At 35.2% G+C, this 60,749-nt stretch overlaps 1 long non-coding RNA gene across 1 annotated transcript; it reads left to right on the forward strand.

Moving 5' to 3' along the window:
- The first annotated feature begins 26,968 nt into the window (after positions 1-26,968).
- LOC136999895 (uncharacterized) lies at positions 26,969-54,354 on the forward strand. The gene is made up of 3 exons (XR_010890175.1): positions 26,969-29,447; positions 41,829-41,894; positions 54,287-54,354. It is a non-coding gene; the product is annotated as an uncharacterized lncRNA (long non-coding RNA).
- The last annotated feature ends 6,395 nt before the right edge of the window (positions 54,355-60,749 follow it).

A 60,749-nucleotide genomic window follows, 5' to 3' on the forward strand; every position in this document is an offset into this window, starting at 1 on the left:
GCTAAAATCTTTGATGTTTCATTAATTTCATAAATATTAGATGATTTGAAGAAATGATAATTACAGAAATTTTATTTTTGCTATAATTTATATTTAATATTTAAGATGATATAAGAAAAAGATTTTTCAAGATTCAAGATTGTTTATGCACATATAACATAATAAAAATGCATACAATAAGTTATTTATAGATAATCAATAGTTCCAATGAAAAATATTGTAATTTTTTAAAAGACATATTTCTATAATAGTTTCCTTTTCGAATGCAAAATTGTGAGAGAAATTATATTCAAATTAATTCATAAGAACGCTTTATTTGAGAAGTTTGATATTTCTTTGCAGTAATAATTTTTATACGTACGATTTTATTGACAATTTATAAAAAACTCACAAAAATGCAATTACGATATTTTTTGCTTATTATCGCGACATTTATAAAAGAGTTTCTTATTCTTTTAGAACGCTAGTTTGTATCGCCAGTGTAGTCAGTAAGTTACAAAATCGCACGAGGGAATAACTCAAACTAAAAATAGGAAATAAATATGAATGAGTGCAGCTGAAAAAAGTAATAAAACTAACGCGGATGCGAGTCTAACAGAATATCTCAGAATTGCATTCTCTTCACGCATATTTGGCATTATTGTATAGCCATCGTTCCGCGATGTGGTGTTCCTCCAACAGAAGATTTAGGTGAATAAGTCGCTAAAGGCGTACTTTTATTGCACCTGTAAATATTATAACCTTTAGTGTGTGGCTTGCGCCTTCTTCTATATAACGCCTGAAGATCTTTCGGATAATCGGACAGGCGAAGGAATATTTCTAAAGAATATTATTGAGTCTATTATGTTCATGTGCGTGAAGATTTTATACTCTATGCATTTAAAAATATTTTCCTCTTTGGATAATCTAGATCATTTTTTTGTGTAACGAAGAGTCAAGTAAATTTTTGAAACGACGAAATGATTTATCTAACATATTTATATAATCGCAAGAAAGTTTACGTCTTTATACGTGTATATTAATAATTTTCATTACTGTATAATAAAGTTATGTCTCTTAAGCATACAAATTATTACTAAAATTTATAAATAAATTTAGCTGGGATTTTTTTGATCAATTTATAGTTGACTGTTCTTCAGCGGATGTTTGATCTTTTTAGTTTTCATTATTATCTCAGTAACTAAGATTTAAATTAAAATTCTAAGTTAATTTTTAAATTTGCATGCAAAATATTTCTTTTCGTGATATATTTTTTTAAATTTACAAAGAATATTTTATTTTTGACTAAATAAAATAAACAATTGATTAATATTTCAATGCAAAAGAAACAGATTTTTAATTGATCTATAATTTGCAAAATTTGTCTAAGACTTGCAGTAACATCTTGCATATTTGTGTCTTTTTTTTATGTTGTTTCATTAATGCCAGACAACTCTATATATTATTCTTTATTTGCAATACATATACTTCACCATCGGTTCTCTTGCATCTTCTAGTATCAATGTTGCTTTACATATTTTACTCTGAAATTGATTTAGTCGGAAAAAAGCATTAAATATTTTTCATAAATTTGGCAACGTTAGCAATAGCAGGCTATGAAAGTAAAATGTTCAAAAATGATAAATATTGTTGGTGATGCATCGTTTATTCGTGCTTCGTCCTGGACAAGGACTGCCCACGGTTTCTTGTACGCATCAATAAAAATGTGCCACGCTCTGTTTCCTTGGTAACGATCGTAGAATGTGTTTCCTCTTTCGCAGTGAAGTCCTCCAATATGTCTCTCGTGAAAGTAGTAAGAAAGTCGTTTACCGCCGGTACTTTTGATGCGGTAGCAGCTGCTGAATCGCCAATTGGTTTTACCAATCAACCTAGAAGAGTAATAAAAATGTTCTTTTTTTTTTAATTAATCGACACATCAGTTTGATCATAATATTATTCGTTAATATTAAATATACCAATATTTTAATTCGATTCGATTGTGCAATACGCTTACAAAGCATTTTATTTTATCGTTAGTTGACTTTTACTTATTATGTCTTTCTTTTTTTGTTTGATATGCTTTGAAAAAAATTAATACATGCTGTTCTAAATATATCAGAAAGTTGATGTAAAATAAATTTTTTAAAAAGAATTTAGATTTTTTTAGTTTGTTTGTATAGAAATTTTCAAAGAAGTTGAATTACAAATATAAAGAAATTATTTTGATATGCAAATAAAATTACACAATTTACTAGTGCTACATTTGTTGTACATTAGCATATACGTATCCACTAGGAAAAGTAAAAAAATAGTTTTTTTATTCCCAAATCAAAGTGCCTCTTCATTTTTTAACTTTCTCTCGTATAAAATTCTTTTATCAGAACAAGCCACTGTCTTTATTTTATTATCAAGATATCTATCTTACAAGTTTTATTTAATGAGAATTTATCATTGTATTACGCTAATAATTTTCAAATAATTGTTTGGAAACTTTAATCTGTTTAAATTATTTTCTTATTGTCTAAAATTTGTTGTATTCTAATTATCTCTAATTACGAAGTGTCTCACTTCTGTTAATACGCGTCATCTAGAAAAGTTTTTAATTGTAAGTTTTTTGACTAATTGGTTAGTTTTGATTTTTCAACTTTAACAAAAATTTGGTTGATTTAGTTTCCCGCTAATTAATGCTTAGAAAAGAAAAATTTATGTCAAAATAATTGGAAACATCGGGAAATATGTAACAAGGTGATACGTTTTCCAATTAATACTTTATATTAATTCTATTTTTATATGAACTAATTTGTGATTTTAGTTGCAAATATATACATATAATGCTGAAAATTTGAAAGTTGCAACATATAATGTGTCGTTTTGCTAAGAAAAAAATTGATTTTAATTGTGAAATAAATCTGCTATTGTAAAATAATGCAGTAGAAGTGACTCATATTGTAGAAATGTATCAGAAACTATAAATTTAGTTTGTTTTCTTTGACTTATCAGAAGTACAATTAATGTCTTAGAAGACAAATATGCGTAATGCGCGGGTTATATAAGTATGCGAAAAGTGTACAAGCTATAAATCTGAAGTAAACGGGAACGTTTGTGTATACTAAATGTGTGACGCTTAATTTCTCGCGCGTTAACTATACTTTGTTGCGATAACGAGAACTAGAATTATTACTAACACGAGGTTTCTTAGAAAGTTAGGAGGGTGTTCGGCCATTAACTGCCAATCATTGCTTCATAAAAAATTCACGATGCGTGTAAACCTATTATACGAATTTAAAGGTGTTGCCTGAAGGAGCATTCGGTCTTATTTTTCGTTGTTAAATGGTTATCCAATATTTTGGCAAAAAAAAAAAAGTGAACAGTACACGCCTCTAAACTGCTGTAATTATGAGCGAGATACTTTTTCGCGTACATCGTCGCCGTTTCTCAATATCAAGCGAGCCGCCTGTAGTTACCAAAGAGAGGCAGCCATAGGCTGTAGAGACGTGTATCCAAGTAAGCTTGATATTTTCGGTTCGTAAAACTTTATGGATGGTAATATCCCGCAGCGTAGCGCTCAGCAGATACTAAAACTTTTCTCCGGGCTGCTCTATATAAATGCACAAGAAGTTTCATTAGCATAACTTTTCGAACTCCTTCGTTTTCTAGCCGTAGATTTTTCAGTTTTTCTGTCCGCTGTTGAATCTTGCAAAACAAAAATTTAATGTTTTTTGCATATGGCACACTGGCTCGTTAAACTTGTCTGAAAGTTTTACGTTAAATTTCTCTATCTAATTTAAAGTGATTTTTTAAAAATTGGTTTAATGTTATTTATTTGCATTGATTTGTTTATATTTTTTTCTAATCATACTTTTCATACATTTACGATTTGAAAAAATAATATTAAGGAAATGAAGGCAGATAGATCATATGCTGATACATACATACATAGATACATACATTTAATTTGATGATCCAATTAAAAATCTTATCAATTTTGATAATTATACTGTGGATAAAGATTTGCAAGATTCCAGCAACTGAGAGATAACTATTTTCGAATCCTACTGTATCTACTGAAGATCTTCTTGAATATCTTCTTTTCCAACACATATCAACGTTACGATGATTCTCGAATAGGTGGCACTTTTCGATATAGGGTAGTTTTTGAGAACTTTAGATTCAGAAGAGAGAGATAGATATATTTTTACTGAAAAAGCAATTATTTATTTTCTGAAGTAATTAAAATATTGCATTATACTTTGCATTCCCGTTGATTTTAAAAACTGTAAAAAAATAAAGTTGCATAAAGAGAAATTTTGTTATCACAGTAGAAATAGATAGATACGCTATAGAAATTTATTCTTAATTATACAAATTTACAAGGTTGCACACAGGTATGTTAAATTGGTTAGTTAATAAAAAGAATTAAAAACCAACAAAGAATGACAAAAAATAATTAATGTAAGAAAATCTTTTTTGGTATATGCAATATAAGAATAATTCAATATGATAAATGTTTAACAAATGAGTTAAATTATAAAATATAAAGACAGGTATATTATATGTCAATATATTTTTAGTTTAGCAAAGAAATTACGATTTTAGTAAAAGCTAAATTCTAGTTTATGAACTTTAATTACGTGCTTACTTATCTTCTTCAGAATTAGCTTAATGTGTATTTACATTTAATTACTTCTCAATTCGATTATTATTTCATTTTTATCACATCCATTTAATATTTTATATAAATGTTGATCTGTTTAAATAACATACCGTGCTGTAACTAATCAAACTTTTATGAACTAAATTATATGAATTCTTTAAACACTTATTTCGTATATTGAGAGTTTAATCAAGATACAACCGAAAGATTTTTGATATCGTAAACAATCTGTGCATCACAATTCTTGACTTTTCCTCATCGCGACAGGTTTTTGAATTGACACTTTATCTCGAGTCATCTTACGGCATCGCGGGTTCGGCTACGAAAGGTGACGGCATAACTTTGAAAGATGCACCGCGTATTTGTTCGTACATCGTGATAATCAGTTGGGCAAATAACGAGCGAGTCGTCTTTGGCGACGGCCGTCGGCTCTCGAAGGACTCAACTGGTTCCAGCAACTATGACGAGCGATCAGTTTCTCTCGAGCAGCATATCTAGCTACATTGGATTTATATATTCTTGAGAAAATATAAAGAGAATAATATCTATTGATAATATTGGTTTATCGTAATTTCTTTGCAAGTGTTCATTGAAGCTACAAAGAGAGGAAATGAGTATTACAGTGATAAATTGTGAAAGGTGCTGTATTCTAATTCGAAGCTAGCATAAATTGGATTATTTTAAATCAAATGAGTGAATATATCAAAAATTTATGTAAGAAGTTTAAAATATTAAGAATAACTATTTTTTATTTAGTTTGATATTGTGACTTATCGCGCTATTATCAAATCGTAATAAATGAATAGTAATAAATAATGAAGTTTTAAAAAGTTGCATGCTCAATGCGTTTCTGTGTCAATTTGTTTAATGTAGAACATGTGAAATGTTGTATGAAACTGCAAACAGTACAAAATATTTTCTTATAAGTCACACACACACAAATAGTATATGAGATATTTTTTTATATATCACAAAATTGAATAGGTAATATAAAATTAGTTTATTTTTTGAAATACTTCAAAACGACGAAGCAACAGTATGTGCATTGTGTTTATAATTTTTTTTCTAATTAAATAAAATTTGCTAAATTATTCAGATAGACAGATAAATTTACTTTATGATTGATGATGATAAATTGATGATAAATTTACTTTAGACAAGCTATAATTTGCGACAGAATTCGAAATAGAATTTTTAAAATAATTTTATGCTTCGTGTAATGTAGGAAACATTTAAAAACTCAGAATATATACACATACAAAATATATCAATATGTTTTATAAATATATACTAATTTTGCAAATGTTTGCTATATTACACGGCATTAAATTATAAATAGGATTCTATTTCAAATTTTATCGTTAATTATAGATTGTTTAAAGTGAATTATATCTATCACTGTAAGTGACCTAGTGAAGTTTATTCATAAATCTTTTAAACCGGACTTTATACAATAATCTTTTGATTCGATAACACATACGGCTTATTTGTTCGCGATCAATTTTTGTATCACGTTCAAGTAAAATCAGTTAAATACACTAAAATCCACTAGCAAATCAAGACAAGTCGCGTTGTGTAAATCTTTATGAGGCAACGTAGTCATACAGAGCGTGTAGAAGCGAAGAGCAGGGTCGAGAACACCGAAGTGGGAGAACACGTAAGCACGCTGTTTTTATAATACACGTTAAATAACTTTATGACGCCTCAAGTATCGTGGCAAATTGATTTCGTAACGACAATCACGGAATTAATGCACAATAAAAGTATCATGGCGGCAATTAAGCCGAGCACTTGCTTAACTGTGAACCGCTCGCGGCATTTCAGTCGCGCCTGGGAGCGCCGAATGAATGATACATAAAATGGATCGATGTGCTTGATAGTGTGATGTTTCCATGACAATTTTTTTTACTCATTTAAACATGCGTGTGATGCGTTTGGGGAGATAGAAATAAGAGATACGAAGTGCGTGACGAGATTTTTCTTTCATAATTGCGATCAGAATATTAATCGAATCTCTAGAAAACAAATCTGTTTCATGGTATGCAGATACGCATAACGAAGGAAAATTTCTGAATAACCGAGCAACAATTGCTTTCACAAATGTTACATGCGCTATGTTATTTGTGTACTTGTTGCGATATTAGATCATTGTGAACCGACCCAGCGGAGTCACGGCGCCGCGTTTCGCGCGCGTGCGTTTGTGTACACAACTATTAAGTGCTTACATTTATGCCTGTCATAATTGGCTTCGTTAAATGAAGAGAGTGACTGAGGAATTAGCTTGCCGGTAATAACGCGGCTATTTATTAACACGTGAAACGAGATGCCACGGGCCTTACGAATGAACTCGTGCTCGTTGCTCGGCAAATAGATTTCTTCTTTACTGCACTTGAAGTCTTCCTTGCTTTCAAGATCGATCCGATGGTGAGTACAGCTGATTAAATCCTAGACTTTGCTTCAACATCCGTTCTCGTCATATGCAGTATTTTTAGAGTAAAATAATCACACTTTGCGTTTTCCGCGGCAAACACTCGGGACGTGTCCTTTTTATTTTTACCGGCGACAAAAATAGATTGCGCTGGGTTCAATAAATTTCGGAGCGATGAGTCAGTACGACAGAGGGAAAAAATGAGAGATGAAAAAAATCGCGACCAGAGCAGTGATTGGGCAGGGAAGGACGTCAGAAGGACGGCGAATTAAGTCTGTGAAAAACACGGTCTGGTTCTCAACAATAACAATTGTCTTTATTGCTCCCGAGATGGTTTATTTCTGAGACAGAGGTGCCAAAGAGAGAAACATGCGTCGTCGCGCTCCTTCGACACGTTTTATTCCTCTTCGTTGAGTCTAACTTCTTCGATTTGCTCGGTTGTATTTTCTGAAGATTCTCGCTGCTTATTTTTCGTCGAAATAGTGACCGGCTAGCCTACATTCCACCCCGATTTCACTTCGGTTTCCGCGCCTCTTCACGAAAGGATTTTACAAGGTGTAGACAAAAAAGTATTTCTATGCTAGAAGTTTCTTTCTTTCCAAACAAAATCTATACGATACGCATGAGGGGTGTAGTAAATATACTATAAAAGAGATCTCGCATTGTATATCATCCAAGCTACAATTTTTTAAGATAAATTTTAAATTACTTATCTATCTACGCTTTTTACTTGACGCACTTCTTGATTATAAATTAAAAAAAAATTGATATTGGTTGAATTTAAATATTAATGTAAATATTAATGTAAATATTCTAGTGAAGCTTTTCACATAAGCTTAATGCTCCATAAATAGGATTTCTTTAGGCGACGGTACATTGTTCGAAACTGCCACTTTCTTCGAAAATGTTATTCGTCGTATATTCCAAGTGGTGCTTGCGCGATGTTGATTGCTCTTTCGCACAACTCGATGTGATCGCAAAGTGTCGAATGTGTCGATACATCTCATCGTTCGCGATTTTGGTTAACAAAGTGTTTTCCTCGAAGTAGATATCTACATTTCAATCTATAGATCAGTGAGGGGATTAAAATTGTCAGACTAAAAAGGACTTTTGATTTAGAGGAGGTCGTTTCCGTAAGCCGGTAGAAAATAGTGAATGCACTGCGTGGTTTAATTTTGATGTCAAAGCTAGTCTTTAGCGGAGCTTGTCGGACCTTTAATCTCCGATGTCCACATTCCACGTGCGTGAAATGAGCGTCCGAAAATGGACGCCGCGGCGACCGTGGGAGGCATTTCGGCGTCTGGAAAAGGGATGGCGGTGCGGGGGGGGAGAGCTCCGTGAAAGAGGTAGATTTACTATCAGTGAGATTTCATTCCTCTGGGGTTTAGGCTTTCTCGGCAATCCCATTACGGGAGTCAAATGTGATTTAGGATCTTGGCCTTACACCGTGCGCGCACCGGCCTAGCCTATAGGCTCAGCACGGCCGTGGTATATTCACCATTGGCGTTTCATATCTCTCCGGGACAGATACCAACCGCCGCGCGCGCTCCCTGAGGTTCCGTCGGCCAGCCATAGTCATGGGCGTTTCCAGACACGTAGCTGGAATTAACGTTCCGAAGGCTTTCGTGATCGATATTCCGATCGGGGGGGGGGAGGGGGGGGTGGAGCGGCATTTTCAAGAGCGTCTAGAAAAATGATCGTCCACTCTACGACATCGGGCAATGAAATTTGACGCTAGAATCGCGCGAGCTCGATTACTTCTCATTAATATTGTTCGATGTATCGCGAATCATTACGCGTTATTTAATTGAACCACTCAGCATCGCATTTGGACATCAATCAAGTGCTGTGAAGTAGAGAGAGTCAAAATTTGTCGCGCTCGTACGTATTGTTATCGCCTACGCTCCGACCCTGCGTTATTTCATCTGGTTCCGAGACGTGGTTTGCCGGGGTTCGTCGTGTACCGCAGCTTCGAGCTTCGCTTATCCCGCATTCGCTATACCTGCTATTATGTAGACGATAATGGTCGCCGCATAAATATTCACGCCGGTGATGTCCATAAATGCTACCGTCGCCGCGTGTTGCACGGTATATTCGATATACGGGCAAACCGCGCACGTACGGGCATTAACGTTGCTACGTAGTTCACCATTTTGCATCGACGGTCGATTCTCGATCTTGCTGAGCAAGCGGGACTATTAATCACGCGCCGTCGCGAGGAACTTCAGCGTGCTATCGAGAATCGGAGTTCTTGTCGATCGACGCATGATTTATATCTTTAATCAGGAGATGAATTGGTTTTATAGACTGTGAATAGATAAGATTTCAAGTCCATTACAGTTATCAAAAATTGCGATATTACAAATATTTGATATTTTTATGTTAAATATTTCGTTTCTTTCTGATTCGTTTATTTTGACAATTCTAATTAATCCTTAAGCTTGATATTATAGAGCGGAATTAACATTCTTCAAATGTTTTAAAAACAAAAGCTTAATTAATTAAAGCGCTCTAATAAAATTGTGTGAAATGTCAAATCATTCAAATCAAACAGCAATGCTTGACGTGTACATTTTACGAAGACGCGGCCATTGAAGTTATCCTTGAAACTGCCTATCTTTTTTCGCGCTGCCGCCAATCCACCGCAAGCAGGATATCAAAACTGGTCGGAGCTGTCTTCGTGGCAATATCGAAGCAACGCAACGTGAGGGGTCCACTTACACAATTATCTGCTCGCGGAATCTCCTCGGCGGCTGTTCGCTCGCCGTTTTACTACCGCCTGCTCCTCGCCCTTTTTTTTTAGTTTTACTCCCAAGCTGTTTTTTAAGGCTTCCCTCGTCTCCCTCCTTCTTCCACGCGGTCTTCCGCCTGCCCTCTTCGTCCGCACTCTCTCGGCTCAACGACTGTTACCGCCATCCTCTCTTCCTACGCGTCTCTCCCACCGATCCGTCTCCATTTACTCTTTTTTTTCTCTTCGGTACCGATTGTGTCGTCGGAACATTTTGAAAGCGCGGTAGCGAGTAAATTGCTACAGACCCGTCTTCAAACATAAACGATTGATCCATATGCGCCAAAGATGGTGACGCCTGGAATGGTGATTAAATCACCATGTTGGCATGATATTCTGAAAAAGATATTGTAAGCAGAAATATCGTGAATTATTATTTTGTGACAAAATAGGTAAATTTATTACGCAGCATTTTTTAATTGCATAATATATTGCTATGAGTATTTGTATTGATTAATATATGCAGAATTTTTTAATGAAACAATATTTTGTGCATAATACAAAATGTGGGCTAAATTGAGTTAGTATAATAACAGAAAATGAGACAGTAACGAAAAAAATATTTGCATTTCTCGCGCTATGTAACAAGGAAGACGTGAGCGAGACGCGTGTTAATAGTCGGGCACCTCGCTCGTAATTATAACAAGCCGTGGAACGTAACGAATCTCGAATTATGCGACATTCTCACCGCGTGCGATAACGACCCTGTTCTCGCGCGTATAGAAATGCTTCGTGATAATCGGTTTCTTTATAATTCAACAATACTTTGTGGCATGATAAGAATTTTGCATTTTTATTGTGAAACAATGCTTTTTTTTGCAAAATAAATAACGAAAAGGACACATTGGATAAGATAATAGAAATTGCCTTAACATTTTGAAAACAATATCTTTAGATCTCATTTTTCTCCATTCGTTTGCGTATTTAATAATTTTTTATCGTAGAATTTTCAAGCTGGTTTTGTGTGTTGTCTGTGGAATATTTAACGTTTTGACATTTTAGTAAGCGAATCTGCTCTCTGCTATTGTTGCACGACCACAAAAGTGTCATGACTGACCAGAATGATTTGTGTTCTTGATGAAAACTAGTTTCGCGTTTTTATGATGGCGGCTGAAATGGCGAGGTGGCTGGAATTTTTTTTCAAATATCGTACAACATTCTAGTCTGTGGAGGAGTATTGCATCCTGATTGTAGACATTATTTTGTTAAATATAGTTTGTCTAAAGTTAAATAAATACTTTGTTAATTTAATAATTGCGATTACATATTAATGCAAGTACATTAATCAAATTTATTCATTATTTCATTTATTGTGCATCAATTTCCGAATTTGTTTATTGTAGCAAAAGTAATTTTTTGAGCTATCGATCCATTTGCTTTTTCGATGAACACTCCGAGGCTTTCAGGATACGGCGGCTAAAACGCTGCCTAGCAGCGAGCCACGTTAGCTCGTGTTTCGAAGCGTGCTAGCACGGAGCAGAGTGGACAGTCGTAAATACGCGTGTAAATATATAGCGGCTGTTACGCTGGCCGCTGTAAAGTCGTAGTATGTAGCCAACGTTAAATGTTTGAATCCTTACGGGGGATTTGTGACTACAATGAATCTTATTTTGCGCAGCGTGTGATGTTAATCGCATTACGACCTGCAACCTTTTCGAATAAATCTGCGACCGAAGTATACTGTAAAAATTACAAATTGTTTCGTTAATTAGGAAAGATAATTATCGTATGTGTACTAAGAGAATTGATAGGAGATTATGAAATAAAAGTTAGGAGATTATGATATAAATAACACATAATCAGAGAATTTTAAGCTATAATACAATTTCACGTAATTAATACTTACGAGATACTTTTACAATTTTAATTTTTATTTTGAATTATTTTAACTGCAATGTGATTTAACACGAGTGTAGCTTCTTAAAAGAATTCGTTCCGATATGGTATTTCGATTCTTTCGCGTTGACTGTTTGGAAAGTAGGTGAAACTATTTTGACCGCCGAGAAAATCGAAAGATGCTTTATAGAAAAAAAAAGGGAACACGGAAGCGGTGTCTAGCCAAGAAGTTCTAAGACTAGAATGGTTAAGTGAAAAAAAAGCGGTTTTATGTCGGTCGCTCAAAGTATAATCTCTGCCAATAAAGTAATTGAGGTCAGCAGGAATCCTTTGGCTGCTTATGCTACCACTAGACTCTTAGATTCTTTTCTCAAACTTTCTGAAATTGTTACGAAGGCTTCCGGGTTTGCTTTTCAAAGTGTTTTTTTGTTTAGTCACGCCCATGGAAAAATTTTAAACAAAAGATTAATTAATCTGTAAATTAAATCGAATTTTGATTTAATTCCAATCGTTCGACTAATTAATTAAGGAATTGAAAGAAAGATTTTATTATCGTCCCTGGCGTAATTAAATTTTTTGATTCATTTATACTTCTCATTAGTGCACTAATAATAACACGTATAGGATAACGATTATTCTGAGTATATCGAGCTCACAAAACCGGCTTGATTACATACAACCAATCAAGGTCGTTGTTTAAGGTACAATAAATGTAATAAGATTCAATTATTTCAGTACATTAAAAATTAATAAAAATACGTTGTGTATAAGTTGTTCCCGCGTTTTTATCTTGTTTTTTTTTTTAAATTATTACATGATGATAAATTCTATATAAAATATAAAGGAACATTCTATACATTGAAAATTAATATTTATGCAAAAATTCCGTATGTTACTTTTGTAAAATGCGTGGTGAAGCGCAATGATCGTCACGTCGGTGGCCAATCGATTTTCATGTTACAATACTGTGAAAACGAACTAAACGGAAGAATATTCCTATGTGTTTAACACTCAGCGAATCAGTAAAAATCAGGTCACTCACGTCAAAGGCGCTGTAATCGTGGGCGAAACGATTGTCGAGAACGAGTAAGTGAGATATCAAAGAAAAGCGATAGTTCTCGGGGGAGACGGACGTAGGTACGTGTGGATATACATCAGGCCACTCGGAGTGCCGCGTTTAAAAGGATTTACGACGTCAACAAAAATAATCGTTTAACAGAGATAGGAGAGAACGAGAGAAAGAGAGATACGTTTGTCTTGTGCTGGATGACCGGACGAACGGTCACCCGGTGTCTATTGCCCATCAAATGACCAGTCGAACGAGCGCGCTTCGGGAAGACCGACTTCCGTACAGCAATAGCTCCGCGATCGTCGTTACGATTGCAGATCTGCACCTAATTCTTTTTTTCACGGCTTGTTGGATCGCGATATGATTGACTTGCGCTGAAAGTGAGATGCGAGCTAGACATAAGTTACTATATCTGCCTGTTCTTGCAAGTATTACAAAATTTTATTTTTCTTTATTTTAAACCAAAAATTATTTTTGGAGTAATATTATAGCATTATACATGTGCATATATGAATTCGACAACAAAAAAATAATAAAAGGACTAATATTTAAAGGTCCATTTAAGGTCCATTTATACATATTTGTACCGTACCGGCAAGATTGGATATGAGTATTTACACATATCCGGATCGCATCCGTGAATGTATAAATTTTTGAAGAGAATTGTGTATTTTTTCTTCAAATAAAATGATGTTTATAATGAACATAAAAAGGAGGATGTTAAAAATAGGTCGTTTTTGGCCCATGGTGTGGAACCAAAACTACAAATGGTTTCTTATAGATTTTATACCGTAGAATCACGTGGTAAAGTCCGTTTTCCTTTAGACAGCGGGAAAAGTACGGAAAAATTGAAAAAAAGACGAAATATTTAAACACAATACGGCTACCAACGTTCAGTTTTTCATCCATTTTTGAAAATGATTGGTCATCCGATTCAGATGATATACGGTATAAAATCTATAAGAAACCATGTGCAGTTTTGGTTCCACACCATGGGCCAAAATCGACCTATCTTTAACATCCTCCTTCTAATATCTAATTGTCCACATAGCAGCGCTGTCAGAGCGATAATTGATGTCGTACGGTCAGAGAATAGCCGCCCAATGATTCCCTTCCTTCAGTATAAACTCCATGCAATTATTATATCTATGCCACAGAGACCTATCCCTTGCAACAGAAATTATAATATCTAATTGTTTATATGGCAGCGCTGTCCGAGCGAGAATTGATGTCGTACTGTCAGAGAATAGCAGCCCAATGATTCCCTTGCTTCAGTATAAACTCCATGCGATTATTATATCTGTGCCACACAGACGCATTCCTTGCAACAGAAATTATAATATCTAATTGTTTATATGGCAGCACTGTTCGAGCGATAATTGACGTCGTACGGTCAGAGAATAGCCGCCCAATGATTCCCTTGCTTCAGTATAAACTCCATGCAATTATTATATCTCTACCAGAGAGACGCGTCTGATGCAACAGAAATTATAATATCTAATTGTCAATATAGCGGCGCTGTCCGAGCGAGAATTGACGTCATACGGTCAGAGAATAGCAGCCCAATGATTCCCTTGCTTCAGTATAAACTCCATGCAATTATTATATCTGTGCCATAGAGATGCATCTCTTGCAACAGAAATTATAATATCTAATTGTCAATGATGGCTCTGACAGCGCTGCTATATTGACAATTAGATATTATAATTTCTGTTGCAATGGATGTGTCTCTGTGGCACAGATATAATTGCATGGAGTTTATACTGAAGCAAGGGAATCATTGGGCTGCTATTCTCTGACAGTACGACGTCAATTCTCGCTCGGACAGCGCTGCCATATAAACAATTAGATATTATAATTTCTGTTGCAAGAGATGCGTCTGTATGGCACAGATATAATAATTGCATGGAGTTTATACTGAAGCAAGGGAATCATTGGGCTGCTATTCTCTGACTGTATGACGTCAATTCTCGCTCGGACAGCGCCGCTATATTGACAATTAGATATTATAATTTCTGTTGGAAGAGAGGGGTCTCTGTAGCGGAGATATAATTATTGCTTGGAGTATATACTGAGTAATGGGATGATTGGGCGGCTATTCTCTGACTGTACGACGTCAATTATCGCTCGAACAGTGCTGCCATATAAACAATTAGATATTATAATTTCTGTTGGAAGAGAGGGGTCTCTGTAGCGGAGATATAATTATTGCTTGGAGTATATACTGAGTAATGGGATGATTGGGCGGCTATTCTCTGACTGTACGATGTTAATTCTCGCTCGGACAGCGCTGCTATATTGACTATTAGATATTACAATTTCTTTTACATGAGACGCGTCTCTCTGGAACAGATATAATAATTGCTTGGAGTAAAAGTAATAAAAGCTTGGACACACTCTGCCACAGTTTTTCTTAATAATTTTCATCAAGATATTTTGGATGGGAAAGATCGTATAATTTGACGTGTTGTCGCACTAATTCTATCAATTTTTCACTATCCATTTCTTGATTTCAAAAGAGTGCTTCCGATATCGCGGATTGATACAAATGAGACTCTAAAATCTGAACGTTACACTGAAGCCTATTTACACTTGTCAGTAATGGCACGTTCAGTTCCGTCCGGTCCGTGAAAATATCGTCGCCAACGATATCTGCGATGCCGGTACGGACACGGACGGTACGGATACGGAATAGTGTAAACACTTACATTTAATCATACGGAATCGAATCTAGCATCCGTGCACGGACGTGTACGGTACGGATACGGTACGGATATGTATAAATGGACCTTTTTACTCATCAGGTCTCAGTGAAATTTTGTAGTATATCTTATGGAACTTATGTTATCTTATGGACCGGTAACTCCCATGGCATTTCACGTGTTAAATGATAACTTCAAAGTTGCGATATTTTGTCAAGTCGAAAGTAAGCTTAATAACCACGGACGAAGTGGAATGTGAATATATTATTGTGGAATGTGAATACATAATCACGGTTTCGTCCATCTCATCATTTCACATTGTCAAGGGTCGTCAGTGAGGGTCACCGAGTACAAACGGTAGTATAGTATATATTACTCGAGGGATTAGAATCACGAGAATGTCTTTCTGAAATTCCGCAAATACTCGCGTTGCAATCTCTGTTTTAGTAACTAAGGTACAGAATCTGTGATAAGGACTCTTATCATATATCATCATCATAGTATTTCACGCTATGATGAGTTATAAATTATTATACTTTAATTTTCACGAAAGAATATGACTTGTATATTTAACATATGATTATATGCATTTCTGACACAATTTAAAATATTAGAAGTTTCTTTGATCTTAAACCAAAAAGTATAAAAATTGTGTGTGTGTATGCATTTGGACATACTGGGCAAAATGATAACAGTTTTTATAATATTCATAATTGTTTTTTGCGCAAAAAAGCGTACAGAATTCGCATGACTTCGATTAATTCGACATAATTTGCAATTGTATAGTTAGTTAGGATTTAAAGCTTCATGATAGGGTCACAGTTCTTCATTCTTCAGATTATCTAAAAAATATATATCTCTCATGAGAAAAAATATTTTAAGAATGCATTCTTTAAATATTTTTTTTCAAAAAATCTGTAGGATTCTAATATCTTTGAGATAAAAATGATATAGGTAATATTATTTATTAGTAATAATATTTGATTTGCAAGATATATCACAATTTGCTAAAGATCTAAAAAAATTGCCTAATTGAGAAGTAACGTATCCTCAAAATAAGAATATATCATTTTTAATGGTTTCGAACATTGCAAATTTATTTATCGTTTTTTCGTTCTGAGCCATTATTGAATCCAAATGTATCACATGAATTTTCTGTGATGTGAAATAAGATACTAAAATGTCAATTGTGCGTACTTTAATAACGTCATTAATCGCGAAGCTTTTAGCTGCACTGTCAGGTGAAATTTGTTCAGTGAAAAAGAAATTCAATTTATGGCCACTTGTATGATACGCGCAGAGTTTCTCCAAGATATGATGACACAATGTTGCACGCGTGAGTAGACATTTACCTACTGAGATTTATGGACAGAAACGGAAATGAAAGGGGACCGGATCATCGAAAGCGCTCGTATTATACATATAAAGTACGTTTCAGTACTCTCATAGAATTCATTCGCCCCGTATCGAAGTATGCGTTGTTAATATCCGGGCTCTTTGGACCTTCCATCTAATCTTCCCTCTTCCGAAAGCAGTCATCATCCTTCTCTCCCTTCTATTTCCTCTATTATCCTCTCCCTCCGAATTTGTCACCGCCCTTAAGCACACAAGTCCCACCCCTACATGGAACAGTTAAAATAATACCGTGTCTTTCCCAAGTTATTGCTTAATCGAAGATCTTATTTACGTGCGGATACACTAGCTATACTTTCACACGAAATTAACATAAGAAAGATAAGTTATCAAAATTTGGAGATAAGAATGCAGTATGAGTTAATGATAGGATAAAGTAAAAATAAGTACGCTTCTACTTTGCACAATAAAACTAGTTATTTTTGTCCTTTATTAGGGTACAAATATTGTCAGATACATTTATATTGAACCTAATTGGAGTCAGTCACCCTTGTTCACGTAAGCAAACTAGTAAAAGAAGGACGAAGAGGGACACACTTCAAATTACAACTATAAAAGCGAGCGTCAAGCATAATAAACACGAGTCGTTAATGGTATCGCTAATAGAATCATTCCGTTAACTTCGAATGAACTGAATCCTCGACAAGGCGAATATGACTTCATCTTTAATCTCTTTACGAGTACACTCTTACGTGATTTCATTTTGCGATCACGAAGTTGTCAATAAACGTGGCTAACTTTAATTAAAATATACAATATTGTAATTTTTTACGAAAATATTCACAAAAAAGTAACGTAAAATGTTGTATATATTTAAATTTTTAATTTAATAAACTGTAAAATATGTTGTCACCGAAGCATTAATGGTTACAAATATAATACAGCGTAGCTTATATCGACGGTTGATTAAAGCATCGCATACAACTCAAAGGAGAAGGTTGATGCGAAGCATAGACTTTTACAGCCGCGTTATATGTTTATAGAGGATAAATATTCAAATTTGCCGTAATTTTCCGTGGTAATAGTATGCACATCTCGCGCTTTATGTTACGTTACACGTGTTACAACATTTTCCGTAACGAAGCGTTTATTAAATTATTTTGTACATGATATATAAACTATTTCTAACTAACTAGATTGCAGTCAAGATTATACCTTAATAAAGGACAAAAATAAAATGGTAGCTAAATCATACAATATATATATAAATTGTTAGTCGAGAAACAAAGGCGTTACGCCACCTCAAAGCAGTAAAATATTTAAAACATCGAACCGCTCCGACCGATAACCGCGAATGGTCAAAAAGGGAATAAGAGACACAAAGAATGAAACTGCAACTTGCAGCCATTCACTGTCGGTGGTTAAGTGTTATTATAAGCGCCGTGATCTGTACGAACATTGCGGACCCTCTCAAAAGGCACATATAGACGGCTCTCCTGCTCGTATACTCAGCAATGATTTCACGTTTACGCCCTGGCTGTCTACGCGTTAGCAACATTCTGAAAATGCTGATGGCGGGAGGCAGTTGGAAGGTGAAGCGAGACGAAAAGTATGCTTCTGTGGGTAAGAGAGAAAGAGAAGCAAAATGAGCAAAAAGAGAAAGTGAGAACCTCTGGCACGAAGAGAAGGAAAAATAAAGAGGAAGAAAAAAGACGCCGGATAAGAGAAGATGAAAGTGAAAGACGAAGGCCGATAGTGGCGGTGCGAGTGGTATAGGGTGGGATGTGGAGGTCGAGGGAGTCTTTATTTTATTTTAATAGCGCTGTAAGCCTGGCTGCGCACACTGAAGCTACTAAGACTTGGTCCGACGTTCAGAATCTCCAGTCTAACATGACTACATGGGATTTTGTCTCATCCTTTATTCATGAAAGATTCTTCTCTTATATTTCCTTCCCTCTGTCTTTTATCGACGCACAATCCTGCCTAGAAAAACAAATATTTGCAGTTATATTTTTATGTGAACGTAATGCCGTCTCGGCTCTTGTCGATTGATTAACATTAAGATTCTCGAAGAAGTAAATTGTAATTTAATTCTACGAACTATAGATTTGTAATAATATACTAATATTTGTCTTCAAAAATTTATATTTAATTTAATATTATATAATGGAAATAACTCCGACATTTTGAATCTAAATTTATTTTCAAATTTTGAGAACTTATTCTTTTCTATATTCCATTTTGGTATTTTGTATTTTACTTACAAGTATTTAGTATTTTGAGATTTATTGAAAAATTTTTCATTAATTGATTTTATATTATAACAGGAGTAACAATCTCTTGTTAATAATACTTCAGAATGTACGTCACATTATTTTAACGGAAACATACATTTATTAAATTAAATTTATATCCAAAATTTTATATGCAGAAAAACTTTGCATTGCCTCGTTGCATTTTTTACCTGGATTCCAACTCAGCGTAGGCGAATATACGAGATTTTCAATTAATCCTACTTTACGAGACAAGTCGCAAAGTTATACCGTACCTCTCATCTCATTTCTTCTTTTCTGCCGTTGGGATAAGGAGATACTGGCAATTCACGGAGATAACTAAGACGGCTATGAATTAAGCGAGCTTGACGTAAAGCCATCCAGGGCGGAGTGGATTTACGAAGAGAGATCAAGTTCTTTAGAGAAGAATAGAAATAATGAGGCTAGAACAGAAAAATGCACGAAAAATTAATAGCTTTTATAAAATCAAATTTGCATATCTCTACTAAACTGATAGTAAGATCTAGATGCCAAATATAACGAAAATCACAAAACAGAAGCGTAGAATATATTGATTATAAATTGCGAAAGAATTTCGGTTTATGCGAATAAAAAGAAATCAGCTTAAAGTACTTCGTTTATTTTGATATCGTGTAATCTCAAGATCAAGGTTTATGTTATAGATGCTGATTTCCTAAAGTATCTCAAAATTCCTAGTGTATAAATAATGTTTTTTTCGTTTATTATCGGACCGTCGCATCTCACATACGCTCGATCGAGAAAAAATTGGATTAACGTTACGCGTAGTCGAAGAGTTATTTTTCAGGCACGTCGTCGTCGCATACTGATGTCACCCTTAGTTCAGTTGGAACAGTTAGAGCCGTAGTAAGCGCCCGTTTATGAGATCTTAAACAAGACGTGAAAAGGGAATATACATATACATATATTGAATACAGTTTGTACGCATAAGAAAATTATCGAGTGATGTAACACACGTTTAATAATCTTATCGCTCTCGAGAAATAAGTCGATTAATTATCAATAGTTTTCTCGTCCTAAAATTATGTCCTTGGCGAATTTCTCACGGCGTCTTTCTGCGCCGAGAAAAACTTTTCTGCGAAATAAAATTGCATGTGTCATCTCGCCTGATAAAATTGATTTATCTGCGCGAATCCATTTTCTTCAGATTGTTCAGTTCGAATGACGCGGATACATGAAGTACACGACAACGCACACTACCTCGGCGATGGTGGAGGCTGTCGTGTCGTTATTTATGCTGCGCGGCTCGCAATCCACCCTCCGACGACAGCCAACGGCATAAATCCCTCGTGTCCCATCTCTCCGGAACGTTTCTATCTCCCTCTCTGCCGCCACCCTCCTTCTCGTTCGCTCGTCTTCGTCTTTTGCTCGCCCGCCGCTCTTCGCTCTCGTTCCCCCGCGTCGCTCTTCTCCTTTCTTCGATTTCTCCCCTCGCGTACTCCTATCCCAGCCCAAGTCCTGCTACAGGCTCTCGCCCTTATATTTCCCCTACCCGCCATTCGTTTCTATCGTTCCACGGTCATGGTGGTGTCAGCCAAGAGCACCGGAGCGAGCATAACATCGACCCGGCTCAGCCAGCCTCCGCCTACCACCACAACGACCTCGCAGCGCTGCATCGCTGTTGGCGGTTCACCGTGAACCGAAGGACGTGTGCGTATATAACGGCGGGAAATTTATGGATGCTTTGAGGGTGATATCGATCGTTGCAATATTAATAAATTGGAGGACATATTTACGTTGGTCTGCGTGCTGGAATATCGAGAGGCCATCGGGCGCTGAAGAGGTTTTTTAAACGACTTTACATGCGAAATTACTTTCAATCGACATTGCCGTTGAATACTTACGATTTCTTGAACTTTTATTCCGGAATAAACATTGATTACAAAATTGTCAGTTTTTTATTTACAACTGTATAGCGCGAAATTAATAGTGCATATTCTTATTTTTTTTACGCGGAGTGATACGGAATCAAATACGGTTCGGGTCTACATCTCCCCTTTTTGGCTTTTTGTCAATAGCGGCATTACTTCGCCATTTCGCCCCCATGGGCCGCTAATTAAACGCGTTGATGTCGCGGGGATAAACGTAGGGATGAGTGTACGCCCGGAAATTACGGAGGGTCGTGCGGGTCGGATGGTAGTATCATGGGAATGACGAAGTGGTCGGGAAAGATCGGCAGAAAGAGGAAGAATGATACGCTCTAGAACATGAGTACGATAGGATTGTGAAACCGGTGGAAAATTGTAAAATGAAGAGATATGCCAGTAGTTACGGAGGAGATAACTATTTTATACTTCTTCAAGTTCTTCTTCCGCGTTTCTAACGTTTGTAGTTAAACGACGGCCGTGACGATGCCGCTCGAGTTTCTGTCTATCTTGTAACGGCATGCTCGTTATCGACGACATTCGATTAGCAACTACAGAACTTGCGATTAATATTTTTTTAATCACGCGTTAATAAAATGAAACTTGGTGCATGAATATGCGAGAATGATTGTCAAAGTAGAATTAGCTGTGTATAGCAGTAGTTAAAAGTGATTAATGGAGAAGGGGAAGAAGACTAGGGGATGATTGGGGAGGGGGATGACTGGCTGTGAAATTGAAAAAGTTACCAAGGCCCTGGTACACCGAGAGTGTCGGCGTTGGCAGGAGGCGGCCATCGAGCTCTGTAATTTGCGTTCATAAAACCCTACGGAGGCTCAAGCCGAAGCCTGTCGAAGGGAATATCATTAGTCGGTCGTGAATTTATTTTCATTTAGTTACAAGAAAATTACGTGCCGCGTTTATACCTTACGTACTGTTCTATATAGTTAGAGCACAAGTGTGCCGATATATATTTTATCGTCGCGCGATGGAAAGAAAAGCGTCGCTCATTCGCTCGTACTTCTGGTACACCATATTTGGAAAACTGTGGAGGAACTCGTAATGACGGGCATACTACCAGGAACTAAAACGTTAAATATTTTATTTTGTTAAAAAGACACATTATTTTATTCGAAGAAGAGCAAAGAAAGAAAGATAAGTTACGGAAATTCGTTAAATTAGAAATAAAAATAAATTTGTTGTCTAATTTTTTAAAAGAATGCAAGAATTTGCAGATTATTCAGCATAATTTTTTAACTATTAAATTGCATCGAATAAATTTAATAATGAATAAATGACTGCGTTTGCAATAGATAACAGTATTATTAGAAATGATACACATCTGTAGCTTTGCTTGATGCGATTAAGAATGCCGGGAATCGCAAGGACACGCAGGGTTTATCCAAAACAACTCATACTTACGCTATGATGTAAACATAAGAATTCGAAGCACGTCGAAGATTGTACGTAACGTTCGTGCGGAGACCGCGTATACGCTGACGACTATATTTAGCGGTGGTCGCGGGTCTGATGGCGGTGGAAACCCTGAATACTATCATGAGGGAGGTTTACGGAGGGGAGACGTACGCAGGGGGAGAAGTAACCATTACCTCCTACGCGGATGGAAGGGATGAATTTGCGCCGCGACGTCCGCGCAGGGGTGCAACGACGCCGACGCCGCAGGGTCCACGGGAACCCGGAACCGCGACCGGAATGCCCGCACCCCATTTCGATTCGTCTCGAGGGCTGAGGATGCGTTTACTCACCGCCGGCCGCTTGGTCCATAGCTAACCGACGGTCGTAGTCGCGGAATCATCGGTCGAGTTTTCATTTATTGCGGGTGCCTCTTTCGTTTTTTTCCGCGTCGCGTTCACCTTCACCAGTGGACTCCATCGTCGTCCGTCGCGGTCGAAATCCTGCTTGCGAGCTGCCACCGACGCGATCCACGCATTTCCGAATATCTTAGGGGTAAGTCCACGAAACAAGTATGTGATATTGTGAAGATATTTTGTGGATTCCTTTATATTTCTGTTTCACGACCGACTAAAATTTACTCACAAATTATAGCATTGGAATTAATCATGTGTCGATATATATTTAATTGTATAGATTAAATCTAAAAACAAATAGTGCAGTTGAACAATATTTGAAGTTATGCCTTTATAGCTCTGACCTCGATTGTATTTTATCATTAGTAATCGTTAGAGTCTCATATCGCGCTTTTTTGGTTGTATATTTTGTTTGTCCGATAAGTCGATCGGTCGAAGTGGAACATAGATAAGGATAGTTGTTTTGTGAAATTGTCATTCTCACACGTCTTCGATTGCACAGTCGACGAATATTTGTGTTTTACTTTCCATGCACATTTGGTCACAATGCTATACCGTTCATTTCTACAATATTACCTGACAGTGTTCTTTGTTTTATGCTTGAGAACATTAATTGTCAGGGTCTACATGATTTATCAGCAATTTATATGTGTCTCAACATATTTTCAACATGTGTCAGTTGCAAGCTACTGCCATTCATATAGAATATTCGCGCGAGCGATAACTCCCACGCGGAGTGACGTTGCATAAAATTATTATTCTGCTATATATTTCACGATCACTTAAATCAAAGCTCTGCCACCGTAAATTTGGAGTATGTGCGAATCGCCCATACATTTTCCGTACACACGATTGATATTAGAGCTTTGACAAAAGATCCGATATATAAAATTTTTAAAAGAAATATTTCTCGCCTATCTAATATTTTTCTTATTATAATTTATGGTCAATTAAAATAAAAAAACACACAAGAGACTATTTAAAATATTTTGTAGCTAGTCACATAAATCAATAGATCTACATATTAAATGTTATAAAATTTTATAAACATCTTTATTACATTTTTTACAATATCAAGTTGTTTCATATTTATCTACAAGAGTATGTTATACAACAATGCGAAAATATTATGCAGAAACAATTTATATCTCATAAATAACAAATAATGAAAAATGATAAATTACTTTGTTTTGTTAAAATTCGATGCTTTTCGGATCTTGTCTTTCTCTCAATAGTCAATTGATGATTGCTTTTTCATGGCATTCATTCGCGAAAATACGATCACGCGATATTTTGTATGACAATGTGCACTTTGTCACTTTATGATGAAGGAAAAATTCGAGAAAAGCACGAAGTCGCACGGGACTACGATCTGTTCGAATTTTTCCTTTGTCACAATGTAACAAAGTTCGCGTTTTCGCACAAATTATCGTGCGATTGTATTTTCGCGAGTTAATGTCATAGAACAGCCATCGATAGATTACTGAGAAAAGGAGAAGATTCGGGGAGCGTCGGACTTTGGTGAGGCAACTTTAAGGTAAGTAATTTATCATTTATTTATTATTTGTTATGACTCATATAGTATACATTATTACACATTTTATCATATAGTACACATTTTACAAAAGTTTCATATTTGAACATATTTTCGCGAAAAATCTGAATTATTTGACAATTTGCAATTTCAAGATCCGCAATCTCAAGAACTGTCCGAAATGGCCGACTATTTGCAATTTCCGCAAATTGATTGACATTATATGTTTTATTTTCCGAATTTGTGCAGTCAGATGCAGCGCTTGCGCAAAATTCAGATATCGTCATATTACGCTCTATAACAGAAGTTAATGGTTTGGTTATCGTAACTCTATTTAACTGCTCGCGTAGTTCGGTTGCTCTTCTATGTGAAATAAGGTAAAATAAACAGGGACGTGAATTAACTGATGCGTATCGTTGACAAATAACGCATAACGCAGCCATAATGCAACTTTTATGAGATTTTTTCGTCGAAACTGATCAGTATTTTCTTACAAAATATTTAATGTCGTTTAATAGTAAATAATGGTTTTCTGAGAGTGATTTACGTGTGTCTGTCCGTTGTATGCGGTGCGAAACAAAGAATTATCTTATCGTATTACGTTAATGTGTGTAAATATTAGTCATTTGACTAAATGTCAGACAATATTTGAACCTGGTTTATGTGGTGAAAAAAAAGATAGGACGAGAAGAGTCGCATAGCCACCTCCGATCTCCCGAAGCAAAACTTCTTAAATACTTGAAAAAGTTTAGGGTATATATTTTTTACCTAAACAACTTAGCAGATTTATGACTGACCAGAGAATGCCAGTTGAATAGTTCGCAAAAAATTAGAAATTTTTGAAAGAGTAAAATTCTATAATAAAAATATATAAAATTTTTTTTAACATTATATTAACTTATTATAAAAGAAAGATTGAAGAAAAAGAAAAAAATATAAAAAAAATTTTTATGAGAAATAAAAATTTCAAAAAATTATTAGCGTCGCGAGTTCTGCTTTCTGTCGTGGTTTCTTGAAACGCGGAAGCGATCTTTCTGAAAGTGCGGTGTTCGTGAAAATCAGTAGCCTTCACCTAAATTTTCAGTCTATTATTTTTTACTTCAGATTTCCATTTTGCTAAATTTACACGATATCCGTGACCGTTTCCGGCAACACAGCAACCGCAACTCTTTTGTAGGTTGCGAGGCAACTGCATTTTCATAAAAACAGCATTGCAGTAAACGGGTTGCAGCAAAAAAAGAAATAGGTCCAAGGGATAATCCTTATAGACTTTGTGGCAGTGGTGATTGTACGTGTTAGGTTTCCTTTTAGTGTTTTAGAAAAAAATACACCTAAACATTAATTTGTTTTCTTATATCTACAAAAAAAGGAAAAGTGTTTCTTTTTTTATTTATTTCACTATTCTTACTGTTCTCTCTTCTCTCTTTTTCTTTCTCCATAAAAGATGTTTGTTCTGTTTTTGGAATTTCGTATTATATAAGCAACTCAATTTTAAAATAAGTTTTAGAAATGCTTTTAATTATCACCTAACATGTCTTAATTTAGCATAAGAGGAGAACATAAATTTTCATTAGTAAAAGTGAAACAAGCGGTGAGAAAAGTGACTTCGAAATTAGGTAGGGTGCTGTCACATGTTCATTATAAAGGCTGCGAGTGACAGGTGGGCCTTAAAAAACAAAAGGCTCGTGTACATGGTTGATATTTTCCATTCACTGCGGCTTGTAGCCAAGCGGCGTGTAACGGCAATAATGAAGTTGCACGGTTATGTTAATTGAGAAGTTAAACAGAAATAGGAGCATTAAACGTACTGGCCCGCGGGGTTCGTTGATATCCGGCAATGCAGTTAATGCTCATTCAGTTACGTGATAAATGCGCGCGGAGTTCTAACATTACGTCTTAAATCAGGTTAATTGATCCAACACGCTTTGTCCTTTCAAAGCATCGCTTAATTGCCAAATCCGCGAAATACAATCAGTTTATTAATCGTAATATGTTTTATTTTACCTTTTTCGTCTTGTCATATGTCGTCTGCGTAATCACGTTATATTGATCATCCCTTTTATTTGCGGACTCTCGTTCTATTCTTGTTTTATTTAGCAAAAGATTTTCTAGGTTTGTACAGCAAATTGCAGAAAATGTTCACGAGAAATGTGTAGGGTAAAATTGGAAAATTCGTTACACGCACGTATCAAGTTGTCAAGAAACAATAATTACGATTATGTGGATGTTTAGCATAAGTCTGAAAAAGGGCCTGTCGTCACAGCACGACACGACGTATTTGACGCGGTGTTTAATAGATCGTAAAGAACGTTTGAGTGTCACGATAAATATAACAACTCTTGATGCTGGTGAACGTTCGTGTCTTAACGCTTCGAGCGTGATCACTTCCACTAACATCGGATAGTAGCGCGAATTCACACGATCGACAGTTATTTCCGTATATGTAGATTACATTACATCCCATGAAAACCATGGAAGTTGCAATTTTCAATTATAACATCGATTTCATTAGAGACTTACATAAAAAGTTTGAAAAATTATCAGTGCGCTTTTGTACGTGCAGATTTCGCGTTTGTAAATTACATGGTTAACGTGTCGGAAATTAATTAATATAAAATTCCGCGAAATAATTATATTTACGTAAAAATAATAATAAGATAAATAATATTGTCGGTAATTTTATATTATATGTGTACGCATACGAGAAAAAGAGAAATAAGAGGAACGCGGAATGCAGCGAAGAGTGGCGAGAAGAGAAAGGAGGAGAGGAGACGACCAGAGATCCGGAGCTTTGGCTGGCTCCGAGGATCGATTCGTTGCTTCCCAGCACGAGTAAACCGTCGAATCTGCTCTCCTGCATTTCTGCTTTCCCTCTTTCCCCGCATACTCCTCTTTTTCTCCGCCCTCGAACGCTCCCTGCTTCTTAACAACCTGCTACACCGCGTGCTGCTGTGTCGAATGTTTTATCCTCTTGTCGTGCCTTTCGAAAAATTCCACGATAATATCTTGGAGAAAATAAAGCAGTGCGCGTTTATGGGGTGAAATATAATACCTCTTGTTTAGTGGAAATATAATCAGAAATTAATAGATTCGCGTATGTAGAGGAATGTATACTATGTCCTGTAATGAAGTAATGACTGAAATATTTATAAAATAATTATTATAATAAGAATGGTTTTTTAAAACTATGTTATGTCACTTGAGAATTGAGAGAGATCGTTGTTATCATGAAAAATTTATTCTAGTAAATTTATTAATTGACAGAGTATTTATTATATTCTTGAAATATATGCTGCGATTAGTAAACTTTATCAAATGATCTTTCTATTTCGTACAAGTACACATGGATTTTATTAAGACTTTTGTATTGTTAGAAATATTAATAGCAGTACAGTTTATTGAACAATAATGCGTTCGAGTATCTTGTCAAGTGTCAAAAAAATATCTAGTTCTTTATAAAGGAGCTTTGTTCATGGGGGATAGTCACGGTTTTTAAAACCTCTTCTGTACATGGACACATAGGTGTGGCTTGTGACATGAGACAGAACTAGCTCGTATTTTATTTTGAGTGTTAGACTCCCTCATGATCTCGAACTCTGCGTGAGAGCGTTCTGTCTGTCGAGTATGAAAAAAGGAGAAGAAAGCGGAGGCGGGCGCTGTTCATTTCGATGATGGTGCGAAGGATAAAACTCGCAGAGCGAAAGTTCAAAGGAAGATATATATGTTATCGGTAGCGTATACAATTCCTACTACAGCCAGCTTATAAAAGTCTACAAATTTTATATTATGAGTGTGCTTCAGAATCGAATCAAAAAGATTAGAAACGGTCAGTTTTTCTTTTATTTTTTTAAAAATTTATTTATGCTTAGAATTTTATTTTTTGAAACGTTGAATATAGAAGTAATAAGTATAATTAATCAAATTTTAGCTAAGTGTTATTCAAGAAGTATCTTTTTTCATTTTAAAGATTAGTAGGTAGTTTTAAGTCGGATTAATTCTAATTCATAGCAAAATTTATTGCAAAATTCGCCATATATTATAATTCTTAGAAATAAAGTAAATTTTACAGCGATAGCAGAAAGATCTATTTATGAGATTAAAATGGAAGTTTCTTACAAAATTTCTGAAATATGTTCATTTGCCGGTTAAAGAGTTGCGTGCACGTACCTGTGTTTTTCTCGTGCACCCGGTATATGTCAATCGCTGCATTCGACCAAAATTCTCGGATAGTGGGGGTTCCGGTTGCTTGGCGAGGCAGGGCAGAGGTCTGAGAGAGGTTGCTTTCGAGCAAGTGGGGGAACGTTGCGTATCGGAGTGGAATGGAGGTTCCGGGCGTTCTCTAGCCGGTTGAGAGTGTACTGCAGTTCGCTGATGGTGGGGACCAAAGCGTATCGAGTAGCGTTCGAAAGTGGGAACCGGGAGGGTGGAGCATGCAGTCTGCGCGACGGAACGATCGGTTGAGTGCGCGGTACGTCCCATCTAGATATCATGAGCCTCGTTTCACCCCAACGTGGTCCATTGTTATGTGCTCCAAAAGTACCGGCGGAGTACATTGTTGGTGGCACGCACGCGCGCACGACCTCCTTTGGTGACCTACGTCGTCGTCGATGTCGTCCTCACTGCCTGTAGCATAAAGTTTCATACGGCCGCCGGCCTTTTTGAAGATTCGCGTAAATTGCCCGAAGCAGCTATCAATGATCGACCTTCGCGACGGGACACATCGTTCACCATCTCCTCTCCCTTTCTTTCTCTCATCTTCCTCGATCTCCGATTTCTTTCCTCGATTTGTATTTCAATATCAATGTCATTTAATTGTCTTCCCATGCTTTCCCCCACTCGATCGTCACGCTTGATCAAAAATCACGCTGTGAAGAAATTTGATGATTTTATCGTACTAAGTGATGACGTTACAATGACCCGGTACTTTTTGGTGACAGTGAGGATTATGTAGAGAACGGACAAATCATTCCGTCTGTTAACGAAGAGACTACAGTGAAAGTGCTTAGGATACTTGTAGTGTCAATTTTAGTAACCTTAATTTGTTCAAAGTCTCCACAAGAAGATTTTTTAATATCTAATCAGATGACTCGCTGAACTCAAGGTACGATATAGAGTTCGTTTTACAATATCATTCATATTGATCGCTATTGTTATCGGATAAGAAATATTAATTATTCGTATGTCAAAAATGTTTTTAAATATAGATAATAAATTACGTTATGGATATTTATATGAAAATATAAAAAATAAATAAATTATAGAGAATCGACGAGTGGGAAGGTCGTGAAGAAATTGAGCTGTCCGGAGTGGGTGGGCGCCGTAGTCGCCCGTTAGACTTTCTCATTAGTTCGTTTGCTTTACCAATTAGAGAGTCGTTCTCGAGATGGGATAGAGTCTCACTGTGCAAAGTGCCTTGGAATCTGTATGTATAACGGTACGAAATTTTCGAAATTGTGATATGTCTTCAAGGAAAACGTAAAAATGTAGAAATATTTGTAATTCGTAATTATTCATACACTTCGAGACAAGCTTTCGTATCCAATCAGATACCAAGTTTTTGCATGGTCTGCAGATTTTCAGTTCAGATTTAGTTTTTTTAGAGGGACTTTAAATTTTATTATTGCACGTAATATGTAAATTGTATCATATTTTATCACTGCATCGCGCTTTTGATACTGGTTTAGAATTGTGTCATAATAAATCATACGATCACTTTTATTTATGCTTAACTTCACGATATTTGCAAATATGATAAGCAATAAAACAGAGAAGCACATAGACAATCGTATGTTACGTGTGTGTGTTTAAGGATCATAATCGTAAAGCATTTACTAGTCAATAAAATTGAAAATGTAATTTGGAAGCGATTTATTAGTTTTGCTTAGCCCCATAAGTACAAACATAATTCATACTGTGTAAACTGTCTTTCTTATGCTTATTTACTAAAGATTCACTTAACTTGGATATCTATGACATTTAAAATTTATCGCGTTATTTAGAATTAAATGAACAAACACAAAATAATGTATACTAAATAAACTAAAGCAACTTACAATAATGTAAAATGCGACACATAACATCTACAATTAAAGATTGCTTTTGTTTAAAAAAATAAATACTTATTTAAACCAGTTTTTTTTTTTAATGTGAGAGAAAGTGATACGATTTAATTTTTTTCAGATTCAATACTTTAAAAATTGTTGGACAAGCGTAAATTAGAATTTTCTTGTAATAAATTTAAATTTCGCGTATATTGGTGAACAAATACTATTTTGTTTCTGTTAATGGTTATTACGGAAATTTCTACCGATCATTGAGCTACAAAACATGTGTATGTAAATTCATCAATTGCGTAATCACGGTATATAATAATCATTAGAATTACGACCGATGTAATAATGCTCACTTGTCAGGCTCCATAAAGTCTGGTTATTATTTTGCTCATAAACACCTGCACTTGCCTCACCTTCTCCGCGCGCCTAGTATATATTTGGCTCTTCGGTCTGATATATTAACTGCTTTAACTACTTAAGCTAATCGAAGATAGATATTACACAGTTATTGCAATTGAATGTTGTCGCGTTTGAAATTATTGGTGACATATACCCTAATTTATTTGTAATTTAATTTTTATATACTATTTTTATAGTTTGCTTTTTTAATTCTAAATAAAAATTAAATAAGTCTATTTATTAAATTAAAAGTGGAAAAAGAAATTAAACACATTTTATTAAAATTTTTCGTGTTTCTATAGGAATTTATTACGCACGATATATCATAACGATGAATCATAAGTAATTAACATAGACATTCATTACCCATTTGCCCTTTCGTGTCTAAATTGATTTAGAGTTCTAATTAATTACAGAGATATTATCGCACAACTCAGCACTCTACGTTGAGTATATATTGCAAATATGAGTCGAGCTAGCTAACATTTTACTTATAGTCTTATCATATAAACTGACGTCATCTCGGTGGTTTCACTTATCTTAGAATTTTTTATTCATATATGTCCACGCGCGAAATATATAAGAGATATTCTAGAACGTGTATTATCAACTGCTACAACATGTGACTAATAGATTTAGCAAGTCGAGCTTGGAAATCAAGGTTTTTAACGGAAATGCATGAAATCTTTATTGCCATTCGTGCAGCAGTAAATGACCCGCGATTCGTGATGGAAATTATCTTTAATCTTGGTACGATATTTGTTTGTATAATTCAATAGCTATATTTAGACATGTGACAGAAACTTTATATTTATGTATATTTCTTGTATTTAATTTGTTTTGTCGCAAATAAAGCGATATAATAGAAATCTAAATCCGCGAAATTAAAACAAAGAGTGTTTTGCGCAATTAATTTGCACAATTATACTGTCATTTATTTTGGGACGGACAGAGAATTGTTTCTACAGAGTTCTGAGCTTCTTAAATATTTTTATTGACATGCGCAAATTTTTATCTATACGATAAAATAATTTGGACAGCTGTGCATACGCCTACTTACATAACTCTCTGGTATCGGTAATATATTTGTAGCTTCAATCTCCTATGGGGTCATTCGCGAGGATTTAAAGTCAATAATCTTGTTACAACTCACTACCGTTCACTTTTAAGAGAATAGTATACATAACGTCGTGGTAAGAGACACGATAAAGCTTAAGTGTCGGTTTGCACGGTAATTCCTTCCTCCGCAACCATTATGAACGGTCGTTATCACATTACCTATTGACCTTATGAACAGGTAAAAGATGATTCTTGCTTCTTATTTGTCACAGTGAAAGAAACCGTATTAAGAAAACCATTCTAATCGTGTGTTAACACAATTAATCGGACCAAATACATTATGCGATATTGCGGATTTTATTGTTCAATTTTTTAATAACACATTGCTGACTGAGCACTCTTATTCAACTTAAGAAATAAAACAAATTTAAGCAAACTTCTCCATAATCATAAATAATAATTAAAATTGTTCAGGAATATTTTTTCTTTATTGCATTGTATATATAAGTAATTATTAAAAAATTAATTTATTCTTAACTTGATGTAACTGTTTGTACTTATTATTTTGTCAATTTTTGAGAATAATTTTAAATATTGAAATATAAATGAACTTGGATTGAAACAATCAGAAGGCATTAAATTAAGATAATTTATAGAACTTGTGGAAACCTCTGCCGCAACACGTCATTATATCAATACGTTAATTATGGATTATTGTTTTGAGCATTCTTTCTGATTGAATGCAGCCTATGTTGCACTTTTCCTTACAGTATTCGAAGTAAAGTAAAGTCAAGTATAGCTCGCTATCTTGCAGCAGCCATGCTGAAATTCATGATGGCCGTTTTACGTTCCGTAACGCCTCCTCGCCCCCATGGAAACGGTCTCTCTTTCTCTATCTTTCTCTTTCTTTCCCTCTCTCTCCCTCTCCAACTTTCCCCTCCACCCCTCTACGAAACTAACATCCCTACCTCTAAACCATTGCTTTTATGCGAGCAACCCCACCGTTCTCCGTCTGCATCCACGGTCTCTCCCTTCCTGGCTCATCTTTGGCGGCCATCATGAATACGTGCTCACGCAAACCTGATTCACCAGTCTCACGAGACTGTCACTATACATGCGGTATAGTTTGTGTGTATGTGTCGGTTGAAAAATTTTAATTATTCTTGATTTAACTTGAATACAAATTATTCATTTAAACATCATATTTGATCAAATTTTCTTCATTTACTTAATTGAAGTTTTATATGCATATTTTAAACGATTATCATATTTGCATAGTTATTATTAAAGTTTTAAATTATTTTTATAGCAGACAGTCATAAAAATCTCATAAAAATGTAATAGTTTTTGAAAACGAAAAATAAATTAACTTTTTCTTAATTAGTTACAGAATTGATGTTAGTATTGATTGCTTATTCTTTAAAATAATATTTTATCAATTAATTAGCAATAATTTTTGTGCATGAATAAAATGTTATTAGATGAGATATTTGATGCTTCTATGCTATCAATTTTGTTAATAATTAACATTAAAATTTTTTTGGTTGCTGCATTGCTCACAAATGATAACTTATTATCAATTTATAGATATATTTATGATAGAGATTATATTTTTTATTGTTTTCTTTTCAGTAAAGATTATTTCATTGATTAAACTTTATTCAATTTAATATGTCTCCAATATTTAACTCTAAATGATTCAGATTTTTGGAAAATCTTTTATCTTGCTATTTAAAACTTAAAAATAGTAACAATTTTATATACACAATGTTTTAAAAATTGTTATCCGTTGCTATTACATTGTATTTGCTGTTACAATTGTATTTGCCTAAAATTGTCTGTTAATTGTAAGTGATCAGAACTTTTTTAAACACAAATTTAGATGATTTATGTACAACATAAATACTAAATTTTATTATATTCTTTGAGATCATATTGTTTCGAAATTTTTAAATATTTTTTATGTTTTTTTGTATATTTTAAATGTTATATTCGCATTATATTATGCATTAGCAGTAGATAAGAGTATTTCTGTTGCTCACGAGATCTCTCACCAGCTGAGTTTCTGCTGGTAAAGGTGGAAATGTTGCTTGCAGTTTCTGTATCGACTTCTACAGAACTTCTTGTATCAACTGAAATACTGACTATGTAGTTACGTGATATGCCGCGATAATTACATAATAAATATAAACAAATGTAATACTAATTACATTTTTTATAATTATTTTATATAAAATATTTATTCAAACAAAGAAAAATATGTTATATTAAAAGTTGGTTTTAAATATATTTATATAAACTTACTTCAAATTTTTATATTTATATTTTAGAAAAATTTATAGAATATAATCGCTGATAGTGTTTTAAATAGTATGAATATTTTATGACCAATGCGATATGTTAAATGAATTATATAAAAAAGAATTAAGTTTTATGTATACAATTAAAAATAGTTTATACATTTTACTCAAAATAATTACAAAATTACATAATTGTAAAAAAAATTATAATTGAATTCAATGATTTTATAAAAGATGAATAGAGAGAGAGAGAGAGAGAGTTTCGAAACATTTACGAAATGCGAAACATTTTATTGTTGTTAATATAGATTTAAAACAATACAAAAATATTGAAGTTTCTCATTGAGATAAAAAGATCCGCAGCGTCTCATTTTTTATTGTGAAGTTCAATTATTGTCTTTTCGATTTTTTCGCACAGTCAAAGCGTACAAAAACAAAAAATGTCAATTAATTGCATTTTTACCGAGAAACCTGCTTATTATTGACTTGCAATTTTCCCTCGCGTTTTTATTCTATATAATTTTAGAATTATATAATGCAGAGAGGCATTCGATAATTATGTACGCCTATGGTAGCTTAATTGGCCAACACATCAATTTTGCAACTTATGCGACGTACACACGTGTTGTTTTGTGTACAACCAGTCAGTTAACTAACCAGCACAAAGGTAATTACTGAGCTCGTCGAGTGTGCAACGTGGCCGACGTTATCAGGTATTCGTTTAGTCGATGGTAGGTTGCACACATACACACACACACACTAATATATACCGCGCATCGTATCGTACCGTGAGCGAGTGGTGCGGAGCTCCTCGAAAGGGCAACGTAGAAGGAAAGAGAAAGGCATATTCTGTTGCTTCGTACGTCGTGGAAGGAGAGAATAGCACGAGAATGAGAAGGGAAGAGAGAGAGAGAGAATCGCAGAGATAAGTTTGCCGGCATGAGGGGGGAATGTTAGGCGTCGGCTTGAGAAGGGAATTGGTCGGAGGAGACGATGGGGTGAGAGAAAGAAGAGAGAAAAAGAAAGAGACTGGGGGCGAAGGGGAAGAGGCGAAAGATTCCAGCGACTCCGCGGTTAATTTGTAGCAGTGCGCACCTCTACATCTCCCGCATATATTTTTTTTTTCCTGGTGCTCCGTGCATCTCCACGCTCGCGCACAAACGCGTGTTTGTGATTCCCACGTGCCTTGTGTTCCCCGTAGTTTTGCGTTTGCGCGCCGCGATTCGTCGAGATGCGATGAGGACGTAGGTGATAGCGGCGAGAGAGGGAAGAAGGTTAGACAGGACCACCCAGAAATAGCAAGCGTCCTTCTTATTCGCGCGTTTCTGCACAATAATTTCTTAGGATATTCCCGTCTTTTTCCTCTTGTCATTTTTCCAACAAACTGTGCAAATCTCATAACTCTAGTAAAATTGATAGCTGAAAATGCTGATGCTGAAAATTGATTATATTGGTTTAGGGGTTGGTACATTGTTGTTTAGGGAACGAGTACTATAATAGCGTAATGCAAACTTGAAAAATTAATTCTACATTGCCATAAATTTGGGCAAAGATATGAATTGTTTAAGAAGATTGCGTATGCAGTTAATAAAATTATTGAAACTTTATTTCCGCAGTTGTTTAAAATATAAAGTACTATATATGCAATACTTAATTATGAAGATCTATCCATAATTGCATAAAACATATAGAAAAATCAAACAATATGTCTAATTTAAAGACTGCGCAGCAATGTGCCATATATTTTGAACACGTTATTAATCATTTATTTTTGTATTAATTAGTTTAGTATCTATTTAAATTTGTACGAAATATAAAGTCACTGTTTCGAAATTTGTGTTTATTTTTACATTTTTGTAAAAGTACAAAAATGTGCGCCTTACAAGATTTACGACTTTTCTTGGTTTTTTTAATTCTATTATTTAACTATATCGTGTGTGCCTGGAACCAGGCAGCTAGCTGCTGTCATCGATTTCTGGGCACTGTAAAGGCGCACGCGCGGGCAAGAATAGGGTCTCCCCGTTCACGGTATTCTTATTCTCTCACTTGCTTACATCGGTATTGAAGGCACTCATACATTCGCAAGAAATTGAACTTGCGCAGTTCAATATTTGCAATGTAAATTTCAATGCACGCAGCTGGTTCTGCCTGATAAAACCTAAAAGGTACTCACGCTTTATAAAACTTTTTTACATTGTTTAAAGAAAAGTTTATTAATATCTAGCTTTTACTAATCATAATTATTTTTCAAAGCAACTGAAACAATGATAATTTTGTTATATAAAAAGTATGTGCAGGATTATAACAAAATTGAATATGAATTGATATCAATGCTTTTATGTTTTCGGCAGCATTTTTTTTCACTGTTATTTTAATTTATATATTGATAAGATCTATGTCTAACTCATTATAACTCGGAATTTTTGCGATGCTGATTAAAAACAGTATCAACTTTGAATCCTTTCGGGACTCTTATTTGGTTGAACCAGCCAACCCTTTTAACGCTGGTAATCCCCACACCCTTCATGCGGGCGTTCCATTATCTGGCCATCTTTATTCACCTCCATGCCGGGATCGGGGACTGAGCGGAGGGGTAAGAAGACAGGGGAAAGAGGGCGAGGGCGGGAGAGTGAGAGGCGGACGGATGACGTGAGGAGGGCCGGGATGGATCGAGGTGGGTTTTATGAGCGCGCACAAATCTCCTCATCAAGCTCCCGCAGGATCCGACATCCATGGGGGCTGGAAATTGCAGGGCGGGTTTTGCCATCGTTCCCGAGGGGGAGGATCGTCGAGCACACAAATGAGGCAGCTTGATTCCAATTATTCAGTAAATTAAATACAGGGGAGTTGGACTTTACGGGCGTTCCTCTGAGTTTCAGCGTTATTGTACAGCGTGGTGAATTCGATGGGGATGGAGAGAAAGGGTTGAAACCGCACGCCGCTATTGTGTTACGTCGCGAGGGTTGCATAGGATGGGCTCCGGTTATCTATAGTTAAAACTCGCCATTGGGAGGAATACGCGAATGCGGAGTGGCTCGTGCTTTCTGTTTTAACAAGAGAAACATTTTAGAGGGAACATGCGGTAATCTGCTATGACCATGATTTTTTATACATTGTCACTGTGCTCCCTCAGAAACACGTACGGGACTTTATTACACAAATTTTCTGCATGCTAAGCTAAACTAGTATTAATTTATTCTATTTTACTCGCGTATGTAATATTTATACATTATCAGTAGTTATTCTACACATATAATTACGATGAAGAAATATTTTTTTCTGGTAATGTAAAAAATATACGTAAAAAATATTTATTATTATTCGAAATATATTTATCGTACTTATACTGTTATAACTAATCGTTAGATTTAATCATGGTATTTGCGTCCACTGCTCTCAGTCGTTCGGACGATTATATAAAAGTTTCCTCGATCACCGACTAGCTGCTTTAATTCGTATTTTCTTTGGGGACTACGCTTCGTCTTTTACGAGCGCGTATTTCTCTTCCCTATCCTACGGTTAGAAACGAGCTGAGTTTTCCTTCTTCTTCCTCACACCACTTCTCGTCTCGCTCGCCTTTACTTTACCTTCTTCGCCCTTGTACAGTTCCGCTAAATTCTCGTTCCCAACCTTCTACTCGTTCTACTCGTTTTTTTGCCGGTCAGATCTTTTGATAAAGATTAGAATTTGCTAGGCGAGAGAGAGGTACAATTAGGACTCAAAGCACGATTAAGATGTTGATAAAATGTGGGCATTTAATTATTTTATGCAAATAAATCGCAGAAAATTTATGTTTTTAATATGCTTGCTTGAATGTAAAAGTGAATTTTTATAAAAATATTTTTGCACAAATATTTACGCGTGTTAAGCGTAATTTTTAGTAACGTAGGAAGCTTTAGTTTGATGATGGAAATAAATTTTAATATATAGCGTCAGATCGGAAGCATAAATTGTTTTATATGGAGGTATCGCCTGACAAAGTTTTTGAAATTTGAATGGATTTTCCAAAGGAGTGCGCGAGGTAAAAAGGCGTGTTTAATACTTATAAAATATGAGATGCAACCGGAGACAGTTTCCCGGTCCGACGTCCGGAGGGTGGGGTTTCTTCAAACATCATATAATTGTATTCATGTGGGCGAAAGGGAAGCGCGATCGAAGTCGGAGAATTCGAAGGAGAGGCTCAGGGCGGTTCCGCGGTGACTGAAGAAGTTTATAATCCATGACGTTTCCGGCTCTGCGAGGGAGCGCGAAGGGGCTTCTTCTCATGTCTCCCGCGCGCAGGCAAGGATGGCGAAGTGTGTGCTTCAGATTACAGCCAGCTGCATCCGCGTGTCCTGAAAACGCGGCGGCAGCAACGGATACGGTACGCGTGAGTGCATGCTAGAATCATTTTAAAAAATGGCCACCGTCAGAAATGCCATTTGCGTTCGCTGGAAGCTCGTCCCTTTTTTTTCGGGGGACGAGCGATAAACACTCGGATTATCTGCATCCTGCTTAACGATGGACATTTCTCGTGGTGGTCCGTCCCTCGGACGAACCGGCCGAAAAATGCATTCCTTTCGGTGAGGCACTTGTACAACCAACACACAGACTCCGATTACAGTGACACATACGAGCTGGTAGCATCGTGTATTTAAAAGAATATTTCCGTCGGTGTATACGCTTATTATGCCGGTGCGATCACCGACGCGATGCGTTACACGCTTGCAAAACGACTTCGCTGAAATATGTTGCTGATAAACGCGCTTTCTTTATTGCTTCTATCAAATTCGAGTCTATCTGTAGATTTCACGGATATTTAAGCCAATAATTTTGCTAATTGATTCTTGCCGAATTTACGAGCTACGCGTGATTTCGTATAAGAAAAAAAAACGTGATTTATCGAGACGCTTATTATCTCGGCGTCAGCTTATTCGGTTGGATTTTATTTCGAGCTTTCAAGACGGCTATCGACAAATTGAGACGTATGTACATGAGAGTTATATTTGAGGAGAAATTACTGTCGGAAAGGCCGTCTTATTCGTGAGAAACGTGCTGAACGTTTCGCACGCACGCAACTCAATTTCGTGAACTTCGCGGAAACCGCTTCGTCGGTATGCTTGGGACTTACGGCTACACACGCGGGCAATAATCTTCGTCAGGCGTTTCCATACTTCCATACAGGTTATCGTCGGCGAAGTTCTCGGATTTTTCGAATATTCCATCAACGTACGGAAGTCGTATATTACAAACCGAGAATGTACGCGCTGCGCGAAGGCCCGGGGCGTGCTTCGCATGCTAGCGATTACTTTTACCTTCGTCCTTTCGTCCTGGCAGGCGGTAAACGAGCAAGCGGCCTTCCTTCCTTCGGCCTGCCCTCCGCGAGCTCGTAGGCCCACCCTTTTTCGTTCCCTCCTATCGAACCATCGTTCTTTTCCTCTCTCGCTTCGCATCTACCTGCATTTTTACTGTCGAATCGAGGGATTGGTAGTTGATTACTACTGTCTAGAATAAGGTAGAAAATATTTCACAAACTTAGAAATAATAAAAGTAGATATAATTTAAATAATGCGATATGTATAGAGTAATTATGAGGCCTGTGTCAATTAAATTAAATGGTGAAAAAAATTTTCTGATTATTTTGACTGTCACTAGATTAATTTTCTTGTGATCGTTCGGTTATAAAGCAAGTCTTGTTATAAAACATGAATGTTTTTATTTGGATTTATCTTCCCGTTTCTCTTACATGTCATTATTGTACAAACTAATCTGTAAAAATCTCAATCGTATAGATCTGATGTCAATAAGTAGAGTAAAATGGAGGATTGACATAAAAGCAACGTACGCTAGACGTTATCTGCTATCATGGTGGTATTATGGCTTTCAATTTATGACGTCACACGCGAAAGGATGATTGCCTTTGACGATGAGAGGACATCGAGGGGAATCATTCGATAGAGTGATTAGACTTGCTTGACCAATCGAGCGTATAGCAAGAAAGAGCAAACATTTGTTATGAAAATCGTGAACATGTGATATAGGATTTGCTATCTAATAATGTATTTTACCAATCGATTTGAGAAAAAATGCTGGTATTTATTCAGCTAACATTTTTAAATAACTTGCAATATTTTCATTATTATATAATTCATATAAATTTTGAGACAAATGTGTTTAGTTGTGTGTAAACTGAGTTACACGAAAATCAATATAGTTTGTCACGCAGTTCAAATGATAAATTTATATATTTATGTTTGGTTATGTCAGACGGCCGTCGGAACATCGTGAATAAATATTTGCAGGTGACATGTAAACATTACTTCTGTTTTTCCGTAATAAATTCTCGTAAAAATATTTTATTGCAAGCATTGTGATATGTTCTAATTAGAAGCGCAAGCGAATATTAAGTTATACGATACGCAAACAGTGCGTGCCGATCGGCACGTCCGTCGGACGGCGTTGAAATGGCGCGGCAGTTCTCTCTTAGTTTAACATATCACTATTTTCATCATTTATACATTATTAAAGGCAATAACGATACATTTTTCGGAATTAATAAAATTCCAGAATGTTAATATTATTGTTACAAAATACATATTTTTAAAATAATGTTTAATAAGCATCTTAATTCATAAGTCGTTGGCATTATTAGAATAATTATTATCTTAAAGCAAAAGCACAATTATGGGTATCTTATCTTTATTACATTTTATAATTATAAGCACGTAATATAAACACTTTTTGAAAACTTAAACTCAAAATTTAAAAAATAGAGTTTATGTCTCTGTCCGACGGTGCTTTATTCACGAAGAAAAAACTAAATTTAAATTTGTTTTTTTGATTTGGATTAATACTTATCTATCATATTTGCATAAAAGATAATAAATGTATTAATAAACATATTTTTATCATTTATTGGAATAACAATGTAACGAATTTGTATAATTTAACTTCTAGATTAAACAATTGATATACAAATGTTATATCAGTAGTATAATTATTTTATAAATCAATAATTTAAACAGCTCTTCTTACGTGTTAGATGTTTTTACTTGCATAAATTTTGTCAAAAAATTTCAAACTACGCGTGTTTCGACGAGAATTTAACTTCCTGCGTCGAAGGTCAAATAGACAATCGAGAAATCGTATTCTTAAATAACTTCAGATTTTTTTTCCTTCTACAAAGGGCTCTCTTCCGCCAATACTCCAATTTTTTTCTAATGCGTCGCATTTACCGAGACTAATACAAATTCAAGGACTCACCGCGTTGATTCTTTTCATCTATATGTCTCACCAATGTGACTTGGGAAACAGTTTTTAGTTTTCGTTTCGACAGCACGACGTGCTGACGACTCTTCGCACGGTCTTTCGATAAAATAATGTGAATAAATTTATATAAAACGTTTTTCATAGCTCGCGATGTTTGTCGTCGTAATCGGATTGCTTTTTTATCACTTTTTTGTTGTGTCGACAATATCTGGCGTACAGGTAATTTTGTTTATCCAATTTAAAGTATTACAATTTTGTGGAAATAACATTATACGTTCAAATATTTTTTTATTTTTATTAATTAATTTTGTATTGTAAAATTTTACAATGCAGACATAAATTTGTTCTTTAAAAGCGAATTAAATAAAAAAGTATATATGGATTGAGATGTTTATTTTTTATAAAATCAAATTTTTGTTGCAGGATTCCTCATGTGGCGGAGAAGAATTATTGTCATTGGTTCACCACCCCACTTGCGGCTTATCAAAGGTGAGTGTAAGATATAATTTATAACCAAACGTACAAAGAGATTGCAGTGAGAAGAGATTGCAGTGAAAGAGAGGTAATTGCAGTTAATTGCAAAAAAAATTAATCCCGCTTGTCCATCCATGCGAAACAAGAATTATAATATTTTATAACGAGACAAAAATATATGTGATTTAACAAATAAGGGTTCAGAGACTATTAATAATACTTGCTAATTGAAATACTAACTAAGCGATTATATTTCTTAATTATTCTTCTCCTACAATGTTTATACGGATATTATTGTATGACGTGATTGAGCATTTTACATATTTCTTTATATACGTAAAGAAAAGAGGTAAAACTTGTAATAGACATAGTTTATATAGCATTTTCTTTCATTTCTATCTGTGAAATTTATTAGCTTGAACTAAATCAATTTTGCCATAATTTTTTATAATTACTCAAAAAAATGATCTTGCAATAATAGCTCAAATTTTCTAGGTGTAAAAAATTAACTAAAACAGATAAATGATTAGCAACTGTTGTGATATTGCATATGTAATTACTTAATCAGTTTAGATGACAGAAACAGAATATATATCTGTATTGTTTGTGAACTTTAAAAAGAAAGTTTCTCTAAAGCGCCTATCTGTATAAGATCAATCACGTGTTAGATCATGCAATGAATAACATTTAGCAATGATACCTAAATTTTTCAGAAGCTATTGCTAGAACATTACTGCTATAAATTCTATATGTGACAAACAATGTTTTCACAGATACGAAAAATAGCGATACATTCTTGTTGCGATATCTAGAAATCTAACTACATCAGCGAAATATTTTTTTGAGTGATATCCACGGTTAGAAAAAGTTTTGAAAACACATAGATATTCTGTAAGCAGAGTGATATCTTTTGCTTTCACTAATTTTTTAATCATTTCTTTTCATCAAAGCTTTATATCAAAGCTTCGGCAGTTTTTAAAATATGAGTGATTCAAAAAGTAATTATAGTAATTTCCAGATTTTAAATTAAAAATTGTATTTTTACAATTTTTTATTTAATTTCTTTTTAAAGTAAAATTTTAACAAAACATTTTGTTATTGATATTAAATTGTTTAAGCGATGCTTCAGAGGAGTTTTGCATTTAGGAAAGTAAAAAACGATGTAAGTACTTTTGTGTTAATTGTTACGAAATATAGCACCATAATACTTAATTTTATTAGCAAGCATCATGATATCTTTGAAGCAATCTCGAAATTATCTTGATAAGCGGATGTGCAGCTTATTTATAGTTAGTCGTATTTTTCTTCCCTTCGGCACTAGAACCATTAAATTAATTTGAGAAGCAAAGATATATGACGCATTGAATTGCATTATCATATTACAGGAGATTTAATAACATGTTTTGAAATAATAAATATTTGTGTTGTTACTAAAAAAATATTATGATGTATATTTAAACAGATTGTTCTACAGATTTGTTCTACATTAAAATGGGGTTTAACAACTCTGAAATAATTTTTTATTTTACTTCGATAAAAAGACAACGTGCTTATTTTTTAAGAAGCTTCTTAAATAATGAAAAATTTTATCTTGATTATTTAATCTTTAGTGCAATTACATAGTAGTACTGAGTAAATATTCGATATAAACGTACAGCAATGAATCGCAAACTTTTATGATTTCAAATACTTTGTGGCCCTTTAAAAGTTGATGTTTGGTAATACAATTATTTATGAATATAAACGAGATTAATCGAAAGGACCAAGAACTTTCATTCTCTTAAATTTCAATCATACTTCCGTAAAGTGTTCTCCACGCTAAGATGCTAAAAGGATCTTATCATCGGCCGGGGAATCGGCCACGATCGGGTAGAGTGCAATTTCATTCCGCGACACACGCGTGTTACATTCAACGTGTTGTGTCTCCTACTCGAAAGACCGTCGAGTGTGTTGGCGGCCATTATTTACACCCGCGCGCGTGAGATCCTCGTTTTATAAGGTGATAAAGACGAAGTCTCTAGCGACGCTGAAAGTGATCCGGGACATGCGAGTCGACATGCAAAACCGATTCTCGGTTGTACCGAGAGGTGTACGCGCGTATACACGGCGCCGTCGGACTAGTCGGCGCGCAACTTGCACATCGTGGAGAGATGCTTAAAGTGTGTTCATTACCGGGACGAGACGCGCGGCTGGTCGACTCTCGCGAATGCGGCAGTCGGTTCTGCTTGTCCCTCGAATGGCTATCATGAAGCCATTAACTTTATTATACCGAGCCATTAACTTAAATATTACGACTCGCGTGTCGCGCAGCTTCGGGCTTTCTGATTTATCGCTGGGAAAGATCGTGATGTAACCCTAAGCGCCGGTGTTTTTGTCGCCGTCGTTCACCTGTCAGGCACCGACGTTGAGGAGGTCTAGGCGCATAGGCGTGACGTGGCGTTGCGCGATCGATTAAAGACGACCGTATTGCGCAACGCTTGATAAGATTGCCGAGCGATTGGTGAGCACTGATTCAATCGCGCGATTCAGATGGAAATTTTTAATCACCTCACGTTTATGCTCAAGAGGAAAGACTCTTTCTCGCGTAAAAAATTTGAAGTTAGATGAAATGTTTCTTATTTGAAACACAGAGCATTTCTCAAGTATATCGTTAATAGAAATAAATTAATTAAATTTTACAATTTGTGTTTAGACAGAAATATGTATTGTAGATAGAGAAAACAGAACTTTTTGCCGAAAAGACGGTATCAAGATACGATTGAAGTGAAGACAAAGAAATGCGTACCTGTTCGAAGATAGAACCCGTAAAAAGAAAAAAAATCGCTGAAGGGGGTGACACGTTTCGCTGAAAGGGGGTGGATGTCCGACACGATGGGATTTTATATGAGTCTCAAGATTCGAAATGAGGATTTACGAGCGGGTCGCGAAGCGCAGAGAAAACATTGTTTCAAATAAGACATCTTCGAACTAACTTGCGAATCCTGTTTACCTACTGTAGTGACCGCGATGCTGTTTGGAGGGGAAACACCATCGTAGATAAAAGGATAAAGAACACTTTGAGATGGAAAGCGGACAGGGGATGTTGGGAAGAAAGATCGCGCGAAGATTAAGAGACAGTTGTAAAAAGACGCGCGCGAAGAAGAGGAAAGAATAAAAGAACAAAATTAAGATGGGGAAGGGAGGAAAGGAAGGAAAACATTGCCAGAATGACACGCGAGGGAGATCGAGAAACGAAGAAGGTGTCTTTACAAAGAGCGAAGGGAGTCTGAAAACAAAGGGGGTGATTTGATGGAAGAAAGGATAAGAGAAAGGGCGAACCAATGAATAAGAGGAGCATTTCCTTCGACCCACGTCTCTGTGCGAACCTATAAGTATGTAAATGGAGTATATTATTCCAACGTGCGTGTTGGTGTGCGCTATTCGAAGATCGGTTCAAACAGGGAAGGGTGGTAGCGTGCGTGCATGCGCATCACATCTTCATGAACTTGTTATTATACCAACCAGGATAATCAAAGAGCGGCTTTTATGTACGGCCCGTTCGCTGTAGTTAGCGGACCTTTCCTTGTTTCTTCGCCTTTTGCGAGCCGTTCGTCCTGCCGGCCGATCGACGCGCTGTATCATTTTATCGGCAATCCTTCCGCTTGTAATTTACATTCTTGTTACTTTTTCTGAGGCATTCTCTATCCTGCAAATTTTTAAAAAGTTGAAGTTGCCTGTAGTTGCTGTAGTTGCACTATTTATAGATTTGATTTGTTAGAAAAGTCTGTTAATTGTAATTATTTTAAAAAGGAGAAAAATATTCAAGGCAAAAATATCTTTAATTATCTTATATTAATGCAATAAACACTTTAATTATACTGATAACTATAAATTTTTGAAGAGTTGATTCTTTATAATTATATTGATATAATTTTTGTTATTTCTCGTACATACTTAAAAAATAGGAGTTTTAAATTATTAAAGTAGTCAAAACAAGAAACCAAAAAAATATTAATTTTACTAGAAGCACGAAGAGGTTTCGATATTATTTAGTTGATACAATTTCGAAAATGCTACCTGCGAATGCTTTTCACATTAACGATGGACCAAGTAGTCATTAAACTTGGAATATTCATGCACTCGCATATATTTCGTAAATTTTCCAGTGATAGTCTCATATCGACATAGCAATTTAGAAACTCTCTATCTTTAGCTCGCACTTATACACACACATTGCGTATACGCGTCATTTACGTGCCGATGTAATGCAGGGATAGAGCAGAGTAGTACAATATTTCGAACAAAATTTCCAATTGTTGTTTCATATGTACGAAAGATCGTGTTACACACATTTCTAAAATTTTATGGATATGTCTGTCACGAGTGATCATATTTTTTTTGAAAAGATAAATGGATTTTAAATCATTATAAGGATAAATGGATTTTATTTAATGGCTTTTAGGGCTTTTAAATTTAGATTGTGCTGTTAAAAAATCTATTTTTATAATATACATTGCATATTGCTAGATTTATAATTAAACAACTATAAAGTTTAATTTTTCTAGAAAATAAATAAAAAATAAAGTAAGTTTACAATTGATGTATCATGTATGATGCATCGAGACTCAAAAGATTAAATTTTTTAAATATAAACTGCAAGCGCATTTTTGTTTTTTTACAAAGATCTTCTCGTTGTTCTTGTTGTTTTTTCATCGATAATATAATTCTTGATAATGCCATTATTTTTCAAGATAAGTATTAATTTGGGAAGCCTTGTACGTTGACATAAGGCAGTGAACTTGTTACTCATTTATTCGATGGCAAGATGGTGCAACGCATTAAGACGGTTTTTAATGAAGAAAGTTTTCATTACAGTGAGCATTTAAAATTAAAGTGGTCTACCTGTCTACCTTGCATCGTTATAGTTTCTTACCCCAATGGGATTTGGCGCTTCTCATACCTCCGTCCTTCCACCACTCCTTTCGTTATATCGACCTTTTGAGTTTTCGCAGTAGCATTTGGACGCCAAATAGCGACCATGTTTTCTATCAGTTAGCAGACAAGGTTGCTAAAACTGGAGATCGACGGTTGAATTTTGATTTATAAAAAAAAGTACTGTCTGAAAATGACTGACACTTTAACAAGTGAATCGTTGTGAATCGTTTTTTTTTTATTTGCGATGTTTTGGTTATCTTCTATTTCTCAAATTATGTGCTTGTACTTTTTAGCGCAATTAAATATTTTTTTAATGTTTAATTTCAATTTTTAATATACTTGAAAATTTATTAGTGATAGTTATTTATATTTACGAATATATTGTCGAAATAATATAAATATCTTCAGCATAGTATTGAGTGTATTTTTGCATTTAACATTAGTTGGATAAACACACAAAAAATTTCAATCTCTAAAATTTATATAAACGCGTTTTTTTCTAACAGTTCAAACAATTAATTTGACATCAGTGTTTGCAAAATTATTAAATTTTCAGATACCGAAATAGGAATTTATATTTGATGTGATACACAAAGATCTGTTTTATATTCAAAGCGTTATCTTTTCTTCAGTTTTTTTTTCAGGGAATTCCAATTGCGTTAAATGTTAGGAATAGTTTTCTTCGTGAATTCCTAAGATTGTTTTCTCGACATTGTAATTTCTAGCTTTCCCCAGCTCCTAGCCGGGGTGGCTGTTGTTAGGGATGGCTTCGATATTGATCCGTTCAGTAAGAGCTCGACGGGGTGGAGCTGGTTTGCCCTAAGGGTAGTTTTTGTCCCACCACCGTTCTGCAGCCCCCGATTGGACGAGAGCGGCAAGATGGCCGCCGAGGCACGTACCGGAAACGTGATGCCCCGATATAGTCAGATGAGGGCTTTCCTTGGACTTTTCCCTCCTTCCTCCTTCGTCCTGCTAAGAAATAAGCTCTGCAGCCAAGAGAGGACCAAGCGAGTGAGAGAACCCTTGCCGCATCTTTTTCCCTCTCCGTCGGCTTTTTGCGAAATTTATTACAGCGATATATTCACATCCATTAGATACCTCACTTCTTTCGTCTGCATCTTGCCCTCTCCGTCTTTCTCCCGCATCCTCCCCCGCGCCCCGCGTTCTCCTCCTCCCTTTTTTCCTCTTTTACCTCAGCCTCCATAACTGAATGCACTCTACCGAGATCCAAGCATCCTTTTCATTCCGGTCGGTTGCATGCAAAGCCCTTTAAATTATGGCCGAATGCTCCTTTAGAGCTTTTGTTTAAATCCGATTTAACATTTCGTCCAAGACGCATCAGACGAAGTAGCTTGCTGCCAACAAATTTATGTTGAGGCATCGTTTGGCCCGACTCATAATTCACAATGAAAATAATTAAAACAATGTTTGTAGTGGTTTGTTCTAGTCAAATTTGCGTCGGCAAATTAATAATAACGAACGATAAATTCTATCACGTCACATAGAATTGTACGCATATATAAAATCTATGTACGAGAACATAACATTTATTTGATGACATCGTATGAAACTATTTATAAGCTTGAGACTTTTCGTGGAGCATTGCATCGTCATGATGTTTTCGTCCAAATTTATAGTCCGTTTAAATCTCGCGAAAGATTCATGAACCCCATGAATAATGTTTTATTTTGTTTTTATCTGCTTAATGATATTCATCTGATTTATTTTTTTTTTTCGTTACTTCGCAAAATGTCAGTGTAATTCGAAATACATTTGCCTCGATTTTATATCCTGCGGCGTTTCGCTTATCGCGTTACTTGCTTGAGCTGCGAAAGGGTGAAGGGTCGTGAATCCTGGAGGCTGCTTGGACTACAGAAGGAACGAGAAACATGTAGGATGAGATGGTTTGGCCTCTCGGAGCCGCGGTCGATACTGCGCTTCTGCGAGGAAGGCAGTGTTGCCAGTCGGTTTGCTTGGAATTTGCACTTTCTTGGTAGACTGCAGGCTTTGCTGTAAAATGGCGTACTCTACGTTTCAAACTTTCTCCAAGCCATTTTGTTGTTTATATCAATTTCACGAAGCTACATTTGTACAGAATTTATTGTATGTATTGTAAGAAGTTTATTTTAATTGAAGTAATTTATAAAAGAGTCAAGTTTTCTTATAAAATTTGAAAAGACAATCAATTAATAGTGTAATATTATTATTATAGATAATATTATTATTGTTTTTGCTATATTTAAAATAAACATTTTTTAAATATGGATATTTACTATAAAATATCTTACGAAACATGCAGTTTTCGTTGTTCATTGTCTGATATATTGATATTTAGATTTATAGATAAAATACATAAAATTTCCACAAACGTGGATAATAATAAGAAATAAAATAGCTATCAAAAACAAATATATCGATAAATTGAGGGAAATTAATTTTGGAACGCTAGGAATGGTTCAGATATAATATGGAAGTGTGTCTACTCAAGATCGTTTTTGCAGGCACCAATAAACGGTTTATGGGAGCTTTGACCTTTCGTCGGAACCTTCTTATACTTTGAATCATTTCGTCATTTACAGGCAGTAGAAAAAATTGTATCGTGACAAATTCAAGGAGAAACATTATCTTAGAGAAATAAGTAGACTTGGAAACGTAAATTTTTTTTAACTCTTTTTTTTAAATATTATGTTAGAGGACGTAGAAAGCGAAGATACATCAGTCGAAGGACATTATATCTATTGATGAAACCTGGAATACCTTAAAATGTTGAATTTTTTAAATGGGTTATGTAGAATTAAAAATTATGTAAGATGGAAAAAGTAACAAACAACTTTTATCATTAATTTGTGATCAGCTGCGTTAATTTTCAGAAAAATATAGATACAGTTGCATTACATATACATAATACTATATAAATTAATAATTTACGCAAAGTATGTATCTACGTAAAATATTGCATAGTAAAAAAATTCTTTCTTATTTAATTATTCATGCACCGAGAAAAAAGTTATTAACATAATTACATTCACTTTGCAACTATTTCTTTAGTTTAAATATTATGTATTTAAATCAAGCATATACATTAATAATATTAACATGTAATTTGCAACGATATAATTTTGTTAACATATTGAATTTGTTAAACGAATTGTATAATTCTTATAGTTCTAACTTATACAATCTAAAGGATAAAGCAAATAAATACTGACCAAAACATTCTAATTAAAATTAGAAGTAATCTATAAAGGAAGACAAACTTAAAAAGATCAGAAGAGCGGAGCTTCTGATTCAGATCTAAGCTTTTCACGAAGGCGTCAGCAAATGAACAATGATATGCTGAACAAAATCCCACAGCCGTCGAAGCACGTGCTTCCGCTCGTTCACTCTCGATTTCAATGTGTTTTTATTGCGTCTCTTAAATTCGCATTTATGAGCTCTTATGTTCTCCCCCGTCTTCGCTTTTCTTCTATCGGAGTGACTGGACCAAGCTGTAAAGCATTGCGCTATGTCGAAGACAAATCGTCCGACGTGAAGTTAAATAGGTGATAATTGTGACCGATATCCCGTAACAATTGCAATCGTAAATACTTTAATGAGTGAAATGACCTTGACGATTTTATTGGCACTTTTTATAACATGTGACAGTTGAGTCCCAGATCAATCAACTTATTATGCATGCATCTGTGAGGCATTAAAGCGGCGGTTTACTTGATATTCTGAACAATAGAATAGTTGATGCTTTTTACTTACAAAAGTGGAAAATCAACAATATAAAACGCGAATATTTGATATACATAAAATAGCATCTTATTAGTAATATTATTTTAAGTTAAAATTTACAAATTAATGTGCGAAGATGCTCTTCGTTTCTATCACAGCAATGTAAAATATTATCAAATTCTGAATACAAAATTAAGAAACTTTATCACCAGTGTTCTCTTGAATTAATCAAGTTTATTTAAAATGTTGGTATAGAAATTTATGTGCTTTCCGTTTGGTTGAAGAGAATATCTTCCGCGACAAAGTTAGTCGTAAATACTTTAATTAGTGAAGCGGTTTTGCCGATTTTATTAGCCGTTCTTATAACATTCATTACTTAAGTTAAGCAACTAACGATCTTATCGTACGTGTATCTATGCACTATTATGGCTGCTTGAAGAAACGATAAACGCACGCAACAGTCGCGGATCAACCTAGTTCCGGCGTGTTACACATTGCACGTAAAAAATCACGAGCGAAACAATTTAAAAATACTACGCTCTTAGTTTTTTTTAGGACTGAGCCATAATTTGTGAAGATAATAAATTTTCTCTGGGTCTCAGTTCATTAAATTGTTACAACGAACATACATTATATTTCCATAATGAAAGTTTCTAGTGCGAAGTAGTTCGTTGCTTGATCCGACCTTTTTCGAGAATACAATGATAGTTGTATATATTCTTATGAATATCTACTATAGATACGCTATAAGTTTTTATGCCTTAGTTTTCGAGGTTGTAAATTTATTATCCCATAGGCTTGAGCTTTGCCTTCTGACGGTCTTTTTGACGAACGTGATCAACGATAAATTATGACTTTACAAACCCATCGAACGTTATTATTTAAACGCGGTGGCCGCCTATTTAACTCTAACTGCCTACAGATTACATCGCTATAAAATAATAAACATAAAACACGCTATATACACTCAACTAGAAATGCGTCATCATTCTTTGCTTGTGCAGGAAATTTTTTTGTTTCGTCTTCGTTGTGCTCTGAATTTCGGGTTCGTAATTGTGATACTGCAATGAAATAAATAATATCGTAGTGTAACGATGTGATATAAAATGTGGATACTGTGAGTAAAATAAATGCTTCTTATGTGTGCAAGATAAAGTTGATAATTTTGAATCTTAATTATAAGGCCATTCGCGAATTTTCGCTTTTTACGATCAAAACCGTTCAGAATTCGGATTAGATACGTATTAGTAGTAATAAAAATATTGCGGGCCGCGTTGTGAGTTACAATCGTTGGCATAAGATGGTCGTTGAAAACGGAACAGGATTCCTACGGGCAAGTGGACGGCCATGGCGCGATTCAAGTGGAAGGCAATCTATTAAGATATCGTGGGCTGGACCTGAAATCTCGAAATGGCCCGAGTTAACCAATCGCGGACATCAACATCGAAATCCGCTCCTTCCACGCCGTCGCTATTTTAGAATTCACGCTCGCCGGTCTTTCACGACGCACGCTTGTTGCCCGAAGTATTTTAATTAAAAGTTCTTAAAGTCCCCGTGAAAGCCGCACAGCCGAAAGTGATAAAGATACTTGACGATTTTATCGCCCGTTTTGAACAGTCGATGAAGATGAGTCGTCGCGACTTAATATTCGCGAGAAAAGCGGTTTTTAAGTTTTTAAGTTGTTATATTAGTTTCACGACGTGAGAGTTCATTGATCGAATAAATATAAATATAATAAATACTTGCAAATGTTTTTATTGCAAATTGCAGTAAAATCTGTTGAAAAAAAACTTATACAATATACACAGCAGCGGCGTGTCAAATAAAAAGTGTCGAATGTTCATATTGCTCGATAAATCTTTGCTAAACAATTATTTGGAGCCAAATTCTAAATTTGTTGAGTTGCCGAGTGTGCACTTGGAATAAATATTCTTTGAAATTTTCACAAGCGATGTTAGGCAATCGTGTACTTCGTCGGACTCTTCACGATACCAAGTAGAGGAGAATAGCGATGATAAAAGTATAGGAGGTAATGACAGGTTTCTCGACAGTTCGCTGCGAGAAAGCGCGGCAATGGCACTTTCAGCGCGAGCGATGTATAGATGAGCGTTGAACGTTTCCGAGAGACTAGCAAGTTCAATCAATAGTGGACCTTTGTTTCGTACTTGCGAGAGAGCGTTAAGAGCCAATAACAGGCAACCGAAATAAGACCAGCTAGTGACTCAATCTGCGGTGCTCCGTTTTGCACAGTAACCGCTGTCCTGCAATTTCGAGACGCGATTTTCGCGTCGACAAATTGCGTTCACGATGTGTTTTGTCGTTTCTGTCTTCTCGCGCGACTATGTCAGATTCTGATTGATGCCGTGTATCTAGATCCAAAAAGGCACCTGATACCGCGCGTCAGTTTCGACACGTATCATTTCTTAGAACAATTGCATCCAACTGTGCGCTATCAATACGCGTCGAAAAACGTCTCGTTGATGTATCGCTGATAGATCGACTTGGCAGCCGCGCGCGACATGCGAGAGAATCTTAAGCAAGCGAGTACTCATTTCGCATACACGCTAGCCGGGAGACGCGCAAGGAACGCAGACGAGAGGAACGCAAAAGCGGCGAAGGAGGAAAAGGGATTAGAGGCGAGTCGGACGATCTGTCATCGACGCAAACCGGCATTTTACAAAGTATAAAGTCGAGGCATATTGCCTGCAGGTGCTACACAGAAGGCAGTCCGCAGGTAGATACGGTGGGCGCCTGATTGGCCTGCTTCGACCTGACTCCATCCTACGGTTTCGCGACGGCAGTGTGCGAGGCAAAGAGAGGCGGTCGTTGTTACGTGTCGCTCGCAACAACTCGTCTTGCTGCGCCTTGCTCTGCCGCTTTAACCGTGCGGGAAAGAGAGAAGGAGAAAAAGTGGAGAAGAGAGAAAGAAAGAGAAACAGAGGAAGAGAGAGCGAGAGAGAGGCCGGTACAGTTCGAGCATAGTAAATCCCGTTGGCTGGTACCTACGGTCTCTCTGGTCTGGCTGCATGCGTCTGTCGCGCTAGTGGAGCTGCCACGAGCTTTGGCAGCGAGCTAACTCGTTCAGCTCGCGGTGTATATTTCCGTTCCGTTACCGTTCACCAAACGTCGCCTCGCGGCTCGTAGGCGCAGTCGAAATATCGACGACGTGACGCGTTCTCCGCGCGGCGAGTCGGCGCGACCTGAACACCTGGCGATATCTGGCGAACGCTCTGTTGTTGCTGTCCTTGTCGTCATTACTCTGTCAGCTGTTTTTTTTTGTGCTTCGACACAGAATAAGCACTGAAAACTCATTGTGCGTTTGGGGTTTAACGTGAGCATGCATCATCATCTTGTTTTGTTCCCGGATGAAGAAAAAGAGAGAATGACGAATTTTGAGAATCCTTTCAACTGTACTTCATAAGAGGCTGTGACTTGATATTAATGTATATCCACGCTTATATGTCTCAACGCGTCGAGTTTGTGACAGTGTTCTGTTAAAATAACTGCGAAAGAGAGCATTGCCTGAAGGAAACATTGGTGCAAGATTTGTGATTCGCGTCTACCAAGAACAAATTTAACAGAAATATCAGTGACGTTATGATCCCCATTCCAATATTACATTAGAATTCTATAGACATTTTTATAAAATGTGTCGAAGACTATCGATTTCGATAGAACAATGCGCGTGAAATTTCGTAAAAATAGCATACCTGATGTCCCTGTTTTTAATCAGCTGTATTAAACGCGGGTCCAATGTGTATTGGCTGTTTCAGCAGTTGAAAAGCGGATCGGTATGGAGTAGCTACTCGGGTCACAGAGACCCTTGGAAGGGAAAAGGGCAGCAGCATCCCCTCCCTACGCCCTTCTGCCGCCGCGACGCACGACGACGTCAGACTGTCGTCGTCCCGCAGCGACTTCTGCGTCATTATTATTATAGCCGCAAGGTGAGTAGAAATGTCATTTTCCAATTACATTAGAATGATCTCTATGGGCCGATAAACTGCCCCCGAAGACAGCGTGTCAACACAAATTTTACGATACGCGGAAAGAAAGACTTAATAAAATTCTCCAAATTGTTTCGTTATTTCGACTTTGTTAAACTATATAAAACTTTTAGTGGCACTCACGCTGTTTATTGCGTTATTAATTTTGCTGTAAGTATCAAAACGCTTGCGTTGAATATATTAAATTTTTAATTGATATTTAATTGATATTGAGACAAGAAAAGAAAATAACTTTTTGAATTTATAAAATATTTTATTATTTAGTTGTTATCAAATAGTAATGCGTAGAATTTGACACAATAGTATCCGTTCTTTATATAAAAAATCGAACGTTAAATATAAAAATAGCCATTGACATTGCAAAATTAGCAAAACGATTGGAACATCCATTTTTGCATGAAATTGATTTGCGCTTTTGCTTTTTGATAATTATGCTATTATCCCTTTATAAATATTTAATTAAGATTTCCAATTATTATATAATTGTCTAGCGTTCTCTTACCGCGTTATAATGCGGTAACTATTTTAATATTATGCGTTTACTCGTATGAGGATTATGAAAATAAGAGAATAATCTAATGAGAATTATATTCATAATTTTAACAATAGAATTTCAATAATCTTATCGTGGTAAGACAGTCTACTTAAACGATAGCACTGCAGAAAGGAAGTCGCACATGAATAATCAACATTTGCATTTTGATTCTCTTGTTTTACAATTTTCCAATGACGTGCGTATTCAGCGTTGTTTTGTTTTTCTCTACGATTATCTCTGTGTTCTTTACTTTTCTAACGCTACTCATATGTGGCAGACGCTTTATTTTATAGAGTTTTAACGTAAAGCGTAGATAACAGGCTAATTAAATATGACAGTTAAGAAGTTTTGACAAAAATAAAATCTATTTCAATTATTTGCCGCAAATAACTTGTTTTAAAATAAGATAATTCGTCATTAAACGGTACTCTCCTCAGTTGCATATTTTTATATTCGTAAATTCGAGAAATATTGCACGATAATCATCTTGTACAACGATTTGTTTCGGATTTTACCATGTACGCGATACCTTCTCGTAGTACAACGAACGGGATTTCTCGTACACTTTGGCACGACTACAGCGCGTATAAACACGGATAAAGACGAGAAACGGCGGCACGGCGGAGCGAACTAAATAAAATTCAGAATTTATGGAAAACCAGGGGGAGAAAAAAGAACGAGCGGCGAACGGGTGGAGAGGCAGAGCATGCCGGTAACGGGCGGGCTGGGAGTATTCGTGCGCGGAGGAGCTTCCCAATGAATTTGAATAAAAATGGGATGGAGAAAGACGCGAAGAGATACGCGAGGAAAAAGAGGGAGAAAAGAGATAACTAGAGAAACAGAGAAAGAGAGAGAGAGAAGGAGAGTCTTGTATTCTCGGGGTGGTCAAATGGGTAGGCGGTTATGGCGCGTTGAATTTCTGTTCACACGAGAAAACTAGGTACATCTTGTGATACATCCATGTGAGTACACGATCTTTCCGCGATAAATATATTTATGACAATTTAATTCATTGCACTATGTGCAATAAATCATAGTACAATGCTTACGACTTAGGTTGTTTTCTTTCTCGTTCATCCTATGATATATGTTTCGATTGTCGAATCGCTCTGCATATTATGGAGATTTGAATTCTCCCTCGGTTCTGATCAGTCTTCGGAACATGATGGCCGAGAGGAGGAGAATCTCGAAGAGCATGGCTGCCGTCGGACGATGGCGTGAGCGCGGCATGGCCGCTTTCGAGCCGATAGTTTTCATATCTTCAATTTTCAAATCTTTTATTACTTTCAGTCGTTATTGTTATTTATAAGTTTTCTCAAGTATCGTAACATAGTTTATGATTAGTTTATATATGAAAAAATGTTACAGTGGGATATAATTTATCATATGACAATCAATATAAGTCTAAAAATTTATGTTTTTATTTATAATACAAAAGAAATTTTAGATTTATAAATTAATTTATATAAAAATTTCCAAAAAAGTTAAGTATTTAGAAGCAAGTAAAATATTCGTATAAGATTTTTTAAAAATAAATTGAACAAAAACTCTAGTTTGAGAGTTAATTTTTATGTTAGGAGTAAAAAAGAAAAAATATATCCTTGGTTTTTTTATTTTCTCGAGTTCGAAAATTATCATGGTCTCAAGACGACGCTCTTCAGCGACACACACGTGTTACGAGCGCGTGTTGGTGTTGCCGACTTGCCCACGCATAGTGGCTCGCGATCCCGCAACAGCCATTTTGAATTCCAAGACTCTTTCTGCAACGAACTCGCCGGTCGAAGAACGAAACCTCGTCAGAAGCTTTCTGCGGATACCGTCGCGTCCTCGTCTTATTTTTCACATGTCAAAAAGACCGAGACCGCGAGCAATATTGTTGATACTTGATGTTGCAGCTATACAATATAGCTCTGCATCGCCCAACTCCCGCATCTTCTGCTTGGCAGGAGGCTGCTTTTTGTAGACTTTTTACTTCTCATGCTTCGCGTATGATATTTTTTTCTCTCCTTTTCTTGCTACCTTTAATTATTTTTTTGTTTATACAAAGTATTCAAGAACCCACGGAGAGACTACAAACTTATGATGATCTTTGATTCTTCCCGAACAAAAAGCTATCATTTCTTGAATATTTCAATTTTTGTTATTAAATATTATGACAGTCTGAAACATGACTGATTTTTTTAATATTTAGTAAATATAATATTTTCTGTTTCTATTTTATTTTATGTTGAAGTGAAACGCACATGAGTTACCATATTAAATTATAATGATTTTTTCGCCGATTCAAAGTACAATAACTTCGTGAATAATTTTTGAAACTGTGAATTCTCTCGTGGTTGTTGAAAGATAGTTTATGTTTTCTTTGATGGTCCCTCAGAGACTCTCTTATTAGAGGAAGTTAATTATCTTTTCGACATGAAAGAGTTAGACGAATGAAACGGACTTTACGCTATATTGATCTTGTCTTCAAACAGCATGCTTTGTTTTTGTTATTAACCTTAGTTATTTATTTTTTCCTATCTCTTCATCTCTTCGAACTTGGAAATGGTTGTCTAGATCTTCATGAAAACGTTTGAACGCATTTAAAACTATTAATAAGTGGAATATGTTAAATCGAAGATTTTAAAGTAATTTTTTTTGCATTTGTTTTGAAGTTATTTTTTAAAACAAAAATATTTCTATTTTATTAAAATTTCACGATGCACAAGATTTCTGATATTATTAACGTGGAACTTTATATTGTGACAGATCTATTCTCATGCTTTACCGTCGGGCGCAAATTCTGCATTTTTTCTTCAATATTTTATTATCTTTACACGTATGTCTGTGTGCGTTTTTAAAAATTGTTAAACTTTTATTTACAAATGTTACTTTATTCAAAAAAATCTATATTTTGATATAATTTATTTCGCAAAATTTTGCAATTCTAGTTTGCTCTAGAAAGTAATCGTATTGATCTACGATTTTTTCCTTAAATGTCTAATATAAACAAATTATCTTCTTTATAAAATTCTTTGACATACTCAGAATAATCATTTTTTTTATACGTTAGCAAGCAGTTTTCTAAATTTTAAACTGGATTTGGTTAGATATCTCTTGTATTCGTAAATAATAGTACGTTTCTTTCCGATAAACCAATTTCTTTAAATATGAGCGTTTTTATACTTTGATTAACTATATCTCGACATTGCATTTCGAACTTAGACTCTATTACTCAACAATAATAAATGAATTAACATAGAAACTGCAGACAAAAATTATAGATGCTGTAATAATGCTTTAAAATGCAAAATTAATCAAATTAAAAAAATAATGAAGAAATAAGTAGATATAAATTAGAACTTTTTACATTTTTTTTATCCATCTTATTTTTCGATTCTTTACGAAACTTTCTGATACGCAGACAGATATGTGCTACGGATCTGCAGGGATTATTTGTTTTACAAGAATAGACTTCTATATCAACTTCCTATGTTTAGGCTCGCGTATGCGTATGCGAAGTCGGCGGATCGCTCCGGTGATATGTAAACGTTCTAGTTTATGACCGACGACAAGTTTATGTTGATTGCTCGTTATAGTCATTCATCTACCTTAATTGTAATTCCAGTACAATGGATTCAATTCGTTTTTTTAATGTTTGATTTTCTTTTTGTTATAAATTATATTTCTTCTGATATATAATTTATTCTATTTTTTTGTTATATGTTTAGTATTACACATATGAGATTGTCGAACTCGCATATCATATTGATATACATATACTATATTTATATCAAATTTAGTTAAAATTAAAAAACAAGTGCAATCAATACACCGAAAAAAACTGAATAAAAAAATACAATGTTTTTCCTATTTTAAATTAGAGAGAGAGAGAGAAAGAGAGATGTTATATCTCATTACAAGAAAGATGTTAAGAAATTACTTGTCTGAAATACATAAAGAAAGTATTGTTCACTATACATTTTTGTAGATTAAATTCGATGATTTTATTCAAATTCGAAATGGGGATTGACATTTCTGAGCCACTCTATTTGACTAATACAATTCCCTTTTGATCCTTTGTTTATGCTGGGCTGGCAGAAATTTATGAAACCACTTACTTTCCGTCCGAAAAAATAGCTTTTCGTGTTTCTAGTGGTGTCACTCTCTTTCATCGCACTTTTTCGCCACCCCTGCCTATATGTACAGTTTTATTATATGTTTCCGCAATATGAACGAAATAGAAATATTCTCATCTTGTTTCCGAGGTTACCGACTTCTTTTCTGTTTCATCGATCTGGTCTGGTTTGACTTTCAGTAGTATTAAAGAGATGGCGCCGTATCAAGCACTTGATTATTGAAAACTTGATTATTTAAAATTCTTAAAATTGCATTATAACAAACAAGCTTCTTTATCAAAAGATGTTTTTCGAAATATTAAAATTATAATATTAAAAATAATGTGAAAAAATTTCAATTCTGGAAGGTTACATTTTCCACAAGACTAAATTGTGAGAAAATTAAAAGTATTGTTAGTGTAAAACGTTATTATTAATTATATAACTATAATATAATAACATATAGTCAATTATAATTAAACAAATGCAAAATTTTTACTGATAAATAAGGAAAAATTTCTTAATACACATTACATGTACAGCTGTTGCATATACATATAGTTTGCATCTATTTTTATTTTTGTTAAATTTCTTTATTAGTTTTGTTTATTTCAAAATTTTTAACATTTAAATAAATATTATTGTCTATATTTTGTTCATAGTAAAATATTTAGTGTAATGATCTGAGAAAATATTCGTTGTAACCTATCACAAAAATTTTTGAAATCTCCACCTACTTAACATATATTGTAAGAGAGAGAGTTGGTATCTCTTTCACATCTTTTATTTTTATCTACGTCCCATTTACTTTCCGAAAAAGATTCCTGTGCAGTACCCCATTTATCTTTCATAACAATGATGCCAAGGCTCCTCCTTCCTACATATATAAATCCTTACATCACCAACCACCCTAAACTACCTTCCAATGGAAATACCCTTCAGAGAACAATTTCGTTTGGCTTTTTTGCCATGACCGACAAAAAAAAAATGCAAAGTGGTTCGTCCGAACGTTATTTATCGTCTCCCTATCCCTATCATTTTGAATCTTTCAAATCTCAAGTCAAATCTTAATTCTAGAAACATCCATGTGAAATCAGATAAATTCTATTTTATCTTTTTTTTAGATTTTTTAAAATAGTTTATGCAATATATTTGATTGTAATTCCATTAAATTTGCATATATGTATAAATATTAACTGTTTTTTCCAAGATGCAATTTATTTTTATTGATATGCTCACATCTATTAAAATTTTTATTTAAAAATTTGTATGTACTGTGATGTTTATTATGCATATCATTTATTGAATTATTGGAAGTAAAATATTTATTTTTTAAACTTTGATGCTTATACTTTGATACTTATCTAAGTTTGAGGACGCATTTAACTGATAAAAATGGTTATTAATAGAGAAGCATCTTAATCTTAATATGTTATAACTATAGACGTTGAATGTTCGCGTTAGATCGTTTGAAGTGTTTCCGTTTAAAGTTTCACAACCGAACCTGGTATTGATTAATCAATTTGCAGTGATTTACAAGTATGAAACAGAAGAATGGGTGCAATAAAAACTTCCAGACTCCAGACCGCCTTTATTTTTA

The sequence above is a fragment of the Linepithema humile genome, chromosome 5 (assembly GCF_040581485.1).
Source record: "Linepithema humile isolate Giens D197 chromosome 5, Lhum_UNIL_v1.0, whole genome shotgun sequence".
NCBI classification, from domain to species: Eukaryota; Metazoa; Arthropoda; class Insecta; order Hymenoptera; family Formicidae; genus Linepithema; species Linepithema humile.